Consider the following 66,710-nt stretch of genomic DNA (forward strand, 5'->3'; position numbering starts at 1 on the left):
AAGTTTGTTTATTTGTTGTAACGGATCCCTGGCGAGTCTTTTAGGTTAATATTGCAAAATCTGAACTTAATTTGCGTTATAGATACTGTTTGAACTTAATTGGGGAATTGAGGAAAGAGAAAGAATTTCGACAACAGTGTTGCCGAAATTCAACAAAAGTAGGAGAGAGAAAGAAGAGAAATTTCGGCAACGCTGTTACCGAAATTCCTCTACCCAAATTCCTGCCCGGTCCTGTGTAAAAAAGCAATTGCGGCAATGCCATTGCCAAAATAGGGAAAAAAAAGAAAAAAATTTTTGGTAATTGTGGCAATGGCATTGCCGAAAATGGGGGAAAAAATTGAATGGAATTATGGCAATGTCATTGCCAAAAATGAGAGGAAAAAAAAAATGTTGTTGCCGAAATCTGGGAAGAAATTTTAAAAAAAGTGTTACGTTCACAATATTTTTATAATACTTTTACAACAAATCACAGGTAATTAGTTATTATTAGTTCAAATTTGATTTTAACACTGAGATTACTTTTTTAATCTAATAATAACAACCTGCCACTTAAAAATTGTTGTAAAAATATTGTAAAAATTGTGTGTACCTATCATTTCTTAAAAAAAAAAAAAAAAAGAATTGTGGCAATGGGATTGCCGAAATAGGTGTAGAAAATTTTCACCTATTTCGGCAATGCCATTCCCGAAAATGTGAGGAAAAAAAAAAAAAAAAAAAAGGAGAAGAATTGTGGCAATGGGAATTTCGGCAATCCCATTGCCACAATTCTTCTCTCTTTCTTCTTTTTTTTTTTTTAAAGAATTGTGGCAATGGGAATTTCGGCAATCCCATTGCCACAATTCTATTTTTTTTTTTTTTTTTTTAAGAAATGATAGGTACACACAATTTTTACAATATTTTTACAACAAATTTTAAGTGGCAGATTATTAGATTATTAGTTATTATTAGATTAAAAAAGTAATCTCAGTGTTAAAATCAAATTTGAACTAATAATAACTAATCACCTGTGATTTGTTGTGAAAGTATTATAAAAATATTGTGAACATAATACTTTTTTTAAAATTTCTTCCCAGATTTCGACAACAACATTTTTTTTTCCTCTCATTTTCAGCAATGACATTGCCATAATTCCATTCAATTTTTTTCCCCCATTTTCGGCAATGCCATTGCCACAATTACCAAAAAAAAAATTTCTTTTTTTTTCCCTATTTCGACAATGGTATTGTTGCAATTGCTTTTTTACACAGGACCGGATAGGAATTTGGGCAAAGGAATTTCGGTAATAGCGTTGCCGAAATTCCTCTTCTTTCTCTCTCCAACTTTTTCTCTTTCTCTCTCCTACTTTTGTTGAATTTCGGCAACACTGTTGCCGAAATTCTTTCTCTTTCCTCAATTCTCCAATTAAGTTCAAACAGTACCTATAACGCAAATTAAGTTCAGATTTTGCAATATTAACCCAAAAGACTCGATCCCTGGCTGTAGAAAAAAAAATTTCAAATGCTTGTTTATTCGTTCATGTGTATTTTACCCTTTTCATTTTTTGGGTTTATAATTGGTCACTTTCTCACTCACAAAGTCACATTTGAAATAGTCATTACGGGATGGGAAGTTTATTTAGTATAATATGAAAACAAGTAATTTTTGTTGAATAAATATTTAAGAAGAGCAGTTAATGAATATGCCCTGGTAGTGTTTGATAAAATGCTTTATAGAAAATACCAACTATTGGAAGCTTGCTTTGATTTGATGATTGTTGAGAATTATTCTTGTAAATGGAGGCTTCGTAGAGAAAAGCAATTTTATTTGATAATTGTAGGTTTTAAAAAAAAAAATAATAACAAACAAACAAACAAACTCGACATGGTGGTTCCGTTGGTAGTTGACATGGCATGAAATTTTTTATTGTGTTTGACACATAAATTTTTTTCCATCAAAGGGATAATGTCATAGATTAAATTGATACAATACTAAAAAAGTTAAGGACCAAATTGACACATAATACAAAAGATAGAGACCAATTTTGTAATTTACCGTACATTAAACCTTAAATTTCAAAAAGACAAATTAAATCTTATAGTAAAAAAAAAAAAGAAAAAAAAGGGTAATAAACGAAACTTTAAAGTTTTAAGAAGTAACAAATTAGACACCAACTATTTAAGTGGAATTATATTGTGTTTGGCATTTGATATGAGTGAGGATATAATTTGCCACTTTTTGATATCTTAATAGGCTGCTTTTTCAATCTCAGAGGTTACTTTTTGTTACTTTTAAAATGAGAGAGTTTAATTTATTTTATTTAAAAATATTTTAGGGTTTGATTTGCTATTTTAAAAATTTTAGAGTTTAATTTGTTACATCCTGTAAATTTTAGGACTTAAAATATAATTTACCCAAAAATTACTAAAATGGAATAGACAACTTGGAAAAGAAGTCATGTCTATTTAGATTATTTTGGTCAAACTGTAGATTCTCTAAAATGAACTTTATAATTATGAAAATTTTCCCAAAAATAATATTTTTACTTTACTATTAATGGTCCTAATACGTCTAGTTATTGGAATGACTAATTTTTGTAGATAGTTTGCTTTTTATTTCATCTCATGAGAAAATGCCAAAATACGAAAACAAAAAGGGAATTGACAACTATGGCATTTGCAAAAAGGAGTGATTATCTTGCTGTAATGGTAGATTCTCTTTAAAAAGAACTTTACAATTATGGCATTTTTCTCAAAAATAATATTATAACTATATGTCTAGTTTTTGGCATTTTTCATCCCATGAGTACATGCTAAAATGAAAAAAAAAAAAAAAAAAAACACGACCTCGAGCTTCACCTCGATTGACAGAAGAACAATTTTAGTTTGTTGCCTTGGTCCCACAAGAAGGAATTGATTAACAGAAGAACGATTTTGATTGTTACTCTTTTCTTTCTGACTTTGTTTTTTCTGAAATGAATTCTCTTTCTCTTTGGATATAAATCAAAGAAAAGAATAAAAATTAAGAAAGTGTGGTTGACGGCTGTGAGACTGCAGGTGGATTTGATGAGTTTGGATATTTCTCTCTGACATTAAAATTGAAGATGAAGAACAATCGAGAAAATTGGTCTCTATCTTTTGCACCAACGAGCATGTAACTCAATAAAAGTAACAAAATGCTCTAAGGTAATTCAAGTTAGTTTGTTGAGACTAATGTGAATGCTATTATAGAGTTTTTTTTTTTTTTTTTTTTTTTTTTTTTTTTTTAGGAAAAGGTCATTAAGCTTGCAGTTTGAGGTTAGGCTTATATTTACGCTCTGTTTGTTTCAATGGAAAACTTTGTGTTAAGATAATTTTTCCTGTTATCCAGTGTTTAGTAGCATCATAAAAACTAAATTAAAAGAAAATTATCTTTGGTCAATAGAAAAAATATGGCTTATTTTTAAAAATTGTTTTTGTAGGGACACGATTTTAGTTGGCCCGATCCTGGATGGTCAAGCCTTTACCCAAAAAATCCCACACAATGAATTTTTGTAGAGTGTGGGCTGAAGAACTTGGTTCCAGTTGGCTTAAACGGTTCGTTGCATGGGCTCAAGAGATATAGAAACAAGAATGAAGAAAGTGGATGTGAAGGGGGGAATTTTATTCATGGGCATGCATTCGTACAGTGAAATTTTGCTCCTATCTTCCTTCTCTCCTTTTTTCCTCCGTCCCCTTCTCTTGGGGGACTCTTACATGTTATATAGGCCCTCTTTTATCATCTGGGCCTTACACTTATTGATCATCCAAATCCTTACTTGAGCACCTGTCCCATCAGACACCCTTATCAGTTCTTTGTGAGTTGCAGTGACCAAGGTAGCACTGTTCAGGAGTCTTCTCTTCATTAATGCGGCCAAGAGAGTAGCTGTGGTGCATTTAATGTGGTGGTGACAGCTTTTACTGAAATATTTTGGGACTCCTTTCTTTTTACGTGCTTGGAGGGAGGACTACAGTAGCTGGGATGCACCTTTGACCTAGATTTTGGAACGTTTGAGGAGGAATTACTCCTCGGATGTGTTCTCTTTGCTCCAGTGGGCTTGAGCAAGGATTCTGGGCCGCGACGTCTCCTCGGACAGAATGGTCCTCGGACGGACCTAGGGCCCAGCCAACCTATTATTCTGGGCCGGTCCCCACAGTTTTCTACTAACTTTTTAAAAAAAAACAACTCTATCTCATAGCAACCTAAAAAAAGGAAGTTAGGAGATTACTTTTCAACTCATTTAAGGTTGCTACCAAACATAGGAAAATGAAATAGTTTTATAGAAAATATTTTTTTTAAATGATTCATTTTCTAGAAAACATTATTGCTAAAACAAATAGAGCGTAGGGTTTTCATTTTGTCTTAAAAATAAATATCTTCTCATCAAAATATAATAATAATAATAATAAAAAAATTTAAATCTAATAAAATAATAATAATAAAATATTTAAATCTAATAAAATAATAATAATAATGTAAAAAATTGTGAGGCTTCCAAAACTATGTAGGAAAATATTAGGAGATCAAATAAAAGTAAAATATTTTATATTTTATATATTTTATAGATAAGGACAATTTTAAAAATGCTTAATTTTTTAGACATATATTATTAAGAGAAATGTTATGTATATAACGTTTTCACAACAAATCTAGTGATAGGTTGTTATTGATTATTACTGGTGGGAAAAAAAGTAATTTTAATGGTGAGTTCAAATTAACACCTATGATTTATTATGAAAATATTGTTGATGTAATTCTCAAAAAAAATATATATATATATATATTGTTGATGTAGCACATGAGACCCACCATGGAGAGCAATACTTTCATACTACACAATTATTACTCGATGAATCCAAAAGAGGATTAGTTGAAGAATCAAACGCTTGTCCCATTTACAAAAGTTATCATCCAATTTTATAAGTCCAAATCCCCAATTGGAACATTTTTTATTCTAGAGATCCATTAAAAAAACTTTTTTTTTTTTTAATTTCAAAGTGATTTCTCTAATTCATTATGTGACAATTTCATTGAGTATTTGTATATATTTTGTTTAAATGATTTATGCATCATTTAAATAAGTTGCGTGACTATATTAATAAGATACAATTAAAAATAAATGTGAATGAATGTTCATTTCAATCATCATGCATAGATTGGAGAAATTTTTATTTTTTATTTTTTATTTCCTTTTTTTAATAGCTCTAATGTCTTATCTAACTTTCTCTCTCGAAAAAAAAAAAAAGGCCCTAATCTCTAAAAAGTTATTTATTGCCCTGCCTAAAAGTTCAAACCCAAAATTGGAGCATTTTTTTATTATTAATTTTTTAGGTAAGTGGAGGCAATTTAATACAATTCAAAAATTCCTATATATAAAAAAAAAAAAAAAAAAAGAATTCAAAAATAAAACCCTAACGGCTAGTTTTTTACAATCGTGTGAATCGATGTTTGCCTCCGCTGGCTCCAACGGTCATATTGACGTTTAAACTTCAAACCCCGTCACCGAACCTCATTATAAAAGCATCCATACACACGTCTGCCCTAAAAGCATATATCTTGTCATTCTTTACGAATTCAAATCTTGCATTCTCTCTCTCTCTCTCTCTCTCTCTCTCTTCTCTCTCTTTCTCAAACTCTGATCTTTACGGTGTCCCTGCTAAAACGCTCCGTTCAGTTTTTCCCTTCAACATTCTTGATTCAAATCCTATGGAGACCCCATCATCAATCAGAAGAGTCACAAGGTCACAGGCTTTGGCTGTTTCGAAAAACGACAACAACATTCCCATCTCAAGTGAGTGTTTCTTTTTCTTTCAAACAATCATAGGCTGAAAGAAAATGGGTTTATTCCATTTCTTGAATTGGTTTTTCTCCACACAAAAAGAAAGAAAAAATCAAGAAATTTGATATTTAGGAAAATGGGTTTCTTTTTTTTAATCGTTTTTTTGTTTTGATGGTTTCATAGGGAAGATGGACGATTCTTCTGAAAAGGGTCTCTCGAAATCAAGGCAAAGAAGTGTTAAACAACAGCAAGATCGGTCTGCGTTGATTGACATAACGAATGATTCTCCGATTGTTGGGCTTGCAATGGGGAGCTTGGAGACCCCATCATCAGACATAACCAAACAGAGGAGCAGTAGAGCCAAGAACAACAACACGCCGGGGTCCGGAGAGGCCTTGCTTAGGGGTCAAGTCAAGACCCTCTTGCAGAGAGTGGAAGAAGAGGCCGAGCTTTCGAAGCTCTCTCTCGAAAGCCGTCCTTTTCTTCAAGCGTTTGTCAATTCTCCATCAGGACTTCTTGCCCCAACCCCTGCCAACACACCCCATATCTCGAATTTGTCAGCAGACAACAACAGCGGTTTGGTTTCCACATTGACTTCTCCGATTGTCGAAGAACAATTGATTTCGCAGGTTGGTTCGACTTGTTAAAAGATTGCAGATTTCAATTGTGTTCTAATTATACCTTCAATTCATTGCAATTTTATGTATTTGAAAATTTTACTCTTGGATTTTTGTTATATCTTTTATGGCATTTTTTTTCTATACAAATCTAGGATTTTATATCAGATCTGTCAATTTTAATGTTCCTTTTCCTGGAATCAAATCTTGACGATTTAAATCCAAATCGTGACTTTTAATTGGGATCTTTTTAAAAGTCAGAAATCTCACTTGGGTTCTGGTCCATCTTGTTAACTTATCAGGGAAATTGGAAGTTTTAATTATCTATTGAGACTTCAGTTTGTTCTGTGAAAATGAAACTTTGTTCACAAAAGATTGTTAATGAAAAAGTTACGATGGGTTCATGATATTTTAATTGTGATTTCATTTATAATATGAAAATCTTATATGGGTTATTTGTTTTGAAAATCTTGGCAGCTGATCGGAAATATATTCGATGGAAAGAAGCAAGAGAGTCTTGAATCTGAAAAGAGTCTGCTTACCAGGTCTTTACTGCTGGATTTCACTGAGAAATCTGAGAGTCCTGATTCATCAGAATGCTCATCCGTGGTCACTTACCAAGGAGTAGGAGGAGGAAGTGATTTGAAAGAGAAGTCAGCCACAGATGATGATGATGCCTCTCTCTGGTCTATCCAGGTTAATGCAAGTAGTACCCATGATGAAGATGAGGAAGAAGTAATTGAAGAAGAAGAGGAATATGAAGACTATTATGATGAAGACGAAGAAGAAATCAAAGGAGTGGAGGAAGATGGAGGTTTGGTTGATGAACTGTGTGAGGGTATTAGCAATATTTTTGTGAATGAGAAGAGAGCAGCTCCCAAGTTTGCTGGAAAGCACACAAGGTATGTGTACAACAGTGATGATGAGCTTGTTGGAGAAGAAGTGGAGTGTGCACAACAGAGTGAGGATGTTGCTGCTGGTGTTTCACCAAGTATCGTGCGCATGAAGGGCTTGCCCACCCCAGAAGGGAAGCATGTGCGTTTTCCTTTGGAGGAGGAAGATAACTGAAGTCATATTCTGACAATGGATGGTTGTCTTTCTTGACACCATCTCAGGGGGGCTGTGTCACACTTGATTAGATCTTTTTGTATCTCAAAGAAAAAAAATTCATCTTTTTGTTTTGGATTCTTTTAGTGGTTGGGGGAAATGACAGAAGCTCATATGACCACAAATGCTGTGGTCGAATGTTCAAATAATACATTGATTGAATGAATGCTAAGATGGTTAAATAATGTGTTCTCTCAAAAAAAAAAAAAAAAATGTGTGAAGAAGTTAAAAAATGTCCTCAGTATATTTGAGAGATTTTAGTTTTTTGAAGCTAATGTATATGGACTCTTCAATTTTGCAGGCTTCTCAGTAAATTGTTGTTATGTGAACATAGCCTGATGAATGGCTAGATGAATCAGTTTTGAGGATTAGATATCACCCTGATGAATGGCTAGATGAATAATGTGAATATGAGTTTTGCAATGGCCTATTTTGAAAAAGCACACTGGGTTTCTAAGTTCTAACTAATGAGGGGAAGTTTGAAGGCAACTTTCGTATTTCTATGGAGGTGACTTTGGAGGTAATCTTTTGATGACAGATGAATCTGTGTTATGTGAACATAAAATTAATGAACTAGTTTCCTTCTTTCCATTGTAATTAAATTATTAAGTCAAAACTTTTCTCATTAAACTTATGAGAATGGGTTACATATTAAAAAAAAAAAAAAGTTTGGCATTGAAAATTTCTTCAACTATTTTTGCTATGTATCAAAGGGCTCTACAACTAGTAGTTTTTACCGTCTCTCATATGGGCATTGTCCTGTGAACAAGTCTGAATTAAACTATATTGAATTAGTTGTGATGAATTGCGAAATTAATTGTTCTAAATTTAATGATCACCAAATGTAGCTTCTTTCTTTGGACGAATAACCAAACTTGTGTAGGTGTGAGAATGAAACTGCGCCACTCTTGTCCTTCAAATGAGTATGCTTAAGAATGAACTACAGCTTGCAAATTCAGAGAAAAACTCATGAACTTTATGTAGCTAGGGAGAAAGTTTGAGTGAGAGAATGAGATATGTGCAGGCACTCAGTAGTTGTGCCATGGGTATTTTTCGATTTTGTAATGTAGTTGTGTTTTGCGTCAATGAACAACATGAGGGTAATCAGAATAAGGGGGGGAAAAAACCCAAAACAAAACAAAACAAAATTTTGAAGCTCAAAGATTCAGTAACTCACCCCAAAGACAGAATCAATAGCACACTTTTGGATCAAAACCCAAATGGTTAACAAAACTTTAAAATTTCATCACTTTGTTCCCTGCAGGATCTGCCAGACGTGCATCTTCTCCTCAATTTCCTTGCTTGAAATTACCCAAAGGATTCCAAGCTTAACGGGTGTCTAAGATCTCAGTTGGGTAGCATTTTGCTTTGTATAAGTGAGCTCACATGAGAGGGTTCCGTGGAGAGAGGGTGTTTGATTTGTTTTTCGTTTTTTTTTTTTTTGGCATAAAATGTGTTAGTCTGATGGTAAGTGGGGAGGTGGGTTACAGATCACTAATGAAAAGGACCATAGGTAGGTAAAGTGTCGAAAATTAAACCACAAGTAGGTAAGGTGTCGAAAATTAAACCACAAGACAGAATCAATAGCACACTTTTGGATCAAAACCCAAATGGTTAACAAAACTTTAAAATTTCATCACTTTGTTCCCTGCAGGATCTGCCAGACGTGCATCTTCTCCTCAATTTCCTTGCTTGAAATTACCCAAAGGATTCCAAGCTAAACGGGTGTCTAAGATCTCAGTTGGGTAGCATTTTGCTTTGTAAAAGTGAGCTCACGTGAGAGGGTTCCGTGGAGAGAGGGTGTTTGATTTGTTTTTCGTTTTGTTTTTGGCATAAAATGTGTTAGTCTGATGGCAAGTGGGGAGGTGGGTTACGGATCACAAATGAAACGGACCATAGGTAGGTAAAGTGTCGAAAATTAAACCACAAGTAGGTAAGTTGTGTAATTTACCCATAATTTTATATTTATGCTGTTGAATTTTCTTAGCATATATTTATACACGACACCAAAAATATAAGTTCAAATTGATTGCCGGCTTCAAAACCAATGTCAATATACAGAAATTTCCAAAGTGGGCAGTAATATGTACATCATATTTACAATGGAAATTTGCTATCGACCTTCCAACAGAGCCGACCATCCAAACACCAGCTCTACATGCTCCAGTACTAAAGTCAAAACCAGGGATGCCATGTAGGATCCATCATGCACAAGTTCCTTGGGGTTAAGGCTGCTTCAACCAACTCAGTGACACCCCTCTGCACTGACTGTGGTGGCTCCATGGTGTTCTCCTCCTGAGTGCAGGTAGAAACATAACAATAATCAGAGGTTTATGAAACAGAAGAAATACACCACATAACGAGATACAAACAAAGCATATGCCAAGTCCATCATTTTTGTGGGTACAATGAAGTGAAAAACACCCTGACATGTGTCTCTGTGTATGCATGTGTGCACAAGTAGCTAGAAAAAGTAATGCTGAGAAGTGAGAACATTTCCAATCATGTAACTGATTAAATTCTGCACCACTCTCCCCCTCAACATAAAAGGAAAAAGAAACGAAAGAAAGGCACAAAAAATATAATTTTTCTTTAAAAAAAAGTTATATCAACTAAATTACAGATTTCTTTGCTCTCCATCCCTTCTCTTATCTTGAACATCTAAACAAAGATATATTAACATCCCTATCCTTTTTTGTCTGTCCCATTCACTCTACATTCTATCATCTGTATCTCTTGCCTTTTATAAACTACAAAAACAGTGTGGGGCTTACCTCTTCAGTAATATACTGTGGGGCTATTCCATTAATCCGGCCAATAACATGCTCAACATTGGTTGTAACCTTCTGTTTAAATTCAATGGGGTTCATACTACTTCCTCCAGCAATAGGGGCTAGGGGCATGCCAAGTGGTCTTCTCCAAGACCAAGACAGCAGCTCATCACGGAAAAACATAGCTAATTGATGCCATAGATGCTGACTTTGCTGCAATATGGAAAGCATGTGATCCAGTCAAGCAACATGGTGATTAATAAGTTAATTTAACTATCACATAGGAACATATTTCTTTAGTAGAACTCACTTTAGGTGAAACCACAGCCTGTGCCGCAGCACACATAGCAGACACAATAAGGCCTTCCACTCCAAAATTGGAGAAGAATGCTTGCATGTTCCTTGTCAGACGAAAAGGTACAGGCTCATTGAACTCAATCATTCCATTTGCATCATATGCAGGATGAAAATCTGTTTGAAATATTTTCCCAGTGTTCTTAGCAAATAATATTTTGTTCGGGGACCTTCCCCCAATTTGTAACATGAAAGACATGAAACTTGAAAGGGCCAACTGAATGGCAAATTGCTTTTTGAAAGCCCACATATGGTTTCCGCTCAGCAGAGTCTTGTACATGTATTGAGAGAAGATGCTGTCAGTTACATAACTTCTTGTTATTTCACCATAAGCTTGGAGACGGAGATCTACGATAGCCTCTGGTGAGATTTGGCCAGATATAGCTTGGTTCAATTGCTCCTTGAAATAGGTGATGGGCAGATCTGCCTCTCGGTCATTCCTTGCACAGTGGTTCTCGTACACCTCAAGGAAGGTGCTGTACATCAAATCATCTTCTACCATGCGGACCTATTCATGCAGTGATCAATTATTAGGATACATACTTTCCTTTAGTGATCCAAAACTGAATCAAGAAAAGGAACCTGATTTTTTATTGGACCAACAATTTGCAGTTCCCAGAGTCCTAACACATGTAACGCTACTACTAATTTATTTATTAATACGTTGTCTAAGTTTGTCATATTAACAAAGGACAGGGAGAGTGGGAAAAGGAAACCAGATTTTTATACAAGGAGAAGCTTATAACCTGAGACCAAACGGGAATTATAATTGGTGTGTGAATACAGATGTGACGGCGTCTTGATTCCTTGTGTTTATCAAACATTTGGTTCATCACCCGGAAAAGCTGCAGTATGCGTTCATCACTTCTAGCATTAGGGGTCAAAGATGTCTGGACAATAAAATGACGTTGAGAGCCATCAGAGCCAATTAGTGTCAGACGCCGAAAACTACTTCCATGCCTTCGCACAATTGGAATATCAGCTCCGACCCTGTCCAATTTTACTGTATGATCGGGTGCAATTTCCTGCACGACGCAGTGTTTTCATAAGAACAGCAAAGTAATTAAAGAACACTATGATATATGAGCCAACTTCAAGCTTTAACTTGTCTTTGTAAAAATCTAGGAAGTATGAAAATCATTTTCAACTAGAAAAATATATAAAATCCACCCCCAACCATCCCCCGCCACCCCCCCCCCCCCCCAAAAAAAAAAAAAAAATCCAACTCCATTTATTCTTAAATCACACAAATAAATCAGGGATGCCGCTGACAGAACCAAAATATGCATGCACTGATTTAATTTACCTGATCACTAAAATACTGTCCTGGAACCTCAACATCAACTACATGGAAGTCACGGAGCACCCTGCTTTCCTCTTCCAGTTTCAAGACAGCTGGAAACCTATCCTCAACATTGCTCTGGAGAACATTTTTCCAATGTTTTAATCGCTCAGTCAGTTCAGAAAGGGTGGCTGGGAAAGTAGCTGTGCTTTCTGGATCAAGATCTCGTTCAAAATCCTGTTTGTACTCTCTCACAAAATCAACGTGTTTAACCACAGCATCTGCCGAGAAGCAAGCCTTACAAACACCAGAGAGCTCCTTCTTGAGAGATTGGGGAACCTCTGCTGTAGTAGCAGTTGGGTACTTGTAACAGCGGTGGAGCAATGCGTTAACCACTGCTAGAAGTCTCTCCTCTGGCAGAGTTACAAACCTTGAACCAATTTCAGTAAGCAGAACCTACAAAAAATGGAAAGTTTAGTTTATACCAGTTAGTTGCCCATAGTTAAAGCAGTATACAATTCAGAATATAACTCATGCAAACTACTCTCCTCAAAGTCTTTTACCAACACTACTGAATAAGTAAAACTGTGGCAAGCAAAATAATCCCTTTCCCTTTTCTAAAATCTAGCACTCTAAGTCTCTCTCTTGGGAGCTCTGTGGTGCTGCAAGCAAACTATTGGCTTGCTCTAAGCCTTCGGGAAATCACAGTTCATGTTTAAAGGAACATTCTTTGGTAATGTCTCATCTTCTCTTTGCTGACGATACTCTCATTTTCTGTGACGCTGATCTTGATCAGCATTTACTACTCCGTATGGTGCTCATCTGGTTTGAGGCAATTTCAAGTTTAAAAATAAATATGGGTAATTCAGAGTTGGTTCCAATAACCGCTCCAAACATTATGCTATTGGTGGATGTGCTAGGATGCAAGCAAGGTTCGCTTCCTATGAAATACTTGGGTCTTCCTTTGGATGCTAACTTCAAAGAGAGCACAATATCAAATCCAATTTTAGAGAAGGTGGAAAAGAGACTTGCGGGATAGAAATGTCTATATTTATCCAAGGGAGGTAGAGTCAATTTTAATTAAGAGTACTCTATCGAGCTTGCCTACCTACTTCCTCTATTTTATGGGGGAAGAGACTAAATTCCATCCACTTAAATGGGTGACTGTTTGTGCTCCACTTTCTTCAGGTGGTTTGGGTATTATAAGATTGACTGTTTAATGAAACTTTGTTAGGGAAATGGTTGTGGCATTATGGTCTTAAGAGGGATGCTCTCTGGGGAAGAGTGATTGAAGTAAAGTATGGTAGTGTATTGGGGGGGGGGGGTGTTGTTTGGGGAGGTGGGTGTGGGAGGTGTGTACTAGCCCAGTTCTTGGCCCTTATCGAGTTAGTTTGTGGAGAACCATTACACATGGTTGGCCTTCTTTGTCATGTCACGTTCAATATGAAGTTGGGGATGGAACATGTGTGAAATTTTGGCAAGATGGACGAAGCGAGGAGAGTTCTCTTGCTGTATGCTACCCGAGTTATTTAGAATCTGCCATAACAAGGAGGCAAGTGTGGCAGATTTTATGCAGTTCATCAACGGGTTTCTTCACTTGGATTTACACATCGTGCAGGCCATACAAGACTAGGAATTGGAGTCCTTGAAGATCTTCATAGTACCATTTATGGTACGGTAATTAGGGGATTGGGGAGGATAAGATGTGCTAGAAACCAGACAAAAAAAGGGCTACAAGGTTGGTGAGGTTGGTGTTATTACTGATTTCTAGGTGTTGTTGCTATTACTAGTGATCCTTTCCCTTGGAAAATCATATGGAGATTAAAGGTCCCTCTGAGAGTAGCATTCTTTGTATGGACTGCAACTTTGGGTAAAATTTTGACAATTGACAATTTACGGAAGAAAAGGTAAGGATTACAGATTGATGTTATATGTGCAAAGGTAATGGTGAATCTGTTGATCACCTCTTGCTACAATGTCCTATTGCTTCAAACTTGCATTCCTTGATTTTGGGTTTGTTTGGAGTTTATTGGGTGATGCCAAAATCTGTTGAGCTTTTAGCTTGCTGGCAAGGTCAATTTAGTCATCATCGGAATGGTCATTTTTGGATGGTTATCCCCCATTGCCTGATGTGGTGCATCTAGAGGGAAAGGAATAGCAGGAGTTTTGAAGATACCGAAAGTTCTATTCCTGATTTCAAGTCGTTCTTTTTCATAACATTATTGGACTGGTTGTCAGCGTTGAGGAATCTTTCTTTATTTTCTATTGTTGATTTATTAGATTTATGCAATTTTTGTAACTGACTGTTTAACCTAGTACACTTTCTGTATACTTGGGTGACTCTTTTTTTCTGATTTATATATATTTTAATTACTTATAAATAAAATAAATAAATAAAAAAGATCATAACATTCCATCAAAGTGGATATGATGGCGCAACAATAGCCTGGTTAGTGAAACAATAAGTAGAAGTACATGGTAGTTAATTAGGTTTTATATATTTTATTGGTTATTCAAAAGTTATGAGTATTTTAGTAATTTTACAATTGTTGGGTATGGGCCATGGGTTTTCTTTCATTAATAAGTAAGTCTTATTTAGTATATGGGTCTTTACGTATGAGCTTTGATTTAATTCAAATAGGGTTTGGTTTACCATTCAAAGTAGAAGCCCTAGCCTTACTAGGAGAAGTTAAGAACATGTCTATACAAGTTTTTTATTATACTCAAACAAGTTAGAGTTGACTAATAAAATTATTGAGTCTTTTGAGCATAGAGGCACGCTGGCCTTTGTGGGTTCTTCTCTTCCTCCTCTCTTCTTTCTTTCTTATCTTCTTCTTTGGCCTTTGTGGGTTCTTTTCTTCCTCCTCCTCACTTCTTTCTTTCTTATCTTCTTCTTTTCTTTCTCTTCGTTATTGTTCACGGGTGCTACTCACACAGCCCCTAAAGTCCTAAATACCATAAAAATCTATCCTTTACTTCTTCTTTACACCCCAAATCAAGCACTTTCATTTACCCATCAAAACCATAAATCCCCGCATACTTTCATACATTGTTGTCAAAACTTTCATGGTTGTCAAAACGTGAATCATGTCATGAATCGATTTTTAATTTTTCCGTATTATATATCAAATTGTACTGTGTATCATAAACAAACACTTAATAAAATTTATAAAAAATTATAGATATACATATGTAAAGGGTATATTCATTATAAATTTTGAATAAATTCAACTAACGACTAATTTATTCATCAATTATGTATTAATATTTAACAAGCTAACTAAATAAATCAAACTAGCATGTGTTTATAATATGCAATTCATCATCACGTTTATCGTTTTGCAAACTTATTTCTTCATTAAAATTTTCTTCATCGTCATTAACATTTACTATCTCTTCTTGTTCTTTTTATTTTAATACTTGTTATATAAAAAAAAAATTCCTTCTTAGCATTCTAGTTTCTTGGACTTATAACAATAATGACAAAAATAAAAAATAATTATATTGTCAATTAATATCTTAGTCAAAATATAGAAAATAAATTTGTAAATATTAAAGTGAAGTGTAAGTGTGTACTGTATAGTCCAAATTTTGTAGAAGAAAGAAAGGAAAAAAACTTATGAATATGTTACTTTATTAGGCTAAATTAAGTAACCTAATAATTTTGTGTTAAAAACAAGTCTAACAACTTGTTAGATTCAAATAAAAGCACAAATTTTAACAAAAAAAATCTCATTTTAAAGTATTTGTCTATATATCGTACAGTACGTATGATTTTACGATACGATACGATACAACTTATACAATACGCACACTGTATCATACGATTCATGAGTACTTACGATAAGACTATAGGTAAATGATTCCAAATGGCTTGGATCGAGACCATGCAAAGCTTAAGCTAAGCATGGGGAATCAAGAGCTTCTCAAGATTCACTCAAAAGGTTCGAAGTTTCACTTTTATGGTGGTAGGTTGGATTCATTAAAAGTTCTCAAGAGACATGGGAGATGATTTGAAGTGGATTGGGTAGATGAGTTGAAGGATCATTAAAATCCATTGCTTTTCAAGAATTTTTGTGATGGGTATAGGGCCCTCCATTTGATCGGATCAATCAACTCCATTGTTTCTCAAGTATTTTCAGGATGGGTATAAGGCCCTCCATTTGATCAGATCAATCAACTCCATTGTTTTCAAGCATTTTCATGAAAGGTATAAGGCCCTCCATCTGATCCTCTGTAGTAATCGTAAAGCCTCTTCCAGGAATTATTGGAGTTTACATAGTGGGTGTCGATATGAGGTGGTTCGTATTTGTAAAGGCAAAGACAGAAGAGGGTGACATTGCGTGCAACTCCATTCCTGAAGACAATTGTAGTTTTGGATAGATTTGAATTTGGTGGAAAGTGGAGGAAATGTTTGGTTCAGTGTTTCAACAATTCAATTCTTCTCATTTCCAGTACAAAGATTCTCAGAAGGATGTTAAACAAAGTTGCACGGTTCAATAACTTAGCTGGGTTTTAGGTTGGGGACATAGCAAAAGGGCTATGGAACTTCCCATCTGCTTTTAGCTGATGATACAATTTCGTTTGGTGATGCTTGGTTGTTTTTGATGTTTTTTTTTTCTTATTTTGCAGAAATGTCAGGACCAAGTGTTAATCTAAATAAAAGTGAACCAGGTGATGTGGGCAACAAAGCAAGTCTCAGAAGTGGGTTGGAAGGTGGGGTACTCTACCTACAGTATATCTAGGATTGCCTTAGGGTTCATCCTTTGAGGCAAGAACAGTTTGAAATGCTATCAAAAAGCGGAAAAAAGACATATTGGAAGAAGCTTATTTATCAAAAGGAGGAAGATCGCTCTTACTAAAAATACATTATCTAGCCTACACATGAATTTTATTTCACTCCACAACATCTATTGATGATGCTAATAGATTAAAATAACTTCAAAGAGGTTTTGTGGGGTCAATTGAGTGATGAAAGCAAATTTTGTTTGGTTGACCGGAATGTGGGGTGTTCACTACAGAAATGATTGTGGAGGTTCAACTTAAACAATATCTTTTATTGGAACAAACCCAAAAAAATCCACTAATCTAAAATGAGGGTACCACTAAATAAAGTTCAATTTTCGAGAGTAACATGTCTGAACAGTTTGTCTTAAAAATTATGAGCCACAGAATAAAAAGGAATTAACTCAAGAAATTTAATATGGAAATCATTACCTCAAGTTCACTGGCCAAATTAGTGTGCTTGCTTCTAAGAGCCTCCATTATATCTTTTGCAGCATCAAATGCACCAGCAGCAGAAGCTACCAAACCTAAAGCACCACTACGCCTTAATGCATTTTGACCACCCTCATTGATGGTTGAAGTAGTTTGTTGCATAGATTGGTCATTTCCTGCATGCACACTGCTCTCTGTGCCTGACCTTTCCGGTTCTTGCCCATGAGAGTTTCCACCATCGTGAGATCCAATTCCACCACTGGATTGAGCGCCTTGATGAACTTGATTGTCTGAAGATACACCGTGACCCTGTACTCTTGTACTTCCATCAGCTAAGCCAAGAGAACCAGCAGTAGTGCCAGAAACACCTTGCTGCATTCTTTGCTGGGCCATTGCCATTCTGCTTAGTTCAGACTTATTTGCAACATCACGTCGCTCAAGCAAATATGTGCGCAGCCAGAAATACAGAGCCTGCATATTAGTGATAAGAGAATCTCAAGAATATTATCAGAATAAAGCACCAAACTGAATCTATATATAATACACTAATAAAAAGCTTTCACCTGTGGAAATACAGTGGCAATTTTAAGTAGAACAAGTTTGCAATGAGGAGCCTCTGTCCTCTGCAGGGAAAGTAAGAGTTGCGGAATCCAAGAAAGCCAAACCCAGTGGGGTATGTGGTCCAAGTATTTATCAAATGCCTTCCCGACAGGCTCATTGGGAGTATCAAAGCTGAGAAGATACAGAACACGAGCTAGATGGCTTCTTGAGTTAGATACACCAAATTTGATACCTTGTAGAAAGCAGCTAACAGCGTATTCTAACCAAGTCTCTTCATTCGTTTCTTTATAAGCCTATAAGCATAAGATAGCAATTCAGTATTTAAAACAAGTCATCAATAACACCAATGACATAACAAGTAGATGAAAATGTATACCATGTCACAATAATTTCCCCAGCTTATCCATCCTTTAGGCAAGTTTTTGAAAAGGTTGATGGCATTAGAATATGCACTATTGGCATTTTCAGAGTCATTTAGCTTTAACAGGAAATCCCCCTTTAGGCGAAAAATTTCTGCTCTGTGTTTCACAGGAAAATATTCTAAATTAGTGCTGTTGATCAGATTGAGACCATTGGTAAGCTCCCCCTTCATTTCCAGCATAGCCTTTGCCTGTTCTCTTATCTTAACGAATGCCTCCTGCAAGCATGCAACAGAAAATTGTGAGACACCTATTTCTGCCATCCCTCCCCAAGACTAGAGAGATTTGAAGTCCAGAACATGAGGAAATGTAAGTTAGAAAACTATTAACAAACTGCTTAATAGTTGACAAACAGAGATGTAAGATAAAGAGGGAAGGAAAACTCCATGCTCCATGCTCCATGCCCATCCATGAGGTTCAAGATCACCACAGGGCATGTCTGGATATGGTTGCAAATTACCATAAAATCCACCCAAAGAATGAAAAAAAACAACTATCTGACCTAGCTTCCAATCACCAGAGAGACTTGAAGTCCAGAAGAAGAGGGTAAGGAAGAAGTTTGGTAATAGTTGATAGAGATGTATGCTCAGAAAGGATGAAAACTCCACATTTCTATGCCCACCAAGGAGATTCAAAATGACCACTAGACATGTCTAAGCATAAAAGCAAACCATTGGACCTAAAAATTATACCTGGGTTGAAAAAGTAAAATTTCATTATTCCTGGACTACAGTCAATTGCACAGATAAATTTACTTCAAAGTTATCTTAAATGGCCACAAATTCTGCAAAGTGGAACCATTTAATGAAGAATAGTCAAACTAATCAAAAAGATACCAAGTTTGGGGCAGAGAGGACACAGTTCTTTTTACCCCTCCTGAGCTAATCCAAAAAAAAAAAAATTGTTATAGTCTCTATTACCTGCACTTCCATGGTTGCATGACCATACATCTTTTCAAGTATTGCCACACAAACATCATAAAGGCCTTGCTTACAAGCAATGTGAGCAAGCCTGTTAACATTCCATGCTTTGTCACGATAACCAAGGTGATGAAGTTGTGGATTTGTGACGGAAAGATCCTTGAATGCATCTATGACTGCATTATACATTTCATTTCTCCATTGAATCAAATCGTACCAAACAGACATATTATCCCATTCATTTGGAGTTCTCAGCCTCCAAGTCTCAAGGATGTCTTTGAGATCAGCATATAGGTTTCCATGTACACCACCACCAACAGCATTTCCAGAGAGTTTGTTACCATTTGCAAGGTCCACAAGGATTCTAGCTGATTCTTGAACTTCAACTAGCTGCTGGAATTGCTGTAAAAGAGGAATCCTAGCATGAACAGACATTTCTGGCAACTGCCACCATTGCTCCAAAGCAAGATCGACACCTTTCCCCAGTATGTTTTCAGCATCCCCCACACCATTTGTGCTTCTGTCGTGAAGAGCAAAGAAGGCTTGAATCAATCGAAGTTTTGGAGTTTCTTCTACTTGAGCCTTCGGAATTACATGATCCTTCATATAAGCCCAATCAGGCAACTTCCAAAGACTGTCAAGTAGTATTTCATAATTCTCAATACTCTTGCCAAAGTCCACCAATGCATCCCACTGACTAAGTTGACTGGCACAGGACAGCCATTGCTCTTCCCAAAGACACATCTCAGCCTTTGGTACCGTGTTGTTATATGTGCCTTGAGTTGCCTTAACCATGGCTTGGTAAAAGAGGCTTTGGGCACGCTGCCAGTAACCATGCTGGACTAGAGAAATCCCAGCCCTAGTTTCTGCTGTGATTGATCTTTTCTTCCATAACCCACACCTCATATCTTCTTCATTAAGCAAGCGATAAAGCTCAGCCAGAGACTCAGAGCACTTTGTGTCATTCATGAACAACATGACATGACTTTCTAGCAAAGCCAATGCAATGTGCCATGCATTGTAAGTCTTTCCAATATATTTAATGAGCTCACTAGGCATCCTGGGTTGAGGGTGGCTCAACTGAAGCCCTTCTAGGAGTGCTTGCACAACATTTGGCCTGCTGGCTTGTTGCTTCTTGTGATAATCTTTTGAAAGGAGAGTAATCATTGGTTTAGCTAGTGCTACCTGCTCTTCCTTATTTAAGGTCACCCAGACAATGGGAAATACCAACACCCATAAATGGTATGCAACATTTGCATCGGTATGAGCCAGCTCTCTCAATGGAATAACAAGATCAGCAACCTGAAAGAAGGAAGTAAAAGGTCAACTTCTAATATGATGGGTGAAAGGCATTAAGTAGATAAGAATCTAGACAGCCTACCAACAGCAAGATAGAAAAAACAAGCTCAGAAAACAATATCGTACCTTTTCAGTCAAATGTTGCTATGTTAACAGACAATGCAAGTGCACCATACAGACATAATAAAGATACAACATGCTTGTAGACTACAAAACAACCATAGCTCACTTCTACAAACCAAAATGGGAAATCTATTATCTAATCCTTAAGCACAATACACTGTGGACCTAAACGGGCTAATTGTAATTGGTATTACCTTGAGTTTGCTCATCTCATTTAGAAACTGTGCATGCTTAGAAACAAGGGCATCAAACGTTAGAGGAGCATCCCCAGGGCCTTCTGAAACATCAGGAACCTGATGCTGCATCCCAGAACTATCTGGAAGAGGACCTGAAACCATAAGTGACGGCACCCTAGCTGAGTTTGGAGCTAGCGTAATAGGTTTATCCTCAACTAAGATTGCCAGAAGAAGGTCAAGGCCTTGCTTGAGCCAAAAGACATCACTCAAAGCTTCCCAGTCCTGAAGTTGGATAATAAACTGCAGCCTTGGGAACAATGATTTCCCAAGAGATTCATGATAAAGTGAGAAGAATTTCATCCTAATTTCAGGATCTCTTGCCCGTAAACCAAGCATGAATTGCCTTTCCACTTTCAGAAACACATCTTGACGAACAAGCAGGGGCAATCTGGAAGTCAATCAAAACATTATATAAAAAACATGGTGCAAAAAATATACAAGCTGATTTAAACTATATTGCTTACTTATTCGAATCAGCACAAGTTCCATAAACAAGCTGTAGGTATTTCTTATCCCACTCTTCCAGAGCACTTGGAGAAAAATTTTGTTTATCAACTTGTGAAAGCTTCTGAAGAAAAGAAACTATTTCCTTCGGAGTAAGAAAAGAACTCGATGTGACTGATGTGCCTGGTTTGCCAAAGTCATCTTCAATCCACCCTTTTACCACGTCAAGTATGCAAAGAAGCACACTAGAATCAGTACCTTTCTCTGAGAGCAAGGTATTCAAGATTTGAGTTATGGTTCGCTTGCAATCTGGAACAAGCATGACCCTCTCACTTATAAGCTTCAAAACCGAGTTTAGATTAGAGATGACCACACCAACATCAGCACCTTGACGAGAAGAAGTGACAGCAGAATCAGGATCGGTTCTCTGACCCTGGATATGGATGACAGTTTACTTAATGTAATTCAATAACAACAACAACAAGCCATAATCCCAAATTTGCTTAATGTAATTCAACAAATGAAAAAAAAAATAATGCAGAGTAAAATCACTAATGTGTAAAGTTAATCAGGCCAAGTAAAATCAACATAGATACAATCAAATATGAAGGCTCTAGTGAACAAGAATTACAAGGCATTTAACCTTAACTTGCAAATAATAACTTCTCCCAAGACCCCATGAGCCAGATGGACAACTACGACAGGACATCAACTGGGATGAATATTGTGCCAAATTTGGTAAATATAACCACCATGCCAAATCAAATCATACTTGGGTCATACACCAAAATCAACCTACTCAGCACATTAGGCTATTAGCCTCAGACTAGCAAGAATATTGACCATTGATCGAAAAGTATCCTCATCCATTCACATATTACAATCTTCACAATTAACAGATATAACAAATATCTAATAATTCACAAAAGGTCAGCAGATCACTGGAATCTCTTTTATCTACTCAATTTTTAATAGTCAAAAGATATCTGAAATAGTTTGCATTACCAAAAGTGATTCAAGTGAATGAAATTAATACAATGAAGATTCCACTTTTCTCAAATTAATGTTGTGACCCTTCACCTTTTATGAATCTTATCCCAAACTCCTTCCACTTTTATTTGAGAAACCCAAACCCATTACAACCTGAGTGTTTATTTCATTGTGCTTAGAAGGGGTAAACATAAAATCTAGTTCACCACATTCAAGTATTGATGAACACTTAAAGGCCACTATATTTTATTGTTTCTTTTTTTTATAGATTAATAGTTGGGGGTGGGGGGATTTGAACCTTGGATGTCTTTGTTGTAAACACCAGAAGCCAGAAGGTGCCAATTAAGCTACAAGGCTCTTGGCCACATATTTAATCCTAGCATAAATGGAAAATTATCAATCATTCAATTACTATCATCATTAATAATATCTAAACCGTGTACTAATACCAAAAATGGGAAAAAAATTTATCCAAACTATTTTTAGTCACATGGATTTTTGTAATAATAAGTAAGAATGAGACAGAGAAAGAAACGGTGGGTAAAGCTTATAGAATGCCTAGGACTTTTGTAATATTACTAATCTTAGAAATATTTTAGCAATTAAATTGTATAATCACACTAATCAGCTCAGGTTCAGGATCCCATTTCCTAAAAACTCAAACCAATCTCACAAACCCTTTTAAAAAAATAGAGCCATCCTATTAGGATTGGGACAGGTGTGCAACCCCACTAAACCCATCCGACTAACATTCCTAAAAAATTTGACCTCCCCATTGAAAACAGGGTTTACAAATGAGAAAATAGGGGCATACCGGTCTCGGATGAGAGCCTGCTGATGATCCCATATCTCGTGCCAGGCGTTGCAGTATACGAACCAAGAAGTTAGGATCAACGATGTTCTTCTGTACCTCTGTCAAGGTTTTAATGACAAGCAGAACAAAGCTAATTGAATTAGCAGTATTATCCTCATTTGATGCTTGAGGAGCTGTAACAATATGAATATGCTTCTGAATCAGTTCATCAACCTTCTGATACAATAGTTTAACATCTTGTAGTGTAGTGGCTGCTTCTAGGGGAAAAGCAACAAAGACCATCTTCAACAGTGAGCACAAGGACTTTCCAGCATCTAACATTTTATACTTGAAGCAGGGTTCAAGAATCTGACAAAACAAATACAAAAATAGTATCAATGTTGAAATATGAAAATTTAGTCACTAGACCAATCAGTAGAACTATTGGGAGCAGTGTCATACTTGAGAAATCTGATTTATATTATTTCTAATGAACAAATGTGGCTGCTTCTCCAAAACCTTGTTCATTACATCTAAGCCTTGTGCGAGAGCTGTGGAAGGGTCCTTTGACTGAGATGGTTGAATACTGCTCAGCAGCTTTTCTAAGTAATTGAATTTGACATTAGCATTAGGCCACACTTCTAAGGCTTGTGAAAGTAGCTCTAAGGCTTGTTTGTACATTATACTTGCTTCCTTGTCCTTAGGCTCAATGACCAAGGCAACCTGATCTCAAAAAGACAGGTAAAAAGTTATAAATAATCATCAGAAAGATTGAAATATCACGACACCTCAGACAAATCAATGAAGAACTGTAATAAATCATGTTAAGAACTTAGCCCACTTTTTAGTCCTTTAAAAAAAAAATCGGGAACAAACTTTTATCAAATTCATATTGTTCTATTAAGTTCAAAAAAAAAAAAATTCAATGCGAGAGACACACAGCACTGGGGCACCAAAAGAAAGACAGCATGTGCCTACGATGATAACTCTTCTTCATAAGCATTCTCTGCTTTGACTAATTTTTTTCAGGAAACTTCCATGTTAGATACTTCTTTTTGATAAATGCCATGCGAGATACCTCATATACATGTTAGACTTGTACCATGTTTAATCTGTATTTGTTTAATGGGTTCAACCCATCAACTGTAGGCATAACATTAAAAAATAAAAAATAAATTCATGGGAGTTGCATGTAAACTAATAAACTGGGACTAAAACAAAGTCAATAAATAATAGATTCCCCAAAAATTTGGAGTCAGCTATGAATTCTCAGCATAATATTTGTGGTTGGCCACATGTATTTTATCCATCATTGTATTCTATACAAAATCAGACTGTGTTACCCCCAAAAAAAAACGTCATTTTCTACTATTTCAAGTTTTTAGGTCTCTCTCTAACTCTTTCCATTCCCTCAATTTGAATCAAATCACTCTTCCTTTAATTTCTCTCATTTGCATATCACAACCATTTCAAGTGACTCCCTTGTCTTCTCATTCATAGGAGTCTTCCCTTTATTTAAACGAATTTCTTGAATTTGTATCCTATCTCTCTTTGTTCTTCCACATATCCATTTTCACATTATTATTTCAAATACACTCCTTTTAAAAACACATTGTTTCTTAATAATTTCATCCATTAAACTTACCACATAACCTCTCTAGGTATGCTATCATATGCTCTCTATATAAACAAAAACTATATGCTTTCTCCCTATCAATAAAAACTATATGGAAATCTTTACGAGGTTCTCTAAGTAAGAACATTGCTTCCACAGTAGACCTCCCCTACACTAAAACCAAATTGATTATCTAATATTAGTTTTTTGTGTCTTAACCTACGTCCAACTACTCCTGAAATTTCATGATGTGACTCAAGCTTAATTCCACAATAATTTATACAGTTTTGAATGTCTTCTGTTCTTGTATATATGTACTAAAGAGCATCTCTTCCATTTACTAAGTATTTTTCTAATCCTTAAAATCTTATTGAAAAGGTCTGTCAACCATCTCACACTCACATCACCTAAGCACTTCCAAAACTTCAATGGGAATTTACCAGGTCCCATGACTTTTCCCATTTTCATCCTCCCCCATACATCTTTTAACTTGGATGTCCTAATTCTTCAAAAAAAAACCTACAGGTTCATCATCAATTGGATTACTCAGTTCACTCCAATTTCTTGTATGGTTTTCATTAAATAATAGATTACACTACAGAAATTACATATGATACAAGAGTGCAAAGCAAGTACTACCTACATAAATATATTCTTTTTTAGTGCAGAAGGTGCAAACAAGCAGCAGATCAATAGGTTAAAAAATTTAAATCCATAAGGCGTTTTCACCGAAAGCAAGAACTACAATCAAACTGTAAAAGACAGATCTTTTTTTTTTTAATAAGCACGTCATCAATATATCTTAGTCATAGATGAAAGCACAAGCTGACAAAAGCCTCACCCTAATAAGAAAATTGATAATCATTTCTTCCATAGCAGCATTTGGCTTGAATTCTTCATCAGGTTGGCTAGCAGATCCAGGGGTTTCTATGTTAGGGATTGACGATGCACCACCAGGTGACATGACACAGAGGGATTGGAGACCAGGCTCAAGTTTTACTCGCTTTGTTGAATCCTCAGGGAAAGTAGACCCATCCACTGAACGCTTAGGATCAGCACCAGCAGAACCAGAATTAAATCCATCATTGTTCTGGCTGGGTACATCACTATCAGTAACTGCTTTCATTTCATTTTGCCTCTGCCTTTCCCAACCAACCACCAATCCAGCAAGTTCAATGGCAAGACGCCTGTTTTCTGCCGTGGTGTTATATGGCAACCCAAGGCGACTGAGTGAATTCACCATCTGCGGTACAAATTGTGCTCTGCAGCTGTAGAAGAGATCTGAATGGCGGACAATGAGCTGGAAAATGTGAATCAAATTAGGAATAGAGTGACCTTCCTCAACCAGAATTTTTTTTGTGTACCGTATCCAAATTGGCATACGAGAATCCCCAAGAGGCAACCTTCGAGGTAATGCTGGCATAAGTATATCAAGGGCCTGCTTGACTAGCATTTTATTTTCGGGTTGGCAAGTTCTAAGAAGTGCTACAAAAACCTGCAGTTTCAAATATTGGGCAGGTTACCATTAATTGCATTAAAAAAATGTGTTTTAAAAGATTCTACTAACACATGATTTAGCTTTTAAAAATTTAGCTTTAACTTCTCCAATAACACATGATTTTTTGGTTATTTGGTGGTAAAAATAATTTTTTTTGCTAAAATACAATCACCATTGTGAATGTTTTTATTGTTTTTGTTAAATTTTTGGGTTGGATGGTTGCTATTTGAATGAGGCTAGCTAGGCTTATTGAGGAAAATGGTAACCTAAGGTTTTGGAAGGAGGCCCAACTACAAAAATTAAACATATATAATAACTAAAAAAAAAAAATTTCAACCCAGGGAGGGCCCAGGCCCCCACCTGGGTCCGTCCCTGCCTCCTACTCCCCCCCCCCCCCCCCCCTTCCAAAAAAAACACACAAAAAAAAAAAGAAGTGTTTTAAAAGATTCTACTATTTGACATGAGGGTGGGACAATGGGCCAAGGGTACATTCTGAACACTCCCCCATACTGACATTATTAGTTACAGCATCAGAAAGCTAATTTCAGTGCAGAAAAATAGTCCTCTAAAATTTTTAAATGATGTGAACTTTGAGCAAATTAGACAATGAGATAAATAACTTGCACACCAAAAAAGGGTACATTCTGAATACTCCCAATACTGACATTATTAGTGTGCGCATCAGAAAACTAAATTACAGAGCAGTAAAATAGTCCAGAAAATTTCTTAAATGATGCAAACTTTGGGTAAATTAGACAATGAGATAAATAACTTGCACTAATATATTCCATTATGATATAAATCACAGCCATACCTGAAGAATAATTTTTTCTGGGGCCTGATAGGCCTCCAAGAAGTGGCAAACATTCACAAATGCCCACTGCTTACTGGCACTATCTTCACGTTTGAGATGATTCCAGCCAAACTTGATCAGCTCTTTCCTATGATGGACAAGGTCATTCTGAAGATACTTAAGAAGCAAAGTGGCGAGCTGCAAAAGTTCTATTCTCAAAGGTTCATCATATTCAGCAGAAACCTACAAAAGGGGTGCAAAATATTTGAGACACATTTTAAAAGAATCACATTGTAGAAATCAAATTGACAAATAATTTTCATTCAATTAATTATAAACAGGCTCACAAGAAAATTTCATGGAACACATAAAAGTTGCAAATGAAATCAAGAAAGCACCTCTTCTGGAGGATCAAGAAGTTTGTCAACAATTGTTTTTATAATACCAGGGTCAACAACCTCCCAACTTTGGCCATTTTGGAAAGCATGAGCAAGCATTGGAAGAATGAGCATTTGCATGACAACAACCAAATGATCATGACCAAGTTGTTTTGATTGGAAAAGGCTCAAAAAGTGCAAGAGAAGTGCTCTTTTCATGTTAGGTGGATAACCTTCCGCAACCTGAAAATGATTGTTTGCACTAGTAACAGATCACACAAATAACTAGAATACAAGGGAAAACTCTCCCAGGATTTAAAAAAATCGGATCCAAGAATCAAAGTACCTCAATGATATAAAACTCCTTCAGAAAAGTATAATCAATGCGAGTATGAAAAAGGAAGATGGAGAGTATATCGAAAAGAACATTGACTTCTGTTTTGTCATGTCTCAAATAATTCAGGAAGCATTTGACAAGCCACTTGCTTTCTTTCACCTGTATCTCAGTAATCACAAGAAGTCTCAAAGTCACCAATCAATTGACAAACATTACATAAAAAGTCCACAAATAAAAATGAAAAATGGTAAATACTCAATAATGCGATAAGTTAAAAGTAAATCAGATAGCTATTTCACAGTGACAAAAGAACAAGGTTTAATTAGAAAACATGGGGTTGAATACCTGTGTTAAATGAATTTACGACTTTTATCTTGGAATGTTAGGGGATTAAACAATCCTCAGAAGCGGGAAGTTTGTAAGAATCTTCTCAAGGAGTGGAAGTGTGATATTGTTTGCTTTCAAGAAACTAAACTGGCTTCTATAAGCTCTTCTATTGTTCGAAGCCTTTGGGGTAGTCCATTCCTAGACTGGGTTGCTCTAGATGCAGTCAACACTGCAGGGGGGGTGTTACTGGTCTGGGACAAGAGGGTTTATGAAAAGGTTGATTGTGCTATTGGTCAGTTTTCTGTAAATGTTTTACTGAAGGGGGTTGTAGATGACTTTGTATGGGCTTGTTCAGGAGTGTATGGTCCTAATGATGATAGTCAGCGGGGTGCTCTGTGGGAGGAGCTCTCTAGGATGCACTCTAGGTGGAATACGGCATGGTGTGTGATTGGGGATTTCAATATCATTCGATATCCGAGTGAGAGACTTGGCTGTGAGGCATTTAGCCCGGCTATGTTTGCTTTTTCAGATTTCATTGAGGCTAACTATCTAGTGGACTTACCTCTTGAAGGGGCATCATTTACTTGGTTTAGAGATTCAGGGATAGAGTGTATGTCAAGAATTGATAGAACCTTGGCATCGGTGGATTGGGTAGATCATTTTGGGAATGTGTCTCAAAGGGTACTCCCTCGTGTTGTTTCTGATCATTGCCCTCTTTTGGTGGTGGCCGGTAGTGTTAATAAAGGTCGTAGTGCCTTTAAGTTTGAGAATATGTGGTTGAAAGAAGAGGGTTTTGTAGAGAGGGTTCGGCAATGGTGGATTGGATACTGCTTTGTGGGTTCTCCAAGCTTTATTCTGGCTCGTAAATTAAAAGCTCTAAAAGAAGATTTGAAAAAGTGGAATAAGGAGGAATTTGGGGATTTGGCCTTTAGGAAGAAATGTCTTTTATCTGAATTATTGGGTTTGGATGCTAGGGAGGACTTGTTAGGCCTTTCTCAGGAGGATCAAACTAGGTGATGTCAGATTAAATGTGAGGTTGCACATCTTGCCTCTTTGGAGGAGATCTCTTGGAGACAAAAGTCCCAAATATTATTTGTGAAGGAGGGGGACAATAATACTCGTTTTTTTCATCGGGTTGCTAACTCCCATAGAAGAACTAACCATATTCGGGGTATAGAGGTGGATGGTGTTCTCTATGAGGATGAGGAAGTGGTGCGGTCTAAGGTGGTTCAGTTTTATCAGAGTTTGTACTCTGAGTCAGATACCTGGCGCCCTTCTATGGATGGCTTAGAGTTTGGATGTATTGAGGAGGATGAGAGGCTTATTCTAGAGAGGGATTTTTCGAAGGAGGAAGTATTTAAGGTTCTTCAAGAGATGGAGGGCAATAAAGCCCCAGGACTTGACGGTTTCACTATGGCATTTTTCCAAAAATGTTGGAGCGTAGTGGAATCAAATGTGATGGCTTTTTTTTTATCATTTCCATAGGAGCTCAGAGTTTGAGCGGTCTCTAAATGCTTCTTTTCTTTCTTTGATTCCCAAGAAGAGTAATGCTTTGAATATCAAAGATTTTCGGCCTATCAGCTTAATGGGCAGTGTGTATAAGCTATTGTCTAAAGTTTTGGCTAATAGATTGAGGTTGGTGTTGGATAAACTCATTTCGGAGTCGCAGAATTCGTTTGTTGGTGGCAAGCAGATTTTGGACTCAGTGCTTATTGCTAATGAATGTTTAGACAGTAGACTGAAGTGTCGTGCTCCAGGGGTGGTGTGTAAGTTAGATATCGAGAAAGCTTATGATCATGTGAATTGGGACTCCTTGTTTTATCTGTTGGAGAGGATGGGTTTTGGGGGTAGATGGAGGAGTTGGCTGAAGACTTGTGTCACTACCGTTCGTTTCTCAGTTTTGGTTAATGGATCTCCTATTGGTTTCTTTGGTAGCTCTAAAGGTCTAAGACAAGGAGATCCATTGTCTCCCCTCCTCTTTCTTTTGATCATGGAGGTTTTAAGTCGCATCTTGAAGAAAACTGAGGAAGGTGGTCTCATTCAGGGTTTTCATGTGGGTCCAAATAATCATACTGGTATTCGTATTTCTCACCTACTATTTGCTGATCATACTATTCTTTTTTGCGATGCTTCTAGAGAGCAGATCTTTTCCATTAGGCTGGTTTTGACTTGTTTTCAAGCTTTTACTGGTTTGAAGGTGAATGTGGGGAAAAGTGAGATTGTCCCTATTGGGGAGGTGAGCAATATCCAGTCATTGGCTAATATTCTTCAGTGCAGGGTGGGCAGTTTGCCTATGATTTATTTGGGTATGCCACTGGGTTCTTTGTATAAAACAGCCGCTATTTGGAATCCGATTCTTGAGAGGTTGGAAAAGAAGCTTTCAGGCTGGAAGCGGCTTTACTTGTCAAAGGGTGGTAGACTCACATTGTTGAAAAGTACCCTTTCAAGCCTTCCAACTTATTACCTTTCCCTTTTTACTATCCCTAAAGCTGTGGCGACTAGATTGGAATGTATTCAGAGGAATTTTTTATGGGGTTCTTCAGTTGAGTGTTTCAAATATCCATTGGTGGCTTGGGAAAAGGTTTGCCTACCTCGCGAGTTGGGTGATTTGGGAATTCGGAATTTGGCGTATTTTAATCAGGCCCTATTAGGGAAATGGCTTTGGAGGTATGGCCATGAAATCTCTCATCTATGGCGGAGGGTCATAGCCATGAAATATGGGGAGGGTAAAGGGGGTTGGTGCTCTAGAGTTTGCAGAAGGGCTCATAGTTGTGGGTTATGGCGGAGTATTAGTGAAGGGTGGGGAAGTTTTGCTAAGCATTTGTCTTTTGTAGTGGGGGATGGTTCTCGTATTCTTTTTTGGCATGACAAATGGACCGGAGATGTTCCTCTTAAAATTCTTTATCCCCAGTTATTTTTGTGTTCTGCTAATAAGAAGCTTATGTTTCTGAAGTGTTAAGCCCTTCAGTAGGTGATAACGACAGAGTGTGGAGTTTAAGCTTTTTTAGGGGTTTCAATGATTGGGAGTTAGCGGCTTCTTATTCCCTACTTCATTTCATCCAAACTCGGATCCCTAGGGGTGATGGGGGTGACAGACTTCGTTGGGATCTTAATGGAAGCGGGAAGTTTGACACTCGGTCTTTTTATCATAAGATTCGAAATGCAACTCCTTCCACTTTCCCTTGGAAGGGCATTTGGAAAGTCAAGGTTCCTAAGAGGGTGGCATTTTTTATGTGGACAGTAGCTCATGGTCAGATTCTTACCTTGGATAACCTTATGCTTCGTGGTCGCCCTTTGGCGAATCGCTGTTATATGTGCTGTTGTAATGAGGAATCTATGGATCACCTACTACTTTTCTGTCCGATAGCTCATTCTTTGTGGACTCATATGCTTCAGTTGTTTGGGATCGATTGGGTCATGCCAGGTTCAGTAGTGGATTTATTATTTTGTTGGTACCATTGGATTGGGAAGCATAGCTCTGATATTTGGAATTTAGTTCCAGGCTGTGTAATGTGGACTATTTGGACTGAACGGAATCGGCATTCTTTTGAGGATAAGGGGAAATCTGTGGTTCAGTTATTAGATTTGTGCCATCGGACCCTCTTTGATTGGTCTTGGTGTTGGGGTTTTTCGGATTGTTTTACCCTTATGGAATTCCTTTCGTCTATTAGCTTTTCTTAGTTTTTCTTAGTGGCTGCTTGTGTCTTTTTGTTCACTACCGTGAACCCTTTGTATTTTCATGCTTTTCCCTTATTAATAATATTTTCTTCTTACTAATCAAAAAAAAATGAACAAGAATCAACTATTAATAAGAGCAGGAGTTTCACAATTGTGTAAAATGAACTATACTTACTTGCACTAAGTTCAGTTCCTGTTCTTTATGCAAACGAGATATTCTTGCAGGTGACTTCCAAACAAGTACCAAGGTATCAAAGACCAAACGATTAGTTTGCAACCAGCCAGGTATCAATTTTACCAAAGTTTTGATAAGTCCAAGTCCCTGAAAATAAGCATCCGAAGTTGCACTAGAGGGGGCAGATGCTGGATTAGAACTATCAGGTAACGGAGTAACAAGGCCATCATCACCTAATATAGCAGCAGATGTATTTGAAGATCCCGGAGTCATAACCACATCAGATTTTGGTGAATATTCAGGGAAGGCACTTGCCAGTATCTTCTGTGGTGACTTTGCAAGTTCATCTCTCAAGGGTTGACCTGCATCTGATCGGATTATATACATAAACCTGGAAAAAAAAAAAAAAAAAAAAAAGAAGGAAGAAGTCAATATATGTTCCATATCAGAAAATTGACTTATATATACCAGTAAACCTTACCGCCTGAAGTATTTTGGTTGACTTAATCGAGCGAGAAAATAGTCAACAGCAAGCGGTGCATATCGATTTAAAAATTTAGTGAGGGGAACACGGTATGGACTGTTAATCTCACTGTATACTTGTCCTGGGGGAAGTGCTCCTTCCAATTCAATTGTCAAGGTCACAAGTTCATCAAGAAACTTTGAAGCAGCTAAGGGAAGCAAGTGGAAAAGCTCAATAATAGCTGCATAAAGCAGAAAAACCAACATGATGTCATCAGTACGATCAAGTGAGAGTTTGTATAGTCTATAATTCTTTTCCGTAAGCAGATAAAACCTAGATGCATTACCAGCAGCAATTTTTGGTTCTTCACCAGCCTTCCATGACTTCTGACTCTGTGCAAGCTTTTCTGGCTCCAACCATTTCTTAAGGTGCTCTAACAACTTGCCACCCAAGGTAACATTAAACCAATTGGACAGAAGTTCAAGCAAGCGAGCCAGACCCTGTAGAAGAGGCATGCTGAGGTTCTTGGTATGTGCCAAGTTGACTAAAATAGGCCTGAGGCTGCTCTGCAGAAGTTCTTTGGGCATTCTTTGTTGATTGATAACCTAAATGACAATGACCAATAGAGTGAGCAAATTCCAAATATTCCCAAAATATATCTAAAAGAAAAGGAATGAAAAAAAATGAAGATGACCCATCATGTGGTTAATTTACACACAATCAACAAACATCATGCCTCAACTGGAAAATGCATTATGCTGGCCATTATCTAAAGCTATGCATACATCAACATCAAGTTCTAAGGATTAAATATATCAATTAAATATGATAGAAGCTCAACAAAACCTGTCGCAGGCCCTCCTTTGCAACAGCAACAATTTCTGGTGTCCGACATGTCAATGACTTGAAAAACATGGAAATAATCTTTGAACGCAATTCAGAATGATTTGGAGTTTTGAAATCTGCCCATGCCATCGTTGTACACAGTAGTTCAATGCAAGCTGTACGGAGTTTATTTAATGATGTAGCCACCTTTGGATTCATAAACTTCACAACCCACACAGTTTCATCAGCCTCGGCTATTTGCAATGCTTCTTGCAGAAAATTAACTAATTCTGGAGTCAACTTGAGAAGAGGTGGCCTCAAGGCCAGGCAGAAATTCAAAGCCGTAACTGTCCCAACCTAAACGCCATCCAATCAAATGAGAAGCGCAAGTTGATAAATATTCTAAAAAATTACCAGTAGAAACAAATTTTACCTGCTGATCGACAGTTCTTGACCGTAGAGGCCGCATTATAAGAGGCTGAAGCAAAGGTTGATATAAGTGCTCAAGCAATTCAGATACCTCGCTACCAGTCCTACTAGCCAAAAGTTGCAAACATGACTGCACATTCTTTCGCACAGTAACAGATGCATTGCAGTTGAACAACTCTGAAGCAAGAAATTCAACTACTCCCTGAAAACTTTGCTTTCGTGGTTCACTGTTTGCTTCATCAACATTATTAACTACACGAAGAACCTGTGTAAGCACTTGGCTTGTCTCTTCCTGCTCTTTGCTAGCATAAGTGGGAAGCCTTTTAAGAACATATACCAGACCACGCACAATTCTCACTTGGAAAAGGCACAAAATCTCTACAGTGACCTTTCCAACCAAAGCACCAAGTCCCATAACACCTCCCATCTGTGATTGCCATGTACTTCCATAGCAACAATGCAAAAGACGAGGTAAAAGTTGCTCAAAGACAGTGATTCGAACACTTGGGGGTGGTGATACAGGATTTATAGAGGGGCTAGAGACGATCATTGGAGTACCAGGGCCCCTTGACATTAGCAGATCAGCATGCTTTGTGCGAGCAAGTAACAGAAGTGTTTCAGCAAACATATTCAAAGCATTAAGAGCAGCTTTGGCATGAAGCCTGTTTTCATCTGCTAGTACATCAACTAAAGCATCTAAAAAAATTAGAGGGTCCAACTCTTTCAGATTCAAACAAGTACCATTCTTTGACCTGGAACTAACATTAACATTTGATGAAACCACAGGACCCCCAAGTGCAGCAGTCGAAGTCGACGCATTTCCAGAGGAAGAATCAATATGAAATATCATTGCAAAATGGCGACAAACATTGAGAATAAAATCATCTTTGTGATCATGAAGATCTGGTTCCACATCAGCAGCAATGATGGTCATTAACAGAATCTTGAATACAGATTTCTCAGCCAAAAGTTGGGTCTTTGTCTTTACACCTAAGTCAGCCTGCATAAAGACATCATTACTATTGCAATGCAATTAGATCTAATAATATTTATGTTATCCAATTTTTTGTTTATAAATTTAAAATAATTAGATTACAGAGAAGAAAACGAAAGTTAGGGATCATATATCTAAAGACAGTAAAAAATCAGAATAAACAAGACAGTAAAATAACTCACACCTTGAGAGAGAGAGAGAGTAAAGAGTAATTTCAAACACAAAAAGGAAAAATAATAATAATAAGAATGCATCCAATATTATAGCAGAACAAGGACACTGCTGATCAATTGCTTCTACAACTGAGAAACCACCACCAAAGACCAAACCAATCATGCAGGCATCATAATCTATTGAATATTGAGAAAGTGCTTTATAGCATGAAAATTTAAACTTTGTAGACAACAGATGATTGACTATACAATAAGTGCAACATAAGCAACAAAATGACAAAACCCTCATTAAATTTGTTGCTCATTGACCCTTGCTATTTAGAAAATCAATTAATTGAGTAGTACACTGCTTTTTGAGAAGGAATGTAAGACTCACTGATGCAGGGCATTTCAAGAAGCTGCATCCTAATCCTCTTGTAACTAGTTAGTCAGTTAGTTAGATGATTGCTTAAGCATTGGCCAATAGAATTTAGACAGAAATCCAATGGAGTTGAGGTTTGCTTAGGTTTCCACTTGATCATGAATGCGCTTTTCTACTTTATTTCACAACAAAATTTGGTCATCTTGGGAGGCCCGGCTACCTCAAATTAGTCAGAAATCTTGTTTTAGTTTATTTCCTTGGATCAGTATGGGTGGTTTTAGAAGTTTTTTTATTGAATCTAAGCTGTTTCAGTTGGTGGCTGAGGAAGGAGGGAATTTTTTCTCCCTTAAGATTTTTGAAGGGGGAAAATACTACATGCAATCGATGTTTATGGGCAAAAGTGCAGCACTTTGGTTAATGCGGAATCTAGAACACACCATGATCAGGGTTAATCCTAAGCAATTCTTCATGTTTAGGGAAGGTGATACTGCTTACACTTTGCAAAGGGGGTCCAACTCGTTTGGGCAGTATTTATCAATGACAAAGCTTAAGGTAGGTGGGTTGCAAAGAAATATCATTATCCCTGCCGGAAAGTTTCAACAAGGATGGAGAACCTTTGGGATTGAATTAAGAAGAATATTGGAACCTTCCCAATATGCGTTGGGTGGACTGAATTTTGTACCATACAAGTCTAAGCAGATCCCAAAGTATTGTGCTTCCAAGTCCTTTGTGGAAGCTATCAAAGCTCCAGTGCAGGCAAGGTTGAAGCCTGCTCGGCAGCCCTTCATCAAAGAAAAGGTCAAGGATGGTGTCGTGGAGAATATAATGGAGCTTCCAAGAGACAATTCTCGCACACAAGTAGTAGTTTTTGAAACTCAAGCCGGAAGTTGTGGGTTGTGGTGAGGGTGGAGAAGGTGGTATTAATGGTAAGAATAATATTGAGGCGAAAATCCCAAAAGGAAATAATCTCAGTATTCCTTTGAAGTTTAATCGAATTAAAAAATTGTTGAGTTTGGAAAGGTGCGTGATATTAGATTAGGGAGAGGGCTGATTGTGGATGTGAATGAGTTTGGAAAGAGGCGGGTATCTTGGGATGGTGTCAAGGGTGGTAAGCAAGCTGGCAAACAAGTAGCAAGGGAGAGTAATAATTCCCAGAATACAAAAGTGGGGCTGGGCCCATCCAATCAGAAAGCCCAAGGTGCTCTGTTGGGCAGTAAAAACTCTGTTTTGGGCCTGGGTTTGTCAAGCCCATCTAATTTTGAGGCTGGCGAGAGCTCTTTTAGTGGCCCAACTATTCTAGATCCTTCTTACCAGAGCTGTCTCTCTATCCCGAGTTCAAGTATGCGTGAATTGACTGCCACGAAGAAACACGAGAGCTCAGTGGTCTCGCCTACAACATCGGTGAAGCTTGTGATGTTGCCGAAGGTGCCCTTGGCCACGATCTCCTCCTTAGCAACGATGAAAGTGGCAGGGTAGTCAGCACAGCCCAAGTCGAATTACTCAGCCATCCACCATGCTGACTGGACCAGCGGTGGTGGCCCATGCCTCCCATGAGCCGTTATCGGTTGTCAATGCTCCGATTGGGTTCATAATGGTGCCGGTGGTGTCCTTGGCCACAGTGTCCTCCATTACGGTGTTGGAAGCAACGGGTGTTGATGGAATTGGTGGTCAAAGAAGCCAGACTCAGTTCTCCACCATGCCAGTCAAGCAAGTGGGGGTGGCCCAGGCATCCAGTGAACCGGTATCGATCTCTAGTTGGGGTGGCAAAGTAAGCCCAAACCCATTTGCCCACCCAAACCCACCCACTCTAATTAAACCCAAACCCACCCAATTATTAATTGGGTTAAATGGGCATCAACCCAATTAGACCCAGTAATTATTGGGTTTTAACTAAAAACTCATTGAACCCCATTTAACCCAAAAACAATACACCCAAATTCAACCCAGCCCTTCTCACCAAAAAAAAAAAAAAACCTTATGTCACAGGCGGTCACGATATCAATTCCACCGCCAATGCACGCCCCTTGGATACTAGCAATCACCGACTTCCGGCACAGCTCGATCACGGTGACCGCGTCCTGGAGGTACTTGATATGTCTTCGGAGCTTCTCTCCGCCGCGTCCGCGGTCATTGGAGTCAGAATTTTCGAAGATCGAGCCAAGGGTTACTAGGTCAATCCCAGAGCAGAAGTGGTTTCTGACACCGGAGAGGACTACGACGTTGACGTTAGGGTTTTGGTCGAGGGAGGCGAGGGCTTTGGGGAATTCGGAGAAGAAGTCACGTGAAAGTGCATTGCAATGAGATGGACGGTTCAGGTAGAGGCGGAAGACACAGGAGTTTGGGGTTTTCTGCAAGATTTCTAGGGTTTTGAATTTCTCCATTGATGTTTATTGGCTTATTCTCTGTTTGGAAGGTTGGAAAAGAAAATGAAGGAAAGTGATGGAAAATCAGAGCAGATAAACAAAAAACAGTTCTGGAAAAAAGTTACTGGTTTAAAATCGGTTAAAAATTTTATCAAAAAAAAAAAAAACACTTGGAAAAATTAAATTATTAGATTAAACTTGGGAAAATTATTATAAAAAAAAAAGTTACTGGTTTAATATATATATATATATATATATGTATAAAATTGAAGCTTCATTTTCAATTTAGTGGCATTTTGGTAATTTTTATAATTGGGTAATTGGGTGGATTGGGGTTTACCCATAATAATTGGGTTGGGCAGGATTTGGGTTAAAAGCAATTAGTTAAATGGGTTTTAATAGGTAAATGGGTTTTATATACCCAACCCAATTATGCCCACCCCAAACCCACCCATTTGCCACCCCTAATCTCTAGTGCCCCAATAATGTCGGCAATAGTAACTTTGACATCTCAGGTGGCAACGAAAGATGGGGGATGAGGATTTTGTGGGTCCAAAAGGATTGGCCACTACTAATAACGATTTTGATCTTGAGGGAGTTCATCTACTTGGCCCCACAATTAGGGAATTGTTTGGAGACTAAATCTTGGGGTAACTCTAAAGACTGAATGCTACAATTGTATGATGGATGACAGTTAGTGCTTCCACCGTCACTGTATTGATCTCCAGATTGCATGTCAGTTTGCTCAAGCATGGAAGGAGAGTGCGTACCAGGTACTGCTTCTATTGCTAATGAAGGGCAGAGAGTTAGTTGGGTAGATGAGGATGAGGGGCTAGTAGAGTATTCGTCTGTGGTGTCTAGGTCAAAGAATGAGATGTGGGAATTTGATTAAAGGTTGATGTCTTGAGAGAGAGGTGGTGAGCCATTAGTTGTGGTACCGTTGGCCACTGAAGGTCCTTTGGAGTTGGTGTCTAGTCCTGTGAAAGAGATTGGGTGTAAGGAGAGTGTTGATAACTGTCAACCATCACAATGGGTAACTAATGGGATAAAGGCTTTTAAAAATTCTGTGGGCACTTCTTTGGAAGGTTTTGAGGAGCAAATTACACGCTTGTTTTTAGCTATAGAGGCCAGGAAAAAATATAAACAGAAACATGTGATGGATGATTAGACGAAGTTGGTCAAGTCAAGCCAAAAAGGTCAGTGAGAGTTGAAAAATTTGTTGTCATCTTTGAATGTTGCGTATGGTCCAAATAAATTAAGGAGTGCAAGTATGGAGCGGGCTGAATGAGCAGGATAAAAGGCTCAAAGTTAGAAATTTTATTAGGAAATGGGGGCCAGATGTGGTTTATCTTCAAGAAACCAAAATGGGGCTGATAAATAGTGGTGATTTGTAACTTGTGGGGTGGCCAACATGTTGATTGGTCTTACTTAGGTTCTTGTGGAGCTTCTGGAGGGGTGTTATTGATGTTGGACACATGGGTTGTGAATAAATTGGAGGAAGCAGTAGGGAGATTTTCGGTTTCTTGTAAATTTACAAGTGTCAGATCAGTTTGTATGGGCGTTTACTGGTGTGTATGGTCCTAATTTGCACCGAGACAAGAGGCTTTTATGGGAGGAGTGGTTTGAACAACTAGTGGAGTGTCCCATGGTGTGGGTGGTGACTTTAATGTGGTTAGGTTCCCTTCCGAACGATTGGGGTCTAATTCTTTCACCGCTGCTATACAGGAGTTTCCAATTTTATTTCGGAACAAGGCCTCATTGATCTGCCATTGCAAGGGGGAACTTTTACTTGGTCAAATTCTCGAGAAGTTGCTTCAAAAGCTAGGCTGGATAGATTCTTGTTCTCTGCAGATTGGGAGGATAAGTTTCCAAAAGTTTCTCAAAGACGGATGTCCCTGTTGTGCTCGGATCATTTTCCAATTGTCCTTGAGAGTGGGTCTTTTCAGAGAGGGAGTAGGCCGTTTAGATTTGAGAATATGTGGCTTAAGGATGAGGGTTTTGTTAATAGGGTTCAGTCTTGGTGGGAATCCTATCAGTTTCAAGATGCTTCAAGTTTTGTTCTGGCCAATAAACTTAAACTTTTGGAAAATGATTTGAAAAGATGGAATGTGGAGGTGATTGGTCATGTTGAAGATCGGATTAAAAAATTGTGGAAGGACCTGAGTGTTCTAGAGAATATTGAGGATAGCTGGGGTCTATCAGCGGAGGGAACATTAAAAGTGGGAAGAATTCGAGATAAGTTAGAAAAAGCTACTCTGTTGGAAGAAATTTGTTGGAGGCAGAAATCTAGAGTTCTCTTTATTAGGGAAGGAGACAGGAATACTAAATTTTTCCATTGTATGGCTAACTCTCATAGGAGATTTAATTCTATTGATAGGCTTATGGTGGATGGGGATTTGTCTTCGGACCCAGCAGCTATAGCAAACTATATCTCTCGGTTCTATAGGCAACTTTATTTTGAGGATGTGGCTCATAGACCTGTCTTAGATGATGTGGATTTTTCTAGTATCTCGATGGAACATGCAAGTTGGCTAGATAGGCCTTTTGAGGAGGAAGAGGTGTTTGGGGTGATCAATGATTTTAATGGTGATAAGGCGCCTGGCCCGGATGGCTTTTCCATGGCGTTCTTCCAGTCTTGCTGGTGTGTTCAGACAACAAAAATTATGGTTGTATTTAACAATTTTCATACTCATGCAATGTTTAAGAAGAGTCTTAATGTTTTGTTCCTTGCCCTTATTCCCAAGAAGGTGGATGCTGTGAAGGTAAAGGACTTTCAGCCTATAAGCTTAGTTGGTGAGATTTATAAGATTATTTCTAAGGTGTCGGCTAATCGGCTTCGTAGGGTGTCACATGGGCTTATTTCGGATTCACAAAATGCCTTTGTAAAGGGCAAACAAATTTTGGACTCCGTTTTGATTGCTTCTGAATGTATTGATAGTAGATTGAAGTCAGGAATTCCAAGTGTGTTGTGTAAGTTGAATGTGGAGAAGGCATATGATCATGTGAGTTGGGATTTTTTAATGTATATGCTTCAGCGCTGTGGGTTCTTAGAGAAATGGAGGAAATGGATAATATATTGCATTTCAACTGTAAACCATTCTAATCAACGGTAGTCCATCTGATTTCTTTAGAAGTTCTAGGGGGATTCAGCAAGGGGACCCATTATCCCCATTGCTTTTTGGTATTGTTATGGAGGCGTTAAGTCGTATGTTGGATGTAGCTGCCTCCGCTGGGCAATTCTCAAGTTTTTCTGTGGGTGGCACAGCTGATCCATCATTGATGATGTCTCATCTTTTTTTTACAGATGACACTCTTATTTTTTGTGATGCTGAACCTTCTCAGATTGCTAATTTGAGGGTGATTCTTGCTAGATTTAAGAAGGCCTCAGGGTTACATATTAATTTGGAAAAATCTGAGTTGGTACCAGTTGGTGTGGTGCACAATGTGGAGGCTTTGGTGGGTCTGTTGGGGTGTGGGCAGTCTTCTCTGCCCTTGAAATACTTGGGTCTTCCATTACGTGATGTTTGGAATCCTATCCTCGAGAGAATGGAGAGGAGATTAGCAAGTTGGAAGAGACTATATTTATCTAAAGGGGGTAAGGTGACACTCATTAAAAGCACACTCTTGTCTTTACCTACATACTTCCTTTCCCTTCTTCCTTTACCAGGTAATGTGGCAAAGCGTATGGAGAAATTACAAAGAGATTTTCTGTGGAGTGGAATTGGTGGCGAACCTAAATTACATTTAGTTAAATGGGCCAAGGTCTGTAAGCCTTTGCAAGTAAGGGGGTTAGGTATACGATGTATGGGAAGTTCTAATTCTGCCTTGCTAGGAAAATGGCTATGGAGGTATGGCATGGAGACTGATGCTTTATGGAGGAGGGTTATAGAGGCAAAATATCTTTGGGGTGGTTGGTGTACTAAAAAGGTGACGAGTCCTTATGGGGTCAGCCTGTGGAGATACATTAAAGTGGCTGGTTGAACTTCTCTAAACTCCTTGTGTATGATGTGGAGGATGGTACTCGAGTGAAATTTTGGAAGCATGTGTGGTGTGGGGATTGTACTTTCCAAGAGGCCTTTCCGAAGCTTTATTGTCTTAGTCGGTCAAAGGATTCCTCGATGGCTGAAGTTATGGGTTGGTCTGTGGGAGGTATCACTGGAATGTGCAATTTCATCGTCCACCACAAGATTGGGAACAAGAAGCCTTTGATCGGTTTATGGGGTTGGTCTATTCTTCGATAGTGCGGGGGTTTGGCCCAGATAAGGTTTGTTGGAAGCCAACAAGGAGCAGAGGTTTTGAGGTTAGAGGATATTATAGCTCCTTCTACCCTCCTACTCGTGTATCCTTCCCATGGAGAATGATATGGCAATCAAAGGTTCCTCCAAGGGTAGCTTTCTTCGCTTGGTCTGCTTCCTTAGGTAAGATCTTAACAACAGACAACCTTCGTAGTAAAAGACGTGTGCTAGTGCTTGATTGGTGCTATATGTGTAAGAGATGTGGAGAGTCTGTGGGTCATCTTCTGCTTCATTGCCCCATAGCTTGGGAGTTATGGTCTTCGGTTTTCTGCTTGTTTGGTATTCACTAGGTTATGCCTCATACTGTTCTTGAGTTGTTTGAGGCGTGACAAGGAAAGTTTGCACGGCATCATAACATAGATGTTTGGAGATTAGTGCCTCATTGCTTGATCTGGTGCATTTGGCATGAAAGGAATGCTAAAAGCTTTGAGGGTTGTGAACATTCTTTGCTAGAGATTAAGTCTTTTTTCTTGCACACTCTCTTTGAATGGAGTGTGGTCTTTTCTCAGTTTCCTTGTTCTTCTTTTCCTTTTTCTTTTTCTTTTTTTATCATTGTACTTTTGGTTCCTGATTTGTGCCGCCATAGTACATCCGTAATGTACTCGACTTGGCACTTTTTCTTTTAGGGTGCGTTTGAATCGGCTTCAAACCAATTCCAGAAATCAATTTCCGGAAAATCACTGCGTTTGGCTGTCACGAAAAATATTATTTTCCGGAAAATGATTTCCTGTTGACCGAAATTTTCAGTTTGACCACGGAAATGAATTTCTGCCTTCATTTTCACTTCAAAGGATTTCCGGAAAAAGAGAGAGAGAGAGAGAGAGAGAGCGCGCGCGCGCGAGAGGAGATCGACGCTTAATGTAACATGCTTCGCGATGACGGCGATCAACCAGTCCGACGACGGCGATCGACGCTTCGCGAGATCGCGCCGTCGATCACGATCTCGCGAAGCGTCGATCGCGATCTCGCCTTCGCGAGATCGCGCCGGATCAAGATCGCGATCGACGGCGCGATCTCGCGAAGCGTCGACCGCGATCTCGCGAAGGCGAGATCGCGCCGTCGCGAGAACGCGATGACGTTTTCTGGATTTGTGTTTTCTGGGTTATGGCTTGTGTCTGGATTTGTGTTTTCCTTTCTTCTTTTCCAAACACTAGAAAATATTTTCCGGAAAATATTTTGAAATGCAACCAAACACACAGAAATATTTTCCTTTTCCAGAAATTAGCATTTCCGGAAAATATGTATTTTCCGGAAAACGTTTTACGGCAACCAAACACAGCCTTATTAATAATATTTTTACATTACTTATCAAAAAAAAAAAAAGGATTTAGACACTTATCAACCATTTAGTAGGTTGCCAATGCTGAACAGCTAGTATATGCATGTACCAGACTTTAGTTATTTTGTAATCAGATTTTGTGTAGTGATTGAAATAAGCTTGAGAGCTTTTCTTTGAGAACTGTGTGTTCTTTGCAGATGTGCCTAACCACCTATCAATTGTTCCAGGCAACTCACTTTCCATCCACTTCTAAATCATATCACAGCCCAGCGTACTTCCCTACATCAAACTTGGTATCAGAGCTTGAGATCCACAGGATTCAAGTTCCTGCAACGTTCTTTCAGTTCTTTCACCAAGAACTATTAAGAACCAGCCAGGATTGTGGGGAGATAGCCATGAATGGATTCCATCTTCTACTTAGACATGAAGAATCATATGGATATGTTAGGCAAGCCATTTCAGGTAGATGTAACACACAGTATGTACAAGATGGTGCAGCCCTATTCGCAACCAAAGAAGGGGAAAATAAACCCCAACCCAATGGTCAAGATGAAGGTTGGTTCATTTGTGTGGAACTTGGCTGTGCAGAAGCAGCTGCCTTTGGTGTGCTGCGACAGAAGCAAACTCATTATACAAGGCAACTGTATCATCCTAGAGCTTCATACAAATCCTGTAGCAACCAAGAGCACTTGAGGTCAAGTGCTTCTTAAGAGGGAGAGTCTTGACACACGGCATTTCATGTAGCTATGTCCTAATCCTCTTGTAACTAATTAGTTGGTTAGTTAGAATCTTAGATGATTGCTTAAGCATTGGCTAATAGGATTTAGACACTTGTCAACCATCTAGAAGGCTGCCAATGCCAGACAGCTAATAATAGTACTAGATTGTAGTTACTTTGGAATCAGTTTTTGGATATTGATTGAAATAAGCCTTGAAAGCTTTTCTTTGAGATCTGTGCACCTATCAATTGCTCTAAGAAACTCACTTTCCATCTACTTCTAAATCATGTCACAGCCCATCATACTTCCTTGCGTCACTCATGGAAAAGTACCCCTTCAGTTCCAAAAGGTTTTTTTTTTTTTTTTTTTTTAAATCAGCAATAATTCTAATTCTATATACAAAGCTTTATGGGAAATTATATTAAAATCCCAAAAAGTTAACAAGTCCACAATCAACTTATTACAATGTAACCACTTGAAATTTTTTAAGACCTCATTGAAGCAGATGACACCCAATAACAGGATGGTAAATGATAGAAAAAATTATCGACCAATTGGATGATTCAACCTAACACCATTGTTCACCAAAGAAAACTCCAACAATTAAAAAAATAAATAAATAAATAACAACAACAACAACAAATCAATGGAATATGAACAAACCAAACACAAACATTAAACAGCAAAAAAAATTTGATACCAAAGGGTCACAATAAAGTGAATAACTAGAACACACTTTCAGCAATTTAAGGAGCATCAGAATAATAACAAACTGACCTTTACTCATCAAAAAAAAAAAAACTGACCTTCATATCTGATGCCTCAGACCTCCGCCAAGATGAATCGACTGCAGAAACTAACAAAGTTGACAACTGCTTGGGTGTATATTCTTCAGCAGTAACATTTCCAGGCAAATTAAGCTGGGATGATAAGCAAACACGAAGGAACTTTAGAGCCTGCTTTCGGTAGAAAGAATCCATGGCACAATTTTTATGCACAACAGCTGCTACAGCAAGATTTATGCATCGATCCAATGGCACCAAAAATGGTGTTGAAGGCTCAAACGTAAGAATTAAGCGAAGCCCGTGCTCTGGATTCTCCTTGCACTCAAGTGCAAGGGGTTCTTTGAGAAAACGTCTGTTACGACCACCTAACTTGCCAAGAAGTTGCAACGCTTTTGCACCCCAAGGATAGGGTGTGGGCCTCAAGTGAGACCATAAGGCTAAAATCACCTCCGACATAACATTGGCCATACTAGGTTCTAGGAAGTCAGGATTTAAACTATCTACCCAAAACTCAAGTGTTCTTAAACCTAAACTCACGAGGTCATCACTTCCTTTAAGACATAAAACAAGAGGCTTCATAAGACGGGGAAGGTATGGTAACAACGAGCTTAAGCGTGCAGGCAAGGTTAAGCACAGCTCCAACAAAAGATCCCTCATATCTTCTCCAGTTGGGCCCTCAAGCATAGTCAACAGCATATTTAGGCAGGGTTGTAACATAGGAATCAAGTCTCTCAGTAGAAGTTCAAATTTGCACCCTGCAAGTGCCCGAAACATCGTGCGAAGAAGTTGCATATAACCAAGAGGCCTTTCAACTTCAGTAGCATTTTTCATGCCAACTTCCATTATAACAGGCACATGAGGCTGCAAAATTCGTTCAAAATCTGAAGGTGCTTTAGCAACAGCGCCAAATATAAATCGAAACAGATGCAAAACCAATTTTGCTGCAGGCGAATCTGGATGCTTCAAAACATCGAGTTTGCTGCTTACAAGGAAATTAACCAAAACATCGGCAAAGGGCCGGTATACTTTAGCAGCTTGAAGAAGGGTAGAAAAAATATGGACGAGTTGAGTGTTGCTAATCATGCACTCAAAAAGCTCTGGCATACACAACGAGAACATGTCCATAAGATCTCGAGGTTCCATGATAGCCAATATCTGAGAAAAGAGATGAAGCATTTCCCTCTCCTCATCCTTCTCTTTGAAGAGCGCTAAGCAATGGACACCACTTTTTAACACACCAGAAGCTTTCCATACCTAAAACAAAAAACTTAAGTCAGACCAAGTTAATCATGCCAACAGAACTATTACAGAATTCAGCATCTTATGTATAGCACCTCATCTTCTCTCAACCCTTTAAATGCTTGAGCTGCAGGTATATTAGATGATGGTGAAACAAGCACCTGTGGGTGATTTCCATGTGTGGAAGGAGAAACCTTAACCATCAGAAACATCATATGAGAAAACAAAATGCCAACCATATTACACTAGGATTTTTTTTTTTTTCTTTGATAAGTCATATTACATAAGGAATTACAAAATTAGAGAATAGAAAAACCTGTGATCGGGGCAAATGTGCATGAGTAATACTCCATATGATAGTCTTCATTCCTGACAATGTATGCAGCCATGCACAATATATTTCATCCAAGGGAATTTTTCCAATAGAGTAAGAAAATAAAGAATAGGATAGGGAACCAAGAATCAGCATAGAGAAAATCAAGAATTGGGGTTCCTCATCTCTAACACTTTTTTTTATTAAATATAATACAAAAGGAAGAAGGAAATTAGTGGAAGAGGATCAATTACCCATGACCAACGTCTTTATCAAATGCTTACAATCATTGACTTCCTTTGAATGTTCCACAGGAACCTGCAAATTCAAAACTGCCTGCAACCAAATTATTTGTCACTAGAAAAGGGATAAATGAGGGGAAAATGTGATTGTTAAAGATAAGAAGGGAGAATCAACTACAAGTATAAAACCAATCAACAATATGCATGATTAAATAATAAAGAAAGAGAGAATGGTGGAGCTTGATTCATTAATTTTCAAATTACTTCCAGTTAGACAATAAATAAGTACATGCGCAAGTAGTTTTGACATTACATGATAGCCTATGAAACTTGTAGATGTTCAAGTACTTTTAAACATAATCTTCAAGAAAGTAAAGTAAGTTTACTAAAACTTTTGAGAATGGCAGAAGATTAAAGCCAAAATGAAGGCCCTCACATATGCAGGGTGTACAAAAAAGGTTCCCCAAAGAATTACAACCTATAGTTCATAAGATCAATAGTCTAAGAAGAGAAATGGATCCCACCACATGCAGCCATTCTTTTGCACGAAGATATCAAATGATGGACTTTAGGTCATTCATACAGTGCTCCACACCATTGACCATCTGATTATTCCTTTCCTTTGTTCTCACTGGTAAACTAAAACAATGATTATTTTATATTTATTGGTCAACTGCAATCTTAAATAGTAAACAGAAATAGTTATTTTCTGTTTTTCTTCTTCTTTTTTTCTCTCTTTTTAATTCCTATTTATATAGATTACTCCTTCCCCCCTTTTTTTAATTTCCTTCAAAAGATGTACTTAATGTCATTCATAAACACATTGGGCCTTGAACCCAAAACCTCATTCTCCACTTCTCAATAAAGTCTAAAAAGAGTAATGGATTCCACTGCACGCAGCCATCCTTTTGCACAAAGATATCAAAGGATTGACTTAAGGTCATTCATACAGTGCTCCACATCATTGAACATCAGATTATTCCTTCCTTAGTTCTCACTGGCAAACTAAAACACTGATTATTTTTTATATATATTAGTCAACAGTAATCTCAAACTATTAAACAGAAATAGTTATTTTTCTGCTTTTACCTTTTTTTTCACTTTTTTTTTCTATTGATAAAGATTAACAGAAATAAAATAAAACAAAAAAGAGAGAAACAAATATATATATATATATATATATTATTTCTATTGATAAAGATTATTCATTTCCCTTTCTTTTTTTTTCTTCAAAAAATAGACTTAAGGTCATTCATACACCCATTGGGTCTTGAACCTATAACCTCACTCTCCACTCCTTTCTTTTCTTTCTATATAAATATATATATATATATATTTTTTTTTTTTTTTTTTCTTTCTTTTTTGGTTCTTTCAAATCGTAAGAATTTGTCAAGTAGAAAATTCCAAAATTTTAGCATTACAGATGCTCAGCACATGCTCTTAAAGACCCAAAATGTCCTGAACACAACAGTAACTTGCAATTTGTTATCACAAAGGCCAATACATACTTCTGAACCCAAGAAACCCAGACATATAACCTCACACCATGTTTGGAAGGAGAACTGGAGGTGAGAGGAGAGAAGCAAAAGAGAGGGGGGGGGGGGGGGGGGGGAGAGGAGTGAGGGAAGTCCATCCCCCATATTGTTTGGTAGGAGGGAAGGAGAGAATGAAGGTATAATTTTACCAAAATACTCCCAGTTTAAATGGCTCAAAGTGAGGACAAAACTGACATTTCACACACTGTTATTAAGGAATCAGCTCTCTCTCCTCCAATCTGCCCACTTTTGAGAAGCCTGGAAGGGTTTAGCCTCCCCTCCCCCATCTCTCCCTCCTACCCCTCTCCATCCCTCAATCAATCACTCCAAACAAACACTGTTAATTCCAGCCCTTCTTCAGCAAAACCCATTACGAATCACAACAGCTGTAACCCTGGCATTAAAGAATCTAAAAGAAGTCAACACCCAGTGCTAGCCCCACCAAACCAGGGTAAACACTAAGCACCTAGATACTGGTATGTAATGCATACATAATAACATACATAAAAATTTCCAAAAGTCCATAACCAATAAAACCACATGCTAACCAATATTTTCATGATAATTTTGACAAAGATTAAGAGTAAGATTCTTGAAACTCTTACCTTATGCAATAATGTACAGAATATATTCAAAATTAAACACATAAGAATAAAATATATTCAAGTATTCACTCTAATATGGAGGATGAAGCTAAAGAGAGAAAACTAATGAGGAAACTCAAGGACCTCCAAATCATAAAACAAATTACACAGCAATAGCACACATTCAAGTAATCAAAACAACCTGCACAGGAAGTTCAAGCTTGGACCTCAACGTGGCACGATCCTTTCCCTCCTCACCCTCCTCCAACAGCTATCAAGAAACAAGGAAAGAGAAATTTATATTAACAAGTAAGAGACATACCAAAAAGACACAAGAATTAACATTTGACCAGGACAAGATCATAAAAAAATGAAAAGAAATAGGATTGCTCAGGAAGTACAAAATTAAAGTAGCCTACCTACATCAAAACATAAGAATGATTGATGAATTTGAGGGGAAGCTAGCTCACAACAATCTGACAAATATGACAAGCCCCTCCCCACCAAAAATAAATCTAATTCCATGTATGAGCTTTCTTTTAACAAAATGAAGTTTCATTGCATTGCTATAAGACAAGTTTTACTTGGGAAACAACAGATAATGAAGCAGGAAAACAAGTTGATTCCAATCTCTAATAAGGAAATCTTAATACGACATCCAGAAAACTATTATCTACCACCATTATTCTAACAAACAAGTAAATAGATAAAACAGAAATTCTTTTGCCACTACAACATTGTCAACATAACTTCAGTAGCCGTACATCTAATATTATAAAATGGAAAATTGTACAGCAATCACAGATTACCTGCGGAATGGTACGCTTGAAAGTACTAAATTTTCCAACAAAAGCATCTAAAATACGCCCCTGTAGAAGAAACACAAGAACAGTCATTCCCCAAAAGCTAGACATATCCAGAATGTTTACCAATTCCAGGCAAACTAGTATAAACATTAGATTCTAACTCATACCAATAAAATCCGTGCTTCATCCATAGATGGTTGGTCAACACCTTTCTCGAATATTGGCTCCACCTAATTCCCAAAAAATTTCATTACATGATACTGACTCATTTCATATCATAAAACATATCAGTTAAAACTCTCTTGAAAGGACAGAGATAGCATATGCACCAGATTCAACATCAACCGAGCACAAGTAGTATGAATGCTGAGCGACAACGATGCATCATGCATGTTACTTGAGAACAAATAAATAATCCGTGATAGCTGCATAATCATAAAAATTTGTCAGCAGATACTATGACAGAGTATGATAGCAATTCAGTCAAAAAATCATGACAGCAACATGTATAGCAACTTATGGCTATTGATTGCCAAGACTTTGCCAAATATAAAGCATTACAGATAGGGAAGAAAGTAAAAGGTCAAAAAAATCACCAAGAAAACAACAAACTGTAATATCAGTAAAGGATCTCTAATTTATTACTTCCTATTTGGAATTGAGGTTCTTTGAGCAAAATCAGATTAGGGTCAACTTCACTAAAAATCAAAGTATTGCCCACAAAAAGATAATGAGAAATCATCAATAAATTATTCTCTAAATTACCAACTGTAAAACCCAATAAATATATGCATCTTACTGCTTTATCCATCATAATGCTCAATGCCTCATGACAATAACAAAAAGCATCAAGGATAATGGATCACATTGGCATAGCCCCCTAACTCTCCAAAAATCCACTAGGAAATCAAGATTGTAAACAATATGTTTTTTTTGATAAGTAAGAAGAGAATATTATTAACTCCTCCATATTGCCAAAAACCCACATCTACTAGCATTATAAATAAGAAAATCCCAATTCACGTGGTCATATACTTTCTCCGCAATTTGCATAGCACTCCCGAAACTCCTGATTTCAATCTATTATCTAAGCATTCATTAGATTTTTTCTTTTTTCTTTTTTTGATAAATAACGAAAGCTCATTAATCAAAATACCCAGGTATAATCTAAGCATTCATTAGATATGACTAAAGAATCTAATATTTGTCTACCCTTCATACAAGCATTTTGAGAATCTAAAGTTTTATGTAACACTAATCTCAATCTATTGTCCAAAACTTTAGCAAATTTTTTGTAGACTCCACCCCTAAACTAATGGGACAAAAATCCTTCACATCAATTGCACTAGGTTTTTTTGGGATATGGGCTAATAACAAAGAAAAAGTACTTAAGAACTGAAGAACTTTCTCTTCCTCTCAAATAGGATTGCTAATAACAAAGAAAAAAGTACTTAGGAACTTCTAAGCCAAATAGGAAGAGGACTCAAACCACAAAATTAATATCATGAAGTTCATTCCAGAAAATCTAGAATTAACCAAATTGCCCTTATTGTAATTAAACTTAATTAAAACTAAACCAGCAACTTTCTTTGATAAGTAAAATAAAAGATTAAAATAAAAGAACTTGCCCAAAAACCACCACCTTGAAAGTTTTACAGTCGTATTAACCGCTAAGTAGCAGACCAATAATAGAATAAAACCACATATATGTAGGATGAGGATGGCAGTAAAATTTTGAATCAGACATCTCACAAAAAAAGCAGCACCTGTGACAATGAAAGGTCCACTCGAACATGATGAACAATCTCTGCCAGTAGACTATAAGCCAATGGTCTCAACGTCTCAAAGCATGCCCGACCAGTTCCAACTAGAACCCTAAAAAAGGTTGTTCAAACTTAACAAATGAATTGGCAATACTATTACTACATATATAAAGAAGCACACACAATTCAGAATCACCATAAAGAAATTTACAGAACAGTAACATAGGTGTTTACAATATGCAAGTCACAAGTTATCAGAACATCTGATCAAGACAACAACTTAAAGTTAAAATTTGACAGAAGAGAAAGTAGAACCATTACTAAAGTTTCAACAGCATTTTAATGTTTATTGAAAAAAAAATAAGGGCACGTTTGGTACATTGTAATGACAATTACTTAGAATAGGAGCTTTTAAACAAAAACAAAAAAAAATTTACTTAAGGCATGTATGGTATATAATGTTATGGTGATTACAATGTAATAGGATTAAGTGTTACAATGAATACAAGAAGTTGGAATGGAATAATTATTCCTATTCATTCGTTTGGAGATAACATGTGAATAGAATCCTAAATATGTATTCCATAGTTTGGTATAGTATGATAAGGTGGTCGAATGAAATCAAATTTTAGTTAAATTCCATAAACTAACATTTCAAAACCTTTTTGCTCAATCTTGGACATCTTTTATCACAATCTATTTCAAGCACAATTATGGAATCCATATTAAACCAACAAATCACTGAATCTTTCTTTTTTATTGGATGGGTAAGTAATTGTAATTTACTGAATTTGAAAAAGCGTATGCAAGAAGAATACAGAGATTTTGAAAATAGAAAGAAACAAAAGAAAGAAAGGCAAGCTATAAGATTAACAATACAAGTGCAATGAGTCTAAAAACTCCATCAGAGAAAAGGTTGAGAGTAAAAGAGTGTGTCTCCCATTCAAAGAGAGTATTCAAGAAAAGAAACTTGAGATTCGGTATTGTTAAATTACCAATTCTCCCAAAAGTTTAAGCTATTGGGATATGGTAAATCTAATCATTTAACCACATACTTCTAACACTCCCCCTCACGTGTGGGCTCAAACTCTTTTTTAATAGGCAAGGCCCAACACGTGGGATTTTAAATTAAAGGTACAGTGGAGGAGACAGGGATTAAACTCAGGAACCCTTGCTTTGATACCATGTTAAATTACTAATTCTAAGCTATTAGGATATGGTAAATTTCATTATTTAACCATGTACTTCTAACAGGTATAGACAGCTCCTTCCCCTCAAATGTCCACTGATTTTTCTCTCCAAAGGCACCATAGAATGCAGGCTGGCCCTACCTCCATAGAGTTCCATACCTACAATGCCACATCATTCCAATCCAAGACTCCATCATAGCATTGATTGAATTGACTGAATTCGGCATGACCCAAGCAATCCCAATGGCTCAGAAGAAGAAAAAACCCACAGATCATGGGCAATTGGACGGTGCAATAACAGATGACTAACTGTTTCACCAGATGATTTACACATGCAACAAATCACTAAATCATTATGATACCAGTTTCCACCCACAGCAGAACCAAGCTGATAGGACTCTCTAAAATTATCTACCCAGACAGCCTGTTAGTCTAAAGCTTTCTCCTTTTCTTTCCTCTGTTTTTTTTTTTTTTTTTTTTGGATCCCTGTTTGATTCTTGCAGAATATTGGATTATTTTCTAAAATTTGCAGTTTGTACTAGCAGCAAAACAGATATAAACAATAAAACAAACTAGTGGAGTAACAGTTTCTGATAAAACAAGAACATAGTATCCTCGCCCATGTTCGCACCGAAGAGATGATAACAAAGGTGCTGGTAAAACAAGAGGAAAATTAAGGAAAAGCAACTTCATATGTCAAGAATGAAGCCAAGAAAAACTATAGGAGAGGATAAATGAAGTTAGAAACAAAATATTCTTGTTTGCTCCAGAGAGAGGAGAGAGAATACTTGGTGAGGAAGAGCTGAGCAGCAGTGGCTTGGGGCTTTTTGGGATCTTTATTTTTAAAGCTACTATGTAGGTTAAGGAATAGCAATTACACTCCTTTTGGTAAGGAATGGTTATTTTTCTTTTTGAAAAATAGTTACTCTTCTTTTTAGAGAATAGTTATTCCTAAGGAATAATTATTCCACTTAATAAAAACAAAAACAAACAACTGAACAGTCATTCTTTTTTTTCTTTTTTTTGATAAGTTCACCTGAATAGTCATTCATTAGGAATAGCTATTCCATTACTGGGTCCATGACAGTGTACTAAACTTTCCCTTAGGAATAGGATCTGCAGCTAAATCATTATTCTTATGCATCTGTTTGGTGATAACAAAGGATTAGAACCCTAAATCTGTATTACTTAGTTTGGTACATGATATGATAATATATTAGAATTACATTTACACTCCCTGTGGGTCTTGCTTAACATTTAAATATGTATAAATTAAATAATTGTATAATTAATATCATTGTCCTTTGTTCAAAATTATTCTCTCCATATATATTAAAAAATAAGAAAGTGACATCATGCCCCCCAAATTTTAAATTCTAATAACTCACAAATTCACACACTTAAATAAAATGAAGATATCTATAACAGTTTTTTTTTTTTTTTAAGTTATACAAGTTTCATACAAAAGTTAATAAGTATTTGAAATTTAAATTCATACATAAGGGCCAAAAAGAAGACTTGTCATTTGTTTTCTTTTTATTAAATTTCCTATCATAATTTAAATTGATTAGGCTTATATTTGAAAAAAGTTTTTTAATTAAATAATTTCAATCAATAATTACAAATGTTACCTTTTTCAAAAAAAAAAAATATCAGTACCATATACATATACATATATATGTGTGTGTGCATGTATATATATATATATATAGAGAGAGAGAGAGAGGGTTTTAGGGAGTGATAGAAAAGTATGGTTTTTTAGAATTTTCATCTTATTAGCTATTATGTGGTTTAAGGAAGAGCTATAGCAGACCTATAGAAAGAAACAGTTATTCATCAATTTAGGCTTAAGGAATAGCCATTTAGTATAATGAAAATGCAACCAAACAACTGTAGAAAGAAACGGTTATTCATCAATTTAGGCTTAAGGAATAGCCATTTCCTATAATGAAAATGCAACCAAACAACTGAATGATGATTCCAAAGGAATAGCTATTCCATTCCTAGATATATTACTGCATACCAAACATGCCCTAATTAATAGAAGACAATAACAGTGAATTTGCTTTGAGGAACAGCCACTTATGGTCACACACTAGCAGGAGTCAGTATGCATAAGAAAAAACTAGAGGAAAAAAAAAAACCACAGGCATGCACACAAACTCAATCAAGTCCCAAGTCAGAGCCTCTTTAATAATGGGGTCAAAGTTTGTAATCCTAAATATGCACGGTCCCTAAGAAATTGCAAGCCAAAACAGCCACATAAGGTCATTCACTAGCAGGAGTCAGTGTGCATAAGAAAAAATGGAAAACAAACACAGGCATGCAAACAAACACAATCAATAGTCCTAAGTCAGAGCCTCTTCAATAGTGGGGGTCAGAGTTTGAAATCATAAATATGCAGTCCCTAAGAAATGGCAAACCAAAATGGCTTATATATTCTTTTCGGATGAACAAATATATAAAGGTTTTCCAACTTGTCTATTACTATGTTTGAGGTCATGACTAACATATATGGAATCCCTGAGGCAAACCAAGAGAGCATACATATTTCATGTTCCTGCTTGCACAATTCTGACTTGATAAAAAAATTTAAAAAAAAAATGTTGGGGGGGGGGGGGGGGGGGGGGGGATAATACAACTTTCATATCAAGCTTATGACAGTTAGTCACCAAAAAGTTCAGAATATTACCTCTCTTCCAAAAGCGTGTCAATCAAGGGAAATAATCCCCTCTTGAAATCAGTTCCAAGAACATGTTTTAAGGCTACCAACAACTCCTACACCCAACACTTTTAACTTTGTAATGATGAAAGGAAAAACCATCCAAGAAAAGATAAGAAATATAAAGGCATCAATGTTGACCTTTCTAATGGTTACAGAATCTGAACATGTAACAAGTAAATTGACAATGCTTTTGCAAATGCTTTCTTCATGTGGTCTGATATAATCAGCAAAGCTCTTCAACAGGTATGTTAAAAACGAAACTGTCTGCAGTAGTAGAGACTTAATGTTAGTGAATGGTTAACATAAGACATTTGGGAAAACAATGTTAGATAAAAATACAGTGAAAGTCAATGCTTTTGGGGGGTTTATCTGCACATTATGAGCAAAGCTGATGATAAAACTGTACAAAATACTCCAGTTTTTAATGGCTATCTTCGGTTTTTTTTTTTTTAGGTAAAAATAATTTTATTAAAAGAGACTACTTCATGTTAAATGAACACAAAGAGAATAAAGAACTACAAAACTGTAAATATTATATACAAAAGGCATATCTTAAAACGCAGCAATATCCCTATTTGTGAAAACCCAAGCCTGGGATCAATCAAATAAGGAACCAGAGAAAATGGCAACAATTGATTTCCTGTGCACTCCACATCCTCATATGTGTGCCAATTGTTCCCTCCATATAGTCCACATCAAACACAAAGGAACAATTTAAAGTTTCTTCTCAAAATCATTTAAAGTTGATAGCAATAAGCAAGCAACTACTTCTAAATCATTTATGGCCCATTTGATAGAGGAGTTTGAGTAATGTTGTTTGTAGTTTTTTGAAATACATGTGGGTGAAAAAGTGTGTAGAAATGTGTATAATGTTGTTTAAAAACTGAAAATGAGTTGTTTAACAACTCTACCAAACAGGGCCTTAGAGTTTCTTCTCAAAAAGGGCAGGGAAGAATTTAAGCAAGTCTGAGATGGTACCTATCGGAGTGGTGTCTAATATAGCTCCTTTGGCGGCAATTTTGGGGTGTAAAGTTTTATTGTTGCCAATGAAGCATTTGGGATTGCCATTGGGGGCCCGGTTTAAATCCAAGGCAATCTGAAATTCAGTTTTCGAAAGGATGGAGAAACAACAAGCTAGCTGGAAGAAACTGTATTCATCTAAGGGAGGTAGAATTACCCTCATTAAGAGTACCCTCCCCAGACTTCCTACTTAATTTTTGTCTTTACTCACGATCCCAGCCAGTGTGGCTCATTGCTTTGAGGAATTACAATGGGATTTTTTTGAGATGGTGGATTAGGAGAAGGCAAGTTTCACCTGGCTAATTGGAAGACTGTAAGTCAGCCATTACAAACAGGTAATTTGGTTATTGAAGTCTTATTCAGTTCAACAATGACTTATTGGGGAAGTGGTTATGGCAGTTTGCTATGGAAACAGATACTTTATGGAGAGCAGTAATGGCTACCAAATATGGTTGTTGTGGGAGTGATTGAAGTTCTAAAGTGTCCAAAGAGCCACATGGTTTTCCTTGTGGAAGCACATTAGAGGAGGTTAAGGGGAGGCTTTCTCAAGTTTGAGGTGGGGAGGGGCTTTCAGATTCGTTTCTGGGATGATGTGTGGTGTAGTGAGATACCTCTTAAGGAGGCTTTTCCATTGTTGTATTGCATTGCACGGTAAAAGGACGCATTTGTGGCTGATCATCTGTGTAGGAAAAATGGGGATCTTCACTGGGATGTGCTTTTTATTAGAATGATTCAAGATTGGGAAGTGGGAATTGGAGAGCTTACTATCTTTCTTTAACATTCTATACTCCGCTAATATTGGCCAGAATGGGGAAGATAGAATGGTGTGGTTGCCTGACAGGAATGGTTCTTTCAAAGTTAAGTCGTATTAAGAAGTTCTAATCGCCAGAGGAAGTGTTATTCCCTTTTTTTTTTTAGAAGGAGCTCCCTCTAAAGTAGCTTTTTTTTCACTTGGACAGCCGCTAAGGGGAAGATCCTTACATTGGACAACTTGAGGAAGAGGAATATTTGTGTCATTAACCAATGGTGCTTGTGTAAGAATAGTTGGGAATCGATGGATCACCTCCTTCACTGTTCTTAAGCCTGTAGTCTATGGGACACTTGTGTTTAGCATGTTTGGTGTTTCTTGGGTATGCCTAAACAAGTGGTGAAGTTCCTAGATTGTTGGGACAGGGGTGTTGGCAGGCATCGAACAGCAGTTATTTAGGGGGCTATTCCGTTGTGTATCATGTGGACTGTTAGGAGAGAACGGAACCATCGAACTTTCAAGGGGGATGAACATTCCATCCTTGATTTTTTTTTTTTTTTTTTTTAATAAGAGTTTTTTAAAAAAGTTTTATTTACCCATCAATAGAGCATAGAAGAGCCAAGAGTCTTACAGCTCAATTGGTTGGCACCTCATGATGTTTCCAACAGAGCCATCTAGGGTTCAACCCCCCCCCCCCCCTCCCTCCCCAATTGTAACTATCAAATTATCAAAATAAGGCATAGAAGAGGTTCAATGTCCCAACTCTCAAGACAATAAGAATATGGTTCAATCATGTCAAATTCACATGCAGATAATTTACAGTCTTAAAAAGTAATACAAGAGTCCTGGCAGGCATAGTGCCATATTCAGACCACAATCAGCTAAAGTTCATACAACTCAGCTCTACTCCTTAACCATTCAGTACATTTTTTTTATACGTAAAACCAATCAACCATTCAGAACATCTCTACCTAACATTTCAATATTCACCAAGTGAACAGTTTTAATGGTATAATATTAATAAAAAGAAGCATATACCTTAACCTGCGCACCCTTTAGCTCAATGAAGTGTGTCTTCAGATGTGGAGGAACCTTTTCTGGACCCGGAACAGATATAGCAGCAACCATCAATGGCAACAAGTGAGGAATATTTGTCTGAACAAGCCGACTGTACAATTGAAACAGAAACATGACCACCAATGGACTCTCAGTAACAATTTTGAAGGAGCGTGTACTCGGGTTAAGCTGTCCCGACCCAGCAGCAGCAGAGCCTAAAGTCAAAGCTTGATCTGAAGAAGAAGAAGACAATGTATCCATAGGCTTAACATCTTCCCCGCCCACCGCCCCACTTTCAAAGAAATGGCTAACAGTCAATTTAAAGTTCTGGTAAATCTTGCAAACAAAGTCCAGAAAAGGCTGAACTTCATTCTCCAGAGTTGGCCTGAAATTCCTGAGGAGATCAAAGATTATTCGGATGCAAATTAAGCCATTCTCTTCATTGTCGGTAGTGAGTACTTGCATAGCCACTTTCAAGAGGTCCTGCACGAATGGGCGGAGAACTTCGCTGTGAGGAAGACGATTGAGGATCTCCACCACAATGTTCCGGAGCTTGTGCTCTTGATTGTCCGCGAACTGCGGCTTTGTAATCTGTATAAGCACAACCGAGAATGCCCGAAAATAGCATTTTAGAAAATTCAAGTACTCAGCAGTGTGGGCAATTTCAAGACTGTCTCGAACTTCCATTGCCATCTGAAGCCTTTGCTGAATTGCTGTTTCAAAAAACAAAAATCAAAGTTGTTGAAAAAGAAAATAAATCACGCTATACAAAATTTTGCACTCAAATTAGTAAGAAATTTTACTCTTTTTTTTGTAAAGAAATGCAAAAACGTAGTTTAAATTAACGTATTTGAGAGAGTGAGAGTGAGAGTGAGAGAGAGAGTACTTATGTCAGGCTCGACGAGATTCCGAGAGTGCTGCTCGAAATTCTGAATAGGACTCATGGTGACGAAGTAGAAGGCGAACTATACAAAAACCCTAACTCCGCTCGAGCAAGAAATGAACGACTCGTAATCAATATCAAATTCTTCGAACTTCTAGGGTTTCAGAGCGAAATACTTCAGCTTTCAGAAAACCAGTGCTTGTTCGTTGAGCTCGTTCGCAGTTTGAGATTTCAGAGAGGGGATTGATTGTTTTATACAATAATAATATAACTAAGGAGAATAAATAAGTTGCAGTGAATTTAAATTTAGAACTGAGAATAAACCCTAGGATTTTTCGTGATGATCTTCTTCAGCAAAAATTTCTCTCTCACGCTAACTTTTAGTTACGTACTTCCCTCTCTTTTTGTCTCTCAGGTCCCCGAAGAATCGAGGATTTGAAAGGGGAAATGAGTTCTCTTGTTATTAGAAGCGATTTATTTAAAGGGTCTTTATTTTCTCGGTTTTTGCTCACCTGGTCGAGCCCAAAGGTTAAAGGCTCGGAGCTGCACCTATTGGGCCAATTGAACATGTGGGGAAGTTTAGAAGAGTTTTTTTTTCTTTTTTTTCTTTGGGGGAGATAAGAATATTATAATTGAGGAAAAATAAAAGGAGGGGAGAACTCAACCATCCCTGGAATCAAGAGAAGTGATGCAACAGATTACTACAAAAGTAGATTCTCAGAAAAAAAAAAAAAAAAAAAAAAAAAAAAAAAAAAAAAAAGGTTACTATACAAATTTTACCACCTATAAATAGATTTCTCATCAATCACATGAAATAATAAATCATTTGTGAAAATTATGAATAACAAGCAAGATAAATCATTTCAGTTGTATAGCTCAATCTAACTTATAAAAAGAGATGAGCTCTAAAGTTGCAGAGAAAATAGCAAATAAGGCAATTACATACCCATTAGATTATTACTATAAAAGAAAATACTCATGTTATATTCGGTCATGGATGCGCTAATTTTCAGCGATCTGAGTGGTGAGAAGCTAAGAGGTGAATATGCGGGGCATAGGATGTAACAATGCATTGTCTTTAATTTCATCAACCTTTTCCTCTCCAAAGGTTTCTTAGACATCGTCACTTCCTAATCACTTTTTTATGGTGACTAGCTTTTCAAGTAGGTGGCTTGGTAAGCAAGCTACCTTTAACATATATTATTCCACTTTCCAATAAAGTCGTTAGTATTGCAGCTTTATAAGAGAAATCCATTATTCAATTTTCTTATCGATTTGAAAGGAAAGTGTCATTGTTTGGTCCTAATTGAACTAGAAATACCATAATTCACATCGGTGTCATTGAGTTTCTTAACTTAAATACCATATTATTAAGGTACCATAGGAGAAAGTCAAGCATACATGTTAAGAATATAAAGAATATATAATCCAGTAGTTGAGTTTACAAAATATTAATCAAATAAAAAATTATTAAGTGATGTAACATTGTTTAAAGATACACAATGTGTTACTCTCCTTGTAATGCCCTACTCACCAACAACCCTTAACTAACGAGCTCTTAATTAGTCCTTATAGGCTCAAGCTCCATCACTAGAATGGATAATTAAGGGAGAAAAACAACTTTATTGTTTTAGTCGCAAATGAAAGATTATTCTCTTAACAAAATGGAAGACAAGTTGTTGCAGAATGCCTAAATAGGTTAATTTTGATGGGAACAAAAAAAAAAGTGGTTAAGGGCAATAAATGATGATGGAGCTAACTTGCGTTAGGATTAGTGCCCTAAAATCCTATTGTATGCTATGTATGACATTATTTTAAATGTAATAAAGTTGTTTTATTATTATCTAAAATAACGATAACATGAATATTTGGACATTATTATATAGTCCTTGAGATGCATAGTATGTGATTTATATGATTTAGTTACAGAATATATAAATCACAAATTCTTTGTAAACTCAAAATCTTAGTTCGTAATCGGTGATGAAATTAGGCATTTCATTTGCGAAGATTATATAACATGTCAATTAAGATGATTTATCTTGATTATGAAAGTGAAAACTTCTAGTTGATATGTTAATATATTTTAAGTGTATAAGACATATTGAATTGGATCACTGTGAGATTTATTATTCTATTAATGACTGCTAAATGAATAATAAATCTCACGATTTTTATTTATATAAACTCTCAATCTTGAGAGAATAGTGAACCCGATCATGAAATATAGGTTGTTTTGATATATTAGGAGTGAGATCTAAACAAACAGTCAAAACTTCAGTATGTTGGGCAATCACACATAGTGTTGAAGAAACACATATTCTCAAGATGGAATTCATAGTCTCTTTATAGAGATATAAAATATTTCACTGAGATAAGTTTAATAGGTTTTGTTATTCAGAGCGTCAGGTCTAACCACTTTAGTAAAAAGTTACTAAAGTTTATATCAATTTCATAAAATATATATATGAATAACTTAAAGGATTAAATCGCGCACTCAAGGATCAAGAGGTAGTAATTTTCAAAGTGACAGTTACATGTTATGACTTTGTATTACTACAAATATTTTTATAAAGGGGTTAAATGTTTAGATAATAAAGTATTGGGATATAATTTATTAATAAGACCTATAATGTAATTATATTTATATAGTGGTATTAAGGCTGCGTTTGGTTCGATGTAAATCGAATTTCGAGTGTAACATGAATGCAGGAGAAAATGAATTATCGTAAAGAAATTAAAATCCGAGCGTTTAAGTGTACAATGGAAAATAGTCCAAAAAACGATTTTTAGTGTTTGGTAACATTCTGAAAATGCTATTTTCCTACGAAATCTTTGTAAGGGGGTGGTGGGCTGTGCTAGTGGTGTTGGGCTGCCTCCTACTGCACTAAACCCAAATTTTCTAGATAAGAGAGTCGGGACCGGCCCAGCTTCAGCTTAAGTTGGTCCGGCTTGTGCACAAACTAAGTCAAATCTGCCAGGGACGTGTTCACGGCAGGCGAAATTGTTTCAGACAAATCGTGACAGGCAGACATAATAATAATATAAACAGAAAATATCTATCCATATTAATGGGGAATTGACCAAATAACCCTCAAAATCGATTACAACAACAATACTATTTGTTTTCGTTTTTTACGGAAGAGAAAAAGGCATAACAGAGGACCTCAAATGTTAATAAGCATGGGTTAGTCGGAATATTATAGGAAATCGACCAGAAATTCAATCCACAGGAGCAGAACCACAAAGGGGAGAACGTTCCTCCTCAAAGCAGTCAATCTCTTAGGAAAGAGTCTTGCCATAGAGGTTAACTGCCTTGAGGGAAATGGGTCTGAGTGGTTTTCTGCGTAGGTGCTCTCGAGTTTTCTTACAGAGGGCCGGGTTTCATGAGGGAGAGAATGGACTAATCTACCGGTGCATGCCCACCTTTCTAATTCTCATTATTTATTTCTTTCTTCTCACTTCGTTTTCTTTACTATTTCTTTTAAGTTTTCTATCTCTTAGTCAAAGTTTTGTTATTCCTTTTTTTCTGTTCACGGCAAGACCTTCCTTTTATAGTGCCTGCCGTGACCCGATTTTACTGTTTTAACCCTTAACTCCCTTTGTCTGGTCTGGGTGTACTGGCCGACCATCACTGTTCCGTTCTGTGTGACGCCCTCCCATCGCCAGACAAGGAAGAATATTTTGTTTGCTAGTCTGCCGTGGCACCCTTTCCTGCCACGGTCTGGGTTATTTCTCTCTCCCTATCCCTCATGGCATGCACCTAATGGTTCCAACTCAGTTTGCGTCTTTTAGGTAGTAAGTCATCCCAGCAGGACACCTCCCCGAAAGAGCCTAAGCCGGAACCATAAAAATATATTTTTCCCCTCTCCCCACCACCAAACCATGCCCTCTGATCCTCTAACCCCCCGACTTCATCATGCTCTGTATTGGCTGGGTACAGGCTGGTGGTGTCTGGGCCTTGCGCGTGCCTTCATTCCATATGCGTCCAAAACTTGCCTGCTGCCCATTCGTCTGCCGTGGTCTGGAGACTCGCCGTCTGTGTTTTTTTTACCTTTTATGTGGGCTACTTTTTGTTTTCTCGCTCCTCTCAGGAGCTGGGCTTTATTTGATGATGGGTCTTACATTTCTTTGACCCATTCTTTGATTTCTTTTACTTCTTGTAATGTCGTTCTGTTATTCCTGCTGTAATAACTTAATCCTGCAGAGCCTCTTTTAGGCCGGCCGTTTATTCCTTCTCTCAGTGGCTTGGCATGGCCACTGGTTTGCTTTTGTTTATGGGCTCCTATGTCCCTTTTGGCTTTCCTTTGGACATCCTCGGCCCGTTTTGCTTTCTTTGGGCTTCCTCGGTCCTTTTGCTAATTCTACATTCCCATGGGCTTTTTACTAACTTCATTGGGCTTCCCCGGCCCAATAACCTTATTCTCATCCTTGGGGTTTATGGGCCTGCCATAAACCCCTTACTTTCTTAGTTTGCATTACTTTGTGCCTGCGATGGCCCTTTCTCGCTTTTCTACCTCATACACTGCCAATGGGATGCTATTTCTCTATTTCCAGGCTTCTTTGAGCCCACTTGCCTCTTTAAGACCCATTTGTTCATTTCTTAGGCCTGTAATCCATTATTCCTGCCACTTTGGCCTAATGGTTTTGCTGTCTACTTTGTTAGTTCTTTGTTGCCCTTGTTATTGGGCTTTCTTTCTGTAGGGGCCTTTTGTGCGTATTGTGCGTTAGGCTGGGCTGCCTCCTGCGGTAATGGGCCAAATGTTTTTTGAGTAAGGGAGTTGGGGCCGGTTCAATTGTAACTCAACTTGAGCTGGTTTGTGCACAAACTTATGTCTTGTCTGCCAAGAATAGGCTTACGGCAAGCAGAACTGTTTCAGATGAGTTACGGCATGCAAATATAATAACAATAACCAAAACAAATTATTCTGACTATTTAAATAAATGGCTATGTAATCCCTACTTATAAAGCATGATTACAGTTGTGATAATGTCATCCACAGAGAAAGTAAAGGAGAAAGAAAATAATATAAGCTAATTAAGAATGGGCATAAATCAAGTTTTAAATTTAGTCTGCTGAAGCAAAGCCAAAGAGGGGAGAACGCCTCTTCTCAATGCAAATAATCTCCCAGGAAAAGATCTTGCTGTGGAGATTAATGACTTTGAGGGAATCGGACCTGAATGGTTATTGCCCGAAAGGAGTCCTTGTTACGTTTTGGAAGAGAGCAGGATTTGAAGGGGGAAAGAGGGAAACTGACCTACTAGTGCATGCCCATTGAACTATCTCTCTTTTTTCTTCAATTTCCTCTCTTTTCTTCTCTGTTTTCTTTCTTATCTTTTTTATTTTATTTTTACTTTGTTTTTCTTTTTACTCCATGAATGCTCTGTTTTTCGATCCCCTTTTCAGGGCACGACAAGGGCCCTTTTATAGTGCCTGCCGTGACCAATGTTTTACCACTTTGCCCCTTAACCGCCTTTGTCTGGTCTGGGCGTACTTGCCGACCACTAAGTCTGTGCGTACTTGCCGACCACCAAGTCTGTGTGACATTCACCCTTACCAGACAAAGGCAGATTTGTTTTGTTCCTCAGTCTACCGTAGCACTTCTTTCCTGCCACGGTATAAATGCTCTCTCTCTCTACTCTCAAGACATGCACCCAACGGTTCCCCCTCAAACTTACCTTTTTTGGGTGGTCTGTCATCCCAGCAGGACGTACCTCCCAAAAGGGCTTGGGCAGGAGCCGCAAAATAGATCTTTTCCCCTCTCCCTTTACCTCTTACCTCTGACCCATGGCCCCACCACGTCCTATATTGGCTGGGTACAGGCTGGTGGTACCTGGGCCTTGCGCGTACTTTCCTTTCAGATATGTCCAAGAGTCTGCCTGTTGCTCATGCATCTGCCGTGATCTAAAGGCTCTTCGTCCGTATTTTCTGACCTTTTATGTGGGCTTTTCTTTGGTTTCCCGCTTCATTCAAGAGCTGGGTTTTGTCTGATGATGGGCCTTACATTTCTTTGGTCCACTCTTGATTTTCTTTATTTCTTGCAACGTTGAACTGTTATTCCTGCCGTAATAACTTAATCCTGCTGGACCTCTTTTGGGCCAGCCATTTATTCCTTTTCTCATTGGCCTGCCGTGGGTATTGTTTTGCTTTTACTTATGGGCTCCCATGTCCCTTTGAGCTTTCCTTTGGGCATCCATGGCCCGATCGCTTTTTTTGGGCTTCCTTGGCCCGTTTGCTTAATTCTACACTCCCATGGGCTTTTTACTAACTTCATTGGGCTTCCCCGGTCGAATAACCTTATTCTCATTCTTGGGTTTCATAGGCTTGCCATAAACCCCTTACTCTCTTAGTTGCATTGCCTTAGGTCTGCGGCGGCCCTTTCTCGCTTTTCTACCTCATACACTGCCCATGGGATGCTATTTCTTTTTTTCCTGGTTTCTTTGAGCCCGTTTACCTCTTCAAGACCCATTCGTTTGTTTGTTGGGCCTGTGATCCATTATTCTTGCCGCTTGGACCTAATGGTTTTTTGCTATCTATTTTATCAATTCTTTGTTGCCCTTATTATTGGGCTTTCTTTCTGTCTGCCTGGGCTTCCACAAATGGCCCTCAACACTTTCTTTCCACATGGATCCTCACAAATGGCCCTCAACAATCTTCACATTTTCTCAGCTTCCAAATAAATTTTATATCAGAAAATCCACCACCACCCACACACCAGCACCTACAGAAAATCCACCACTATCCACACAAAACCCATCACCACACAACACAAAATCACCACCACAACAACAATAAAAAAATCAGAGATCAAAGAGAGAAAGCAGATCAACGAGTGGTGAATGACGAGGCGATCTAGAGGGCGGCGGCAGCGACGATTAGACCTGGTTCAAAAATCAAAGGCGCAATCTCACCAGCACGATCTTGACAGGACGATCTCGGCGGCGATGATCTGACCTAGAGGAGGACGGCGCGATCTCGAAGGCATGATCTCACCGGCACGTCTGGGGTTGGGGCGCGATCTAGCTCACTCTCTCTACTCTCTCTTCTTGCTCTTTCTCTCTCCCTCTTTGGGTGTCTGTGAATCCAAAAATGATTTGAAGGTAAAACAAAAACGTAAATAATTTTCCGGGTCAATGGCCTTATTTTACTGTCAAAGTTATTCATTTTCTGGAAAATTTTATTTTACATGTGCACCCAAACATGTTGCTGGGTGTAAAATGAATTCCGGAAATCATTTACACCCAAAACAAACGTAACCTAAATATAATTTATGGTAACTTTGAACTTGTCAAAAGTTGACAGATAAACTCAAAGCCCATTGGAGTTAGAACTTTATTTGTCCCTTTTGGTTCCACTCAAAGCCACACACTAAAGCCCAATTGGGCTGGTTCAAAAGGCTAATCCAATTAGATAATCAATTATTTATTTAATAAGAGTTATCAAATAAAGTATCTGCTAAGTGTAGATAGACATATATATGTATGATTAAAAGAGAAACATGCAGTCTTTCTCAAGACACTTTTGTTATTCTCTTGAACAAGTATGTATAGAACTGATTGAGAGACCACACATCTTGAACGTATTGTGGAATTGGGGTGAAGATTAAAAGTCTTTCCAAGTTCAATCTTCCATTGTTTTAAATTTCACTGCATTAAGGTACGCCTTCTTTGTTTCTAATATCTAGATGTTCCATGTTATCTTACATGAATGAAGTAAATCCGTTATCATTTCTGTTGCGTGTTTTTGTATAAGATACAAAACTATGTTTTTCCATATATTTTCCCAACAACTTGGTGGGTGATTTGCTTAACGAGACAAGGAAATAAACATGTCATGCACCTTATAACAGACTTGCTTCCACCCTTTTGGGGTATATGCGTTTCCTTGCAAATTCATCTCACCTAAAAAGTGTGGTAGAAATATAATATCACATGCTCAAACTCTTCCATCTTTCCTTTCAAACCTTACTTCTGTGGATTCATATTGAGATTTGGATTAGGTGCAATTGCTAGGGTATTGCAATTTCTATTTTTCTAAAACCTTTCACTTTTTATTTTTTTTTCTCACTTAATTTGTTCAACGGTTAAGATTGAAAGTTACTTTTTTTTATCTCACAATCTCAGTCATTGAGAACTATTGTGCCCGACCTCAATCCCTCAAATTGTGATAGATACTCCTTTGCAAGGTTGGGCTGCTGATTGAGCCTTCCGAAA

At 37.4% G+C, this 66,710-nt stretch overlaps 2 protein-coding genes across 3 annotated transcripts; one reads left to right on the forward strand and one right to left on the reverse strand.

Moving 5' to 3' along the window:
* Positions 1–5,538: 5,538 nt before the first annotated feature.
* LOC126733219 (uncharacterized) lies at positions 5,539–7,663 on the forward strand. Its single transcript, XM_050436434.1, has 3 exons — positions 5,539–5,785; positions 5,957–6,402; positions 6,868–7,663. The coding sequence occupies exons 1-3, from the start codon at positions 5,701–5,703 to the stop codon at positions 7,456–7,458; spliced, it is 1,122 nt and encodes a 373-aa protein (XP_050292391.1). The 5' UTR covers positions 5,539–5,700; the 3' UTR covers positions 7,459–7,663.
* Positions 7,664–9,506: 1,843 nt separating this feature from the next.
* On the reverse strand, positions 9,507–58,947 carry LOC126733218 (uncharacterized). Of its 2 annotated transcripts, none has more exons than XM_050436433.1 (35): positions 58,500–58,947; positions 57,596–58,326; positions 54,928–55,053; positions 54,757–54,842; positions 50,878–50,986; positions 49,441–49,536; positions 49,279–49,341; positions 49,115–49,174; positions 48,508–48,576; positions 46,199–46,280; positions 45,948–46,000; positions 45,727–45,792; positions 44,414–45,646; positions 33,428–34,423; positions 33,016–33,351; positions 32,516–32,774; positions 32,188–32,410; positions 31,707–32,097; positions 27,536–27,685; positions 27,211–27,432; positions 26,834–27,055; positions 25,363–26,016; positions 23,369–23,629; positions 22,928–23,275; positions 21,144–21,556; positions 20,638–21,067; positions 19,022–20,323; positions 18,059–18,319; positions 17,685–17,975; positions 17,122–17,592; positions 11,929–12,360; positions 11,369–11,647; positions 10,579–11,130; positions 10,272–10,481; positions 9,507–9,792 (listed from the first exon to the last, which is right to left on the reverse strand). In XM_050436433.1, exons 1-35 carry the CDS (start codon positions 58,555–58,557, stop codon positions 9,673–9,675), a joined length of 11,655 nt encoding a protein of 3,884 aa, XP_050292390.1. In that variant the 5' UTR covers positions 58,558–58,947; the 3' UTR covers positions 9,507–9,672. The 2 variants fall into 2 exon arrangements, with proteins under 2 accessions (XP_050292390.1, XP_050292389.1); XM_050436432.1 differs by having other exon boundaries at positions 45,727–45,825.
* Between the last annotated feature and the right edge of the window lie 7,763 nt (positions 58,948–66,710).

This window comes from Quercus robur, chromosome 6 (assembly GCF_932294415.1).
Source record: "Quercus robur chromosome 6, dhQueRobu3.1, whole genome shotgun sequence".
NCBI lineage: Eukaryota > Viridiplantae > Streptophyta > Magnoliopsida > Fagales > Fagaceae > Quercus > Quercus robur.

Excerpts from the sequence above, each read along its gene's own strand:
- LOC126733218 (XM_050436432.1), bottom strand. The coding sequence starts at position 58,557 with ATGAGTCCTATTCAGAATTTCGAGCAGCACTCTCGGAATCTCGTCGAG. Across the intron at positions 46,001-46,198 it reads GATAAAGACGTTGGTCATGG|GAATGAAGACTATCATATGG; the intron begins GTAATTGATCCT and ends ATACATTGTCAG. Across the intron at positions 12,361-17,121 it reads ATTTGGCCAGTGAACTTGAG|GTTCTGCTTACTGAAATTGG; the intron begins GTAATGATTTCC and ends CATTTTTTGTAG.
- LOC126733219 (XM_050436434.1), top strand. The coding sequence starts at position 5,701 with ATGGAGACCCCATCATCAATCAGAAGAGTCACAAGGTCACAGGCTTTG. Across the intron at positions 5,786-5,956 it reads CAACAACATTCCCATCTCAA|GGAAGATGGACGATTCTTCT; the intron begins GTGAGTGTTTCT and ends ATGGTTTCATAG. Across the intron at positions 6,403-6,867 it reads AAGAACAATTGATTTCGCAG|CTGATCGGAAATATATTCGA; the intron begins GTTGGTTCGACT and ends AAATCTTGGCAG.